Source organism: Anarhichas minor, unplaced genomic scaffold (assembly GCF_050575085.1).
Source record: "Anarhichas minor isolate MPS153535 unplaced genomic scaffold, ASM5057508v1 ptg000027l, whole genome shotgun sequence".
Lineage (NCBI taxonomy): Eukaryota > Metazoa > Chordata > Actinopteri > Perciformes > Anarhichadidae > Anarhichas > Anarhichas minor.
The window spans coordinates 19,034,963-19,095,910 of NW_027466473.1; the positions used below are offsets into that span (position 1 = coordinate 19,034,963).

Sequence of the window (60,948 nt, forward strand, 5' to 3'; positions counted from 1 at the left end):
TTGGTCAAAGCACATATTATTTTTGTACAGTATTTATGGACAGCGCAGTGAATGTAACTGTTCTGTGGGAAAGCCAGACATACCAAAGCAGCTGTATAAAAATGCATCAACAACACTTCTTGCAGCAATAATGTTTGCTGACTTCACACCTAAGTCAGTTCAGAGTCTATAAATGATTAAACTTCAATGTTAACTTATATTGCATTATGTGTAGTTTTTTACTTTATTTAACCCCTTTTTTTTTTTTTATCCAGACAGCCAAATGGAAGTCGAGGAGCAGTTCATGAGGGTAAAGATATTCTAGGTTTTATGCATCGTTCACCGTTAAAAATTTGTAATTTTTCATATTAATCACCAGTGTTGCACATATCCAAAGTAACAAGCAGAGGTCAGTGAGCTTGCAGTGGACTTTAGGCTAAATGAGCAGAGTATGGTCCGATCGGATCTGTGTTAGAAACGCCTTTAACCCACTTAAAACAAGGCCATCTGACAGGGGTGACCATTTCACACTGCGCCCACTTGGAGGAGCTTTGTGAAGTGCTCATGAGCCAGGTTGGGTCAGATTACTTTGAAAAGTAATGTCATGTTTACTGAATATGAATTGCATGGCAATTTTTGTATTTAGTAATGCAATCCATTTATTACAAAAAAAAGTAATCTCATCTGAATACTTTTGGATCACTTTAAAAATCAAACAATGAAAATGTTGCACTTTTATAATAAGAAGAAATGGACAAATTTAAGTTCCACAAATGTTTTTTTTAAACATTTCAAAACATTTTCCATGCATGCAAATAAAATGCATCTTGCTCTTAAGCAAGAAGAACACTTACTGAAAATGTTAATTTTTCATTTTCAATGTAAATAAAAAGGCATGAAAACTCAATTTACCATGAAGCATCTTTAAGAAACAAATAAGTTCATTAAATTAACAAAACAACCTGAGAGGAGTAACTTACTTTAATAAACAGTTGAACATATGTAGCATTTATAACTAGTCAAATAAAATGACTCTCACAAAACGTGCCGGTATTAACATGAAGCCTATTTTTGATAAGTAATCCTTGACAATGTAACTATGATCTGGTGGCACAGATTTTTTTCAAATGTAATCTGGGTTGATTAGTTATTGTTGTAATCCGTTTCTCAATTACATGTTATCCGTTACTACCTGACTCTGATCATGACGTTTGTGTGAAACCCGATGCTGATATTTATTATACTATTGTGTAGCCAGTACCTTGACATGAGTACCTTTTAGTTATCTGACAAATTGACACTCAGATATATATTCTATTAAATGTGAAGAAAACTGAGGCCAGAAAGGAACCGTTGCCACATCAGGTAGAAAACAACAACCGGCTACCTGATGTTTAAAAAGCGGCTCCACACATATATCATCAACCGGCTATCAGTCTGACCTGGAACCAAAGGTTGACTGTGGGACATCACTTCTGTCTGTCCTCTCTCTTATCTGTGAGCCACTGAGTTTGTTAAAGCCGTAGGGAAAAATAAATGTGTGTTGTGTGATTAGGTTTCTGTGGCTTAGACAGATGATCTGTTAGTGAGGGAGCCAATTTGTGAGGAGAAAAGATAAAGTTATCGGAGCAGGGCCGAGTGCCTCTCCCACGACACTGGGGACAGTTCGGATACACACAGCTAGCGGGATCAATGGCATGATGTGAACCTGGCATACAAGGGTTGTGGGAAAATAGGGCTGGTATTTATCAACTTAATATAAATCAGACCCAGTTTGATTGATTGCTTGCTGGTGTACTGAGACATCATATCTCATAATGATCTATTGGATTGATTGCAATGACATTGTGTGCAGACGTCCATGGCTCCCAGAGGAGGAAGCCGACTGACTTAGGTGATCACCTGACTTTTCCTCTAGCTCCATGACATTTTAGGTTTTTAGTGAAATGCCTCAATCAATATGTCAATTGCAAATACATACACCCAATAAACACATATATACTCACTCATAAACTCTTCTGAGATATTATTACTGAGAAAACATTGTTTATTCATGCGATTTTGGGAACGTCCGTGTCTTCTCTCAGACTAGTGGAAAGGAAACATCCAAAATACACATTTATTATACGTTTATTTTATTACACTTTGTCTATTTGCTGGTAGCATTAGATAATGCCTCATTTGCATATTTAAGGGGTATCACCCCTTAAAAAAAACAGCCTTTATTAGTTTGGTTTTATTTAAATGTTTTATCTTTACAGATACACCGATAGGACAATACCCTCCCCCAACATGATGCATGCACAAGCAGTCCCTCTGGCTCCGCATGCACACCATATGGGCTGATCACACAGCTCAGGGTATTAACAGTAATTTGCCTCCTGTATGGGAGCAGTGCTGTTTTCGTTGTCGTAACCAAGCGCTCGCTATGTTGACACTTCCACAGCTAATGACCATAAAACCGTGAAGGCCTGAAGGCTAAAGTCCACTTTAAAGTGCAGTTGTGATATCACAGGAGGTGTTTTTTTAGGTAGATGTTATGTAATATAATTTGTGTTTGTTTATTTACCGGTAAATAAATTGAAATAAAATATAGGCCCTAGTTTAGCCTATCCTGGTGGTAACGAGGTCGAGGCTAAATTATAAAGGATCTGCTTTATGGACTCTGAGTAGTCCGACAAGAGGAAAGTATCACATTCATGTGGGTCCCAGCACAACAGTATTAGGATAACGCAACAACAAAAAGACGACCTCTTCACTCAGTCCAAAATAACGTAAGAAGTAGGGGAACTGACAGGAAAGAACAAGTAACAGTAATCAGATTGAGAGTCGGACACAGCAGCCTTTACGGTACACTTTTCATTATGGGCTGGCATGTGGGAGTATGCCAGAGAAACCTGAGTCAGCATCGATGTATTTCCTCTGGTCCCTCACCGAGTTACATCACTCCCCAAGAAACGTTCCCTCCCTTAACGTGTGAATTTCATCCATCTAGTTCTCATCTCCACCTCTGGCAGCGATGAAGTGTTCCACTGAGCACCTGGTCAAATCAAGACCACCAACATGTTCTAATAATACAACATATAATGTTATAATATCAACAACGATCCCATCCAGAAATGTTGTTTTATAAATATCAAAAGCTTTACTGGTTAATGATTTGATTCTCCAGTATCGTCTGGATATCAGTTTGTGAAACACGGCAAAACCATTACATTAAGCTCCCCCACCTGACTTAACCAATGCCCTTTGCTTGACTTACTGAAGCAATTTTTAATATATTATACTCTAATAATTAGAAGGACTTTTGTTTGTGGTTTACTGAGAAAACATGAATCAAAACTGGAAGTTTTCTCCCTCTAAGGGAGTGTGTATTAAATTACAAGCGAGCCCCATCGCTGAAGCAGCCTATTTCTTTCGCTTAATCAATAATATTCCAGATTTCTTTTTGGCACTGCAGCCAAACATAATCACAAGCAACTGGCTGTTAGCTCCCCGTCCTTTACACCTCATCATTTTTTTATTTTATTTTCTGTAAAAAAATAGATTAATTTAAACGCAAAATTAGCCCTTTATCTCCTGCTACTTCTGCATAATGAGTAGTGCAATATTAATTTGTTGAATCCTATATAATCTCTGTTCTTACACATCTTGAGAACATTGTCTATTGGCTTCTAAACCAACTACCTGCCTCCTCGACCCCCTACCAGCTAAATTCACGTCTTTGTTACGTCTTTCTCAAATGGCTCTGAATGCTAAAACTAGAAACAATTTGACCATATTACACCAGTTTGAGCTTCCCTTCATTGACTCCCTATCCATGTCAGATCACTCTTTAAGGTGCTTTTGATGACCTATAAAAACTGTAAATCCCCTCATACCTGATGATCTCCTTAAAACTTTGTCACGCTGAGAATACAGGGCTGCTGTCGGTCCCCAGAGTTAAAAAGAAGTCAGCAGGCCCTTTTCCTATTGAGCCCCCTTCCTCTGGAAAAACCTCCCTGCTGACGTCAGACAGTCTGACTCTGTTGAGGCCTCTGAAATGCAAGTTGCTTATTCTTTGATTTCTTACGGCTTTGCACCTGTTACATCATCCTTCCAGCGGGTTGTTCTGAGGCTCAATGTATTTATTAAGCCGTCGACTTGTAGTCAGTGTTTGTTCTGCGAACGAGAATACTTTAAAACCTCTACCCTCCCTCGTTTCTCCCCTTTGTCCTGTCTGAGCAGCAGCGTTGGCTGTCCTGGGACCTCTCTCTCTCTCTCTCTCTCTCTCCTGGGTGTCAGTGCCTCATTCCAGATGTTTGGCTGTGGATCTTTGTCCTCCAGGAGGTCCAGCCTCTCCTCTTGTCTCTCTCTCTCACTCTCTCCCTTGAGTGCATGTTGTCCTTGTCTCTCTCGCTCTCTCCCTCTCTGTGCTTGTTTTCTGTCTCTTATCTGTGTGAATGGTGTGCTTGAGCTTTGCCTCCTGTGTTTGTTTAGTCTATTCTCTTTATAGGTCTCCATGGTGGAGCACGGGTTATGTGGCTCAAGTCCTATCTGTTTGCCGGCACCTGCAAGCTGCTTGACGTGTTCCCAGATCGTTTCGTCGTATGTTTACGATCTATAATTTTGTCATCCTGACAGTCTCTACTGTAAGATTATTATCGGTCAGTTCTGTACACAAAATCTATTGTATTTCTGTTCTTCCCTAGCCTATAAATAAAATACTCACAATTACCTAGCACAATAGCAACTGAATCAATGCCATTGTGCTTTGTACCAGCACATTACATCCCAAATCTTTGACAAATGGAATTTTTATTACAAGTTATATTTTACCTAGCCCTTCGCCTTGGCTTATATCACCTGTCACAAATTATACCCTTGTCTCTAACTTATTGTTTATTTTGTTATAATTGTACCAATCTGCTAAACAAGCCTTTGCATGGTTAATATTAACTCACATACAGTCTATGGTTGTAACATAGATTGAAAGCAACATCGAAATTTGAAAATAAAGTTAATCTCATGCATAAATACCAAGTTTTTATAGATCAAAATGATTTATAGGCCTAGAGTAGAGGTCAATCAGCACGTTTATCAGATAGATGTTTTCAGTAAGAGGAGATAACTTAACTCCTGACTCATTTAGAGCAAAGATATTTGACATTTTAATGACTTACCACATCAATAGTTGTCTGTCTGACAAGGTTTTTATCAAGAATCATAGCGAGCAAACTCCATCCATGAGATGTGCTTGAAAGCTCAGTAAAAAGCTCGTAAATCGTCCTTGATTTGAAATTTTCTCAAGCTACTAATTCTAATCACTTCACCGTTGAATTGAAGCATTAAGCTGAGACCAGTGCGTCTAAAATTAGATTGAAAGTTTCTTCATCATATGCTGCAAACACTGATTAAAGACGTCACAGATAAGGAACCGTATTCTCATTACACTCATAAAATGATCAAACGTATACTTACATAATCAGCACCGAGACGTTACCCAGACAGCTTTGGTCATTGCTACATGACAAAGATGTGATATTATGTCACAGAAATCAATTAAGAGAACAATAACACTTATTTATTAAATCTATAGATTGATTACAAAGCATTTTGTTAAGAAAACAGTCAATGAAAAATACTCAGCCAAAGACGACTTCTAAAATAATTTGTATTTTCTGTATCACGGTGGCACTGAGGCGACATGCGTCACACACCATAGACTGCTGTAAAAAAAAACTGGCTCATTATTTAGCTATACCCTGCATCTTGAAACACAAAAGACCAAAGTTATTAGATGTAAAGGATATTAGAATAAATATATTTTATAAATTAAACTCTCCTGACAATTTCATTTAATCCATTAGAAAGGGACTTTCCATTCCATTTCAAACTAAAGGTCCACTTTTCTGCCAATGAAGAAAAAACATGACAAAAATACAAAATAATTTGTATAAAAAATACACTTTTCATCCGAACGGATGGTCTTTTGATCAGCCAAAGATTATTTCAAAGTAGTAAAAATCACTTTAATGTCGTCCTCTTGGCCCAAGTCATTATTATCACGTCATATTGTTTTATTCTGACTTGAGCCTTTCAGACATTAAGATCTTTTCATTGTCCAGTTGAATGGGTCAGGATTGGACTGGCCTCAGAACCTTCCAGTGTACTTCAGCGCGCCGAAGATGCCACCACCTGAAAATAGAAAAAAATACATTTTTATTGTTCAGTCTAAACCTGCAAGCTTTCTTTTTAATTATTTGTCTGCGTGCTGAATACTCAAAATATGATTAGAATTAGTAAATAACACTCAGCCATGATATTTTTCTTGCATTGCTATTTAGCCGCCATGGTTTGCATATGTTTGCTTGTAATTTCAGAGCAATGTCAGTTGCTCAGGTGGACAGTGGATTTAGATGGTTAGGAATAATAAAGGAAATAATACTTAAATCCTTCAAATTAATAAATACTAAAATCCAAAATAATCAGATAGTCTTGAGTTTTGATAGTTATGAGATAATATAAGTAAATGTTATAAGACAGTGAAAGTTTTTACTTACTGTCCCAAAATTATGATTTATTATCTTATCATTTTTTATCTAGAAAGGCATATGTTTGACTTAGTATCTCATAATCTTGATTTAGGGCACTGCCACTAAATTTGGCTACAACCTGCAGCTACTGTGCATCTCTCGACCGGTTGATTTGAACGGTGAGGTTTGCATTTATTCAGATGCTCAAGATCAGCAGGAGGGGGAGTCGTGCCAAGGAAACATTTCTTATCTTTGCATTGTTCAATTTAAAAATTGCCAAATCCTTGTCAATGGATAACAGGATGATGTGTCATTGAGGAAGCAGAAATGAGGTGCTCCGTAAAGAGAGTGCTTGTATTGTACTCACCAACAGCAGCCACCCCAGCGATGGAGCCGATGGCAATACCGGCTATAGCTCCAGATGAGAGTCCTTCTGGTGAAACTTCCCCCAAAGGGACGGTTGTAGTATTTGGAGATGTTCCCGTAGAAGGTGCAGTTTGTGTAGACGTTCCGGCAGGGGTGGCTGAACCAGGGGTGGCTGAACCAGGGGTGGCTGAACCAGGGGTGGCTGGACCAGGGGTGGCTGGACCAGGGGTGGATGGACCAGGGTTGGATGGACCAGGGGTGGCTGAACCAGGGGTGGATGGACCAGGGTTGGATGGACCAGGGGTGGATGGACCAGGGTTGGATGGACCAGGGGTGGATGGACCAGGTGTCGTGCTCTCGGCAGTTGTTGCACTTGGGCTTACAGTGGATGACTGCACTCCACACAGGGTGACTGTGTCAGTAAAAGCAAAAAGACAGAAAAGGGTTGAAGGAGAATCATTAAAATGTTGCCTATATGATAGCGCATTAAAAATGCATGTTAACAAGATTTCCACAAATGCAGGTAGCAACTACACACAAGTACTGACTTCATCTCAACTTTTATTTTGTAAAATCTCACCACACATTTTTAGAGCTGCCCATTTTATCAACATCTATAAAATGTCAAAATGTTTGTCGACTAGTCTTTTAGTTAATCATAATCAACTGTATTCATGGAGCAATTTAATGCTTGACAGCAAAGATAGTGGCCTCTATTGTCTGTGTAAGAACTACACATGTTTTATTAATTATAGGGACAATGTCAAAGATAATAAACCTAATCATTGACCAAATTGTGCCACAGCTTGACTAACCCCTTTAAACAAACACTATCAACATTTATGGCCCTGAAGCTATGACCTCTATCTATTAACCTTAGCCGAGGTTTTGTGTTTCATACCCCAATAAGAAGGATTGGGTTTCAGCTTTTAATAAATCGCTAAAATGTCATACTCAGTAAAGAGAGTTCTTTGTCATAAAGTAGGAATTTAAACTGATTTGAGGAAGGTAAAGGTACACATGTCCAGTGTTCCTTAACCCAATTTCATACACATCCTTTTCCTCCTCACTGTTTTTGTATATTTCACTGTGGGATGTCATGCGGATTTTTTATGACATTTGAGGACAAAGATACAAGTTGTCACTGGAACAGTTTTGTATTAAGAGATCACAGAAGTCTCACTTTTGCTCCTTTAAATTTCCAATTTTTAGTTGTCTGAACCCACTGGTGTAATTTCCACAGTTAGACATCATTATGAAAATTAATTTGGTACCACTTGCTAATAAGGCACCATTTATAAAAGGGTTATATGTTCTCACTAATGCTTTGTAAATCAATTAAAAGCATTAATAAGAACAACTTTTGGATTGCCAGGTTGCGAAATATCCCTTTGACTGATATGACCACTTAGCTTCTAAAAATCTGGACCAAAATCCGTTTAACTTATTAACACGTATTAATGAGTACATGTCTTAGAATAATTCATGTTGTATTAACATCTGTTCCCAGATTGCCAACATTTATAACTGTATAACAACCATGCAACAAATGTCTTCTTGTTAATAATCAATAAAGCATTGGTAAATTATTTATTAACCATCAGTAAAGCCATTAGTTACAACTTAAAAACTCTGAGAAGCTTATAAGATGGTGTTACCAAGAAAGGTCTGTATAGTAAATGTGGATATTATTTAGTTTTTTACCTGTGCCAAGAAGGCAAAAAATAAGGACAGGAAGATTCCGCTGCATTGTCTCAGAGTGTCGGTGCCACAAAAACAGGGAATAGATGTGTCTTGAATGATGTTCTTTGGATTATGAGCAGGGCTGCTGGGAACACAAAAGCACAAACACACTTAATTGCTGTGCAAACACACATATAACATGTCCTCGTTCCTATCTGCGAAATTAGACCATATCCTGGTCATAAACAGGAAAATGTATTCTTAAAAAACACATTAATTACCTACTTCTGCGTTGCAAAAAAAACCAACATAAACTCACTTTGTCCACCTTTTTACTTGCTGAACAGAGTTTCAAACTCCATTTTAGTCAGACCCAAATTTATCATTCACGTGAAATGTACAGTCAAACTCAGAGTTTTCGAATTAACATGAATGATGTAATCTTTTAAGAGAACAATGAATACTGAAATGTTGTTCATATCAGCTGCTGTTTGATGATCCTGTACTATTTACCGCCATATCACTGTTCCTGATAAAAGAAACCAGACACGTAAAATTACAAAAACATCTAAAACTTTCAAGCTTACATTTTTTGTGGTCGTATCTGAGAACTTGTAATTACCTGCCCACTGGTTTTCATGTAAAATCAATAAAAAAAACGGCTACAAAGAAGTTTGTCTTTGACAGACAGCTTTATCTGTGCTGCATGCTAATTTCTATGAACAACTCCAGATTTCTTTCTAGCACATCTCTTTGAGGAAAGCTGTGTTACTCACCTGAGAGGCTGTCAATGATGATTTTCTTTTCCTGTAAGACCAGATGATATTCTGCTTTTATGACCCCCTTTATCACAGCAGCCCATCATCTCTAGCCCTCCCATCTTTATGTGTGCGTGTGTGTGTGTGTGTGTGGGAGGGGCGTTTGTTCTGTTATATAACAGCAGCTCAGCCATGGGGACAGAGCATGTATTGATTTAATAGGCGTATTATTGCTTACCACAGGGCTATATTTGGTTTTTATGGTTCATGGCGCATTTAGGAGGCATCGGTCAGGAAGTACTTATCATCTCCCCGTAATGCATAAAGGCAAAAGTGGAGCTGAGAGTGTGGGTGGACAAAGCACGAGTAGTAGCCTGATGTCAAGCTAACTGCTGGTGAATGTGTGTCATGTGTAGGATTTGGCTACTCCACTTTTTCAATTTGAATGGCATGTCTTTAATAGGAAGAGAAGTAATCAATACTGTACCAAGAAAGTCTGTCGAAGCTCTTTGTATCCTGGTGGCAGCCAATCAAGAACATGTCAGATGTAGCAATGGAGCTAACGCTCAAAGCTGAGACTGTCCTCACAAGAAAAATGACAACATTGGTCACGACTTGACCCAAATCGATCGGTGTTATCCCCGATAGGCACTTCTTGAATGAATTATGACTTTTGTTGTGTCAGATGCAAAAGCAGAAGTATGATATTGTTAAATGTAAGCCCCTTGGGAATAAAGTTGGGGTGGATAGTCTGGTCATCACAGATTGTGATTGTAACTGTTCGCATCCTGTTTCCTATCAACAGTCAACATTGGTTTCATCTAACAATGGTCATCTTTAGCCAACCTTTTCTGCCTAAACCAAACCAGATCTTTACCAACAGATCAGAAAACAAATGTGCTTGCCAGAAAAAAATGTATAACAATACATCCAATACAAGGCCGTAGGTGGTAGAAAGACTTACAGAGTGAATTGCCCTCCCTTTGCAGTTGTTGCACTGGTTTCCTTTAGCTTGTCCTTGAGTCAGCAGCACTGCCTAAAGTAGGCAGTTTGCATCGGTAGCTGGAGCAATAAAGATTGATCCAACAGCCAACAGAGCCTTGCAGAACAAGGTTGCTGTCGAAACGTCCTTCAGTTTGTTCTGCTTGGTGAGCTGCTCAGCAGACTATGGCTGAAAGCACACTGTCACCACAGCACAACTGCATGTCATTTACATGGAAACGGTGTGGAAGAGTCACAGCTGCCAATTTTTTCCCAGTGACCAACCTGTAACCAAAAACAATCCCCTGCAGCCCAGTAAGCATTTTCCCCATTGATGGCCAGTATGAAAGATGCTGTTGACATGAAATGTGTACACTGTATTTCTAAAACAGTTTGCAGAAAACCTTCTTTTTTTTTTGCATTTAGTTATCTTGGTGTACAAACGTGTACTGGTACATGCCCAGTACATGTGTTGGCGTCATGCAGAGGTGGTGCCATTGGCCTCATCATGTGGAAACCAAAGAGAAGAAACTTTAGCGCTTGGTGAGCAAGTTGCATTTGAGTTGCCGATTGTTAGATGAGAGGATTGAGAGCTCTTGTCTACAGTACCCGAGCAGCTGGTTAGCGTAGCTTAAGTCAAAGACTATAATGAGGGGATAACAGCTGGCCTTGCCCTGTCCAAAGGTAACAAAATCCTACTAATATTACTGTCAAATCACAATCATAAAAATGACTATTTTATTGTTTGGGTGAGGTTGATTGTAGCGAGAGAGAGAGAGCTGCTGCTTCTCTGACATGTCAATGATGGAGAATAGGACAACTGTGTTGTTAAAGTAATGCTTTTACATTTAAATGTATCCAAACATCCAAAATATCGATAGAAAATTAAAAAATAAACAAAATACAAGAAAACAAAACTAATACACCGGAGACACAGTTGTGATGGAAGTCAGTTTGTTCCGGAGAATAGGACCAAAGTACCAAAAAGATCTCTCACAAGATCTGGATCTCCCTTTAGGTTCAGTTGGCAAAACCACTGCATGATGATCCGTCATGATTGGATTGGGTGGTAATCAGTGAGCAGGTGAGAAATGTACTGGGAAAGCCAAACCATTAAGTGCTTCATAGACTATTAGTCGAATTTAAATTGTTTCTGTATTGCACTGGGAGCCACTAAAGTGGTTTAAGTACTGGAGTAATGCAGTGTGTTTTGACTTGAGCTGAAGTTTTTGTGATTGTTTTTTTACAGCAAACAATCCAGTAAAAGAGCATCTTTGAGATAAATGCAAGACTTTTTTTCCAAAATCATTTTGATATATGAATCTTCTTTGGATGTACTTTCCAATTGGTAAAACAGTGTTGTGATTATCAAATTCAATTCAATTCAATATAGTTTACAAGCTTGTTTATCGGACCGAGATAACCTTATGAGGAAGTTATAGTATGTTGTTATCAGAATGTAAATGATACGCTTTAATCTCTACTTATATATAATGTTGTTAAGCAGAGGCATGTTTAGATAAAAAACAGAAATCCATGGATTGACCCTTGTGGAACCCCTCTAGTAGATTTAAAGCAACACCAAACAAACACAGATTCTCCTATCTTTCATTTAGGGAATACAACCTGTTATGACCAGTGTTACGAACAGTCTGGTCTTGTTTTCTCATCGACTGGTATGAAAATAATCGTGGAAGCCGTCTTGATATTTGTGCTATACTGCCAGTGTGTTTTGGAACAGAATACCAAGACACATCACCCTCAATGACAATAGGTACCTTCCACAGACAACATGACATTCAATCAAAGTAGCAATAGTTGACTGGCATTGGGGAGTTCATATGGCTATTAACTGAAATCAAACTGAATATTTATAGATTTATGGTATAGATTTATGGTTATGACATGGCAGTTAGGTGGCTTTTATGGTATTGCACTTTGGTCTTTGTAGTACAAAGCCATCGACTACAAGATGAGATAAGATACATTTAGATACATTTTACTTTTACTAACAAAGATTGCTCAAAAAGTACAACATCATAATTGCAAATGCATTTACCTTGGCCAGTTTGGTGAAATGTCTTAACATTGTGTCTTTAGTGTCTGGCCTGATGTAGTATTGGTACAGATCAAAATCCTGAATGATTGACACATCAGTACAGTATGATTTCCTTTTGTGAATCTGTTGGTTTTTGAATATTTAACTCCGGTCTGAAGGTGTGATGACCCAAGATAACACCTGATATTCTGAGATTATACAGGATAGAAAGAGAGTTATAGTTGTAGTTTGATTGTAGTTTAAAAACCTATAAAAGCACTGCGGACAATTTACTACAACAATCAAATAGACCATGACGTAAAGTTTTAAATGATCTTTCTCATACTGGAGATCTGGCAGACACATGACTACGAGTGAGATGAAGGATTGTTTTTCTTATTACAATCCCGGTGGTGTGGCAGCTGAAGTGCTCATAACAAGAACTAAAGAACGCATACATCTTTGATGGTCAATTTGTTAAGATTTTGGGCTATTATTATAACATGTATTTTTTCAGACAAGTGGAGTAAAAAACATTCTAAATGCACATTAAAGTGTTTATTTTACTACACTTTTTTTGCATCTGTAGATTTCACCTAAATTCAGCAGAAGTTAGCATTGGATAATGCGCCATCTGAATATTTAAACAAAACATTTCTATTAATACAAAAAAGAATGGTCTTATATTTTTTTTGAATGACTAGTATTTTCTGATTTATAATGTGATAAAAAGAGTTATACGGAATTCCCTCTGTAAAACCTTTGACCCTAATGTCAATAAAAATAAACTTTTATTTAATGTTCAGATTTGTGTTCTGGAAATGTTTGCAAACTAGCACATCTTTAATAAGAGAATGCTCAATTTACATATTTAAAATTACATTTACTTACATTTAATCAACTGGGGAATGTTTGATGCAATATCTTGTAGTTACATTTTAACATTTTCACCTGGGGTGTCTCCTCTTTATCAGCCAACATCTCAAGCCTTGATCTTGCACCAGCACACCCTGCAACAATAAACTGTGAAAGAAAAAGGCGGTCTCTGTTTTCTGATGACCTCTGGATTTGCAAACACAGAATTCGCTGCTATCTACATTTTCTCAACTCAACTATGTTCCCACAAAGGGTCACAGTGGCAATAAGGAAACACAAGGAATATTCTGGTAGTTACACCTTATCTGGAGACACGGATGCTCTGGTCCTTAAATTTATTGTAATCTGTGAGTCATGGAAAGTTCCAGAGCTTCAAACGGAGCACGAGAAACGATGACCCTTTCTGATGTGAAACTTAAGACTTTAACACTGACTGCCTGACGACTTAACTTGGTCACACCCTTATCATTGGCAGCCTACTGCTCCCTATATACAGGGATGGGTCAAATGCAGAAGGCAAATTTCGTGTATGTGTATATGTATATGACAATAAAAATGGTTTCTTCTTTCTTTCTTTCTTTCTAGATGCAGGCCATTGTAAAGATTTGGCAGTTGCAGTTTATAACTGCACAATTTAGATATTTGGATTACATTTACCTTAATTCGACTTTACAATTGAATCTGCTCTGGGACTTTACTGTTTGAGATAAGGGTATGACGTTAGAGTTTTGGACTATTGGTCAGACAGAGCAATTGCTTTGAAAGAATGGAATTTGTCACAGGTATTTACTGACATGGTAAAGCAATTAAAGCTACAGTTTGTGGGATTTGGTGACATGTAGTGGTGTGGTTGCAAATTGCAACTAAATAGCCCTCCGCTCACTCCTCCCTTTCCATGACTGCTGTATCGTGAGTAGCCGAATGCAAAACCATAGTACTCGCTCAGTGTCCATCCTTACCATAATATAACTACTTCAGGAACAACAGAAGTCAGACAACAGCTGGCGATACCACAGTATAAAACTCGGTGGTTCACGTTATCACATTTTTCTCAGCACATCAGAGAGTTCAGGTAATGTAAAAATCTGTGCAGCCCTTGCTAGAGCCAGCGTTTGGTTTGTCCATTCAGGGCTACCGTAGAAACATGGCGATGCAACACGTTGGACTCCGTGAAGTAAAACCGCTCACTATGTAGAAGGGCTCATTCTGAACAAACAAAAACACAAAATTTTTTATTTTTGCACACTTAAATCATATTTAATTTTTGCTAATGCATTCCCCGAAATGCTATACACTGTACCTTTAATTTATTAACCATTGATAAAATGAGGTCATCGTTAGATGGGTTTTTGAAGAAGAAAAAAAGACGAAACGTATGGATGATAATATTGCTTTGTGTCTGCTGGGTGTAATTAAGTCATTATTTGTTAACATGTAAGCTCTAAAAACTTTGTAAGGCAATAATACAGCACTGGAACTGTGTTGGAAATGATGCGGATAAAATATCTTATTTTCACTAAACTAAAACAAACTAAAACTGTAAACAAAATGTCTCTGTGCTCAGTGACCTGATTCACAAAGAGAGCAGTAGTATGTAGTTGATTAGTTTAACACAGATTTCACGTCACAGCTACAATATGGACGCTTCCCTGTATTATCGTGAATCTTGATGCCAGACAATCTTTAACCAGCAGTTATCAGACACGACTCAACAAGGCCAGTGAGGCCAGGTCAACTGACTTTAAAGAGAGCGTTTACTTCTGAAAGCAGCATCTGATCGCTGATTGCTTCACTTTAACATGGACTGCAGATACAGAGACTGCGTCAGAGGTGTTGATTCAACTGCGTCTTTGAGCTTTATGGCACGGTTTAGCCTCTTGTATCTCATTGTTTGGGTTTTACAGCACATTCACAGTCTCACCACTCCCATAAGACTTACCTAATAACTTGAATTAAACTGGTAATGTGTTTGTTGGAGCTGTCTAAGGGCAACTTGCTGACACATTAGCCATAAGACCTGTATAAGGGGCCATTATGTTAATAACATGATTAAAGTAAGCTGGACTGACCCCTAATGGCCAAAACATGACTTTATGCAAATTCTAATGCAGGACTTTAACTTGTAACAGTACGTGGACATTGTGACAAGAGGCTACTTCTTTTACTAACATGTAAAATCCTGCATCGACTTTTAAAATGGTATTTTTTCCGGAAAATATAAATTTAGGAAAACATTCAACCTTCAAGTTCCTCTTTAAGTGAACTGGGTGCTGGAAAGACACCCTCAAAAATACTAACTAACTGTGAAACTGATGTTCATTGTTTATTAATTTATATATCAACAATTAATGTTCACGTTTATATTTATTAAAAGAAGACAATAAAATCCATCACTTACTGTTCAAATAACTGGGTTTTTTCAAGTGCATCTGTCGTGTGAGGGAGCAGACCTTCAAAATAAAAGCGTGAATTGCGTAACACGTCTCGACCGTCATGTGAACCTTCTCACCGGAAGCACCTTTAATTCCGGCGCCGGGTCAAGACTCTTATTTTGACAGCAGCTCTGGAAAAGCTCCGTTTTTGTTGCCTTTGCCTATTAGCTCGACAGTGGTGCTGCTGCTGAGCCTTTCGGCAGTTGTGTGTATATGCGTGGATGGTGGACTGTTCGCGGTGGAAAAAAAACCGACCCCCGGGGCCCGCATTAAAATGCCTCATCGCCGCGTGTAAACGGGCGAAACTTCGCGGAGGGGAGAGAGTTTAGAGGCAGGTTTTTTTTAGAGGAAAAATAGAGGCAGGATGTTGCAAGTTTTAGCTTGTGGCGCCGTAGTTTTCCCCGGTCTCTTCTTCGCCTTTAGGAAAATCCTGCCGTGTGTGTTCAAACACTGGAGCGATGCCGATGTGGTGCTGGTCAGCGAGAGGTAAACTAGCTAAATTCATCCTGTTGTACGACATTTCCTGCCGAAATACGACCTAACACTGCGAGCTAATGTATAGCATTTGACCTTGTTTGGTGGCTAGTAACGTCCCCCCCCCACCACACACACACACATTCAGTTAGCTAGCTAATCTTGTTATATCATTTTATGTAACGTAAGCAATTTACGATTCCTGTTGTCTCTATTGGATTACTACCATGTGTATTTTGTGTAATTGAATTTCCTATTTTAATGTGTATTAATCGTTATTGCCTTTGTGCTAAATTGGCCCAGTAATCTCCCAAAAAATAATATTTTACAAGCATGATTTGCACATATTACAGCTAAACTATGGGTCCCTGTAGGAGTATATATACATGTGGTCATACCATAGAAGACTGTGCTGTTAGCAGTTGTATCTGTGTTGAAGTGTATTCAATTGGTCTGTTTTTTTACAGAGAATATCATGCATCAAGTCCGACTAACATGCATGTTTTTTATGGTGGTTCACATGCAATAATAAGCAGTCTGGGACATTATTAAAAACCGTGCATCCCCAGGGGCTTCGGAAGCACGTGAACAAACCTCGAGCTTGATCCATGTGTCATCATAAATTCTGGGAACAAAACGAGATGTCACATCTGCAGCCTCCTCAGTAACTTTGAGATCAGCTGGGATGGATATGCCAAAAGTATAATAATTAACAGTGTATGTGTGTCAGTGTGACTTGCTCACATGTGCACAGCTCAGTTCAATGCTCATTTGTACGCTGTCACTCTGGCTAATCCTCTGAGCTCCGGTCAGGGTCGACTGCTGAGTTAGCTAGGCTCTGGAAAACACTGAACCCTGCTCCTGAATAATGCTTTTACTAATTTACTAATGCTCATCTAACGGAAAATCTTCCTTACACACCTCAGAGGTTATAACACTGCTTGTTTCGCGACTTAACCGGTCTCTAAAGTGGACTGTATCTGCTCTGCCACAAAGGTCCTCGAGCTCGGATCATGCTAGTGTCTTTGGTTGTGGTGGAACAGTTTCAGTAGATTTCACGTGTACTAAAATATTAATGTCCCTGTGTGGTTACTGTGCCTTGTGCAAACCTAATTTAGTTAATTAAATAGATGTGTGTGTGTGTGTGCTCTGCCTTCAATTAAATACATGTGGTGAAGCATAACTGGCAGCACATGTCAGTTAACTGTAAGTTGGAGCTCATGTATGCAATGTAATGTATAGTGTTCCAAGTAATTTTGCTCATATAGTATTTGTTTGTGAGTTAAAGGGACACAGATGTTAGGTAACACTTACATGATACTGTTGGACTTGTGAGAGACGGATTGAAAGAAGAATGATCACAATCAAATCAGGAAAGCCCAAAAAATACAGAGTTAAGGTCCTAAAAACAATGGATGCTACAATTCCAGCAATGCAACGTGATGGCATCCCCCACGCAACTCTCTCTGTTTGCGACCGCGTCTTTTAAACTCCACATCTGCTAAAATAAGACTTATCTGAAGTTTACTATCGGATGAAATAGAAGCACATGTGAGAAGATATTGGAGAAAAAAATATTCAAAATAGTTAAGGCTGTACTGAATAGTTCAAAGCTTCATTCAGAACATTGACTTTCAAATTCTAAATCAACATTCAAATGCTGTGCAGCTTCTTCTTTCTTCTTGTGTGCCTATTCATTGTGTCTAAACCTGTGTCGCATTGTGTCACATTTAACAGATAAAGAAAAGGCCACACTAAAATTAGTGTTATACTATTTGTAGGATGAGACAGCTTAATCTTAATGTTGTTTCAGACTTATGTGATCAAAACATTTCTAATAACTCCAGCGCATTGTAAAAAAACAAACAAAAAAAAAACAGAGGTTATCCTTTCCAGAATGCTAAGAATGTACACCAATTGCAGTCTGTACAGCCTCAAAAGAAGAGTTGGTTTTTAACTTTCTGATAATTAACTGACATCTCAAACTATGATCAACCCGAGCTGTACTATGTACGTCTGCCACACAGGGAGGACTTCCCTAAGTGTGTCCAGTGTGTCTGGAAAACGGAGAAGTGGGTAAAGAGTGTCAGCAATGGTAATGTCTGAGCGGACAAAAATGTGTAATGGTACTTACCACAATACTGGGTCTACATGTGATCTCAAAGAGTGCTGACACACAACAACATTCAGCGCTTAGTAAAAATACAAACCTGCATTGATGACTGCTCAACACTAAATATATCCAATCAACTAAAAGGATCTGTTATAGAACATGGATATAAAACTGTAGACATTACACTACGTCATAATGTACGCCATCTTTCCTGTGTACTGTTTACAATCGCCACTAATGGTCGTCGGTTGCTTTACCAAAAGAGACCAGGGAGGCTGGCATTACTCTCCACACGTCAGTATAGAGTACATGAGAGATTTGTTTACATATGGATCAACTAAAAATACAAAAAAGTTAGTGAACTAGTTAACTTTTTCGTTACTTGGTACGGACCAGCTGAGTTCTAAGTTATTGCTGATGGCTAGCTCTCACCAGTATTGATCTGTTAGCTAAACAAATATGGTATAACAAGCAAACAATGTTGGCTACGCTGACGTGGCCCAAAGATAACGTTTAGTAACGTTAACGTTATAAAAAAGTTATTAATTTTTCCCGTTAAGCAGCTGATTCCAAGCCAATCAAGTGTAAAGTAAACATACATGTTAAAGTGCTCGCCTTAACTCCTAAATCCCATTTCATCTTATCTCAAGACAAAAGCGACAAGCCAGCTACGTCTACATAAAGAGTGAAGCCCAGGCAGATCAACCCAATAGCAACGTTAACCACATCCTCGACAGCAACCTTGTAACAACCAATCAGCCACCGTATTAGAGGCCGAAGGGTGGCACTTACATGTTCACCACATCTAAGTAACCCGAAACTGACAGCAAAACTGCAGTCAGTCATCATACGTTAACATCACTTGTTGTAAGCTTACCTCATGCCTTGACACGATTTTCTCCTTTCATTTAAGTAATCCAGTTGGAGAAAAAGAGATTTGTACTTCATCAGTCCGGGTCAAGCTCGCAATTTTGCAAAATTCCCTTTGATTTTGCCGCCTTATCGGGAAGTTAATGTCCATAACGTTACCTTCCCGGTGAGAATAAAAGGCAATGCCGACGAGTCCATCAGGAGTCCAAAACAACTCCTCATTTACAGTTAGCAAGGCTCTTCAACCTCTCTTCTCATCATCAAAACAAACCCCGTCCTGGTCGACTTGTAAAAACGGCAAAACAGGAAGTGACTAAATTGACACTTTCTCTCTCGTGTGTGTGATTGTAATTGCCAGCCTATAAGTCTATCAGCCATTCAGAATACCAAAGACGGTTCTTACATATATTCATTTTCACTAACCAATCAATTATTACTCCTCGGTTCCAGCGCACAGCTGACGATGCTTGATAACGGCTTGACGGCAACTGTCTCCTGATTGGCTAATTGTTAGTCCACTCACTGCGCTTATTCGCTGATTTCTTTTTAATCGAAAAGCCGCTGTTTCATGTCACAATGACAGACGAATCATTCGACCCAAACTCGAATCATTCGAGTGGAGTGGGTGGATTCGGAGGTGTGGACCCAGGCACGTCTGTTGACAAATCTATATTACTTCAACAGCACAGTAAATACGATGTCAACTCAATGAAGATACGTGTGCCCCCCCCCCCCCCCCCCCCCCGACTATAAGGGGGTTGATAAAGTATTAGGTGCACCTGACACTATGGTGGAGTTCAGTACAATCACACCACGGGTCGTTAAAAGCCTTACAAATGACCCCATAGTGGAATCAATGGCGATAAAATGGCAGAAAATTGTGAAATCTTTTAGCAATTAGCAGCAGTAATTCTATTGATTGTCTACTTGAAGTGTTTATTTACTCTTACCGAAGTGGTTAAGGAGCAATGCAGTTGGTGATGTAGCTGCATCCAGAGACGGGGTTCCTACTTGCCATGAAATGCACCCTGTTTGCTTCTTCTTTTTTTTGCCTCTGTCGCTTTTTCTTTCGCTCTGCTGCAGCACCAATGCAACTCCAGATTACGCAGCCCGTTTGCTGGAGGAGCTAAAGAAACACCACTCATGACCGTCGGACATCGAGCGTGTGACAGAACATGAAAGATCATGTCGTCCGTGTATAACGGGACAGTCGAGAGGGAAGATTTTTGGGTTGTGGTGAAAAGTGAAGCCGAGTTTGTCACCGGCCTGACACAGCGGGAAAGAAAAGACAACATTGCTGAACAAGGCCGCAAAGCATTCTTCCTCCCCCCCCCCCTACACGCTACTCACCCCGTCAACCTCAACCTTTCATCAGCGGAGAGAACGGGGGTTATTGGCGGACACACAATGAATGAGTTGTGTAAAATCTGGGTCTTGTGATAGAGTATGCGACCATGCAGCCTTAGAGGGCAGCGAGGCGTGGGGATAAAATGTGTGTGTGTTTCTAGGGGTAGAGTTCGTGGGGGATGGAGAGAGAGAGAGTCCAGTTAGTCATTTCCAGCTCAGGCCTGTGGTTTTGTAGTTGCCGGTCACGTGGCATTTGTTGCCTTGCCGGTGTCATGGCCACATTCCCATGGAGATTGGTGCGAGTTAACGGCAGGTTCAAGCAGGAAACACAAACGCACCCTTTGTTTTCTCACTCTTGCCATTTGCAACACACAATTGTGAAAGAAGAGAAAGAAAGCACCTTTTATTGGCCCTGTAAAACTGGTCATTACTTACAGCAGGACTAAAAGTCTTTTCTCGCGCTTAGGGGATTTCACAGGTCCTCTTGGTTCTTAACGAGACATGAGTCATACTGGGTCCAAATGATATTCACTCTAATCAGATCTCAGTGGGGTCCCAGTTATACTGACCAGGGTCTTGGGCTTTGTGACAATATGTGCAATACTCGAGTGGACTACGACTGTCATGGATTCAAACTATTTGTGCATTATTTCCATGACGGTCTCGTAGCCACGAGGGCCGTCTTGAGCTGAACATTTGTCAGATTGCCCCATTTCTATTTATTCCTGTCGCTCACTTGAAAAGTGGACGAATGGACGAGGAACTGCGTTTTTGTGAAGTGAGGAGTTATCTTTACGATGCTCCCTCATTTCACTACAAAAACCCAGATAAGGTCACAGCTGGCTGGAGGCAGATTGCCTGACAAAGTCTCCTACTTGCTGTTGGGCCCATTTCTAGTAAATATCACAACACAAAATGTGTTTTCTGTTTCAGTGGTTACGTCTCCAGTATGATCGTATGTGGTTTGTTTACATGGCGTAGCGTTTGCTGTCAGGACACGGCATCTCTCTCTCTCTGTGGCCAAGTTTTCTGCCATTATTACGGTTGTTTAATTATCCCTCGTTCAGCTCGACCAAACGCTTACAATTAATTTTCAATTAATAGAAAGTGACATTGTGTGACTCTTATCTGGCGGTGCCTTCAGTGCACGCGAGATAAACAGCTGCAGTAGTGCTGCCTTTTTTTCTTCACAATCGAATATTAATTATCATAATCGGATGTGTGTGTATATACATCGAACTTTTCACAAGGTAACCCGTGTTTGTCTCCAGTTGTAACAGGAATGCACGGAGGACAGAAATTAGTGGCAGCGCAGCAATCACAGGCAGAGTCAGTATTGCAGGTTTTTAAGGGTTTTTAATCCACCAAACCTCAACCAAAACAAAACAACAGAAAACATAGCTCCTTCCAGAGCTCGATCAGTTAACTCTATAACTAAACTAAACCAGCCGGGCTGCTAGCCGACTTACCGGCTCAATCTTGTTCTCCTCTCGTCGTTCCCCTCTGCTCCGTTTCTCCTGGCCTTTTGTTCACCTCCCTGATGAGGAGATCCGGATCAGGTGTGTCTCTTCCCACACCTGATCTCAATGCTCTCATCAAGGAGAGGGTGGAGCCTTCTGGCAGGAATGTAGCAGCCAGCCACTACCCTGCCCCTCAGGCCCTTACACAATCTTTGCTGTAGGTGGGGATGAGTAGGTGTCGGATGTAAACCCGGACACACAAGGAGCAGTGAAAAGCTTGAAACATTTAGACGGTGGCGTGTTAAAGGGCCGACTGTCTATTATGGCCGCAGCGAGTGTTGGGGAATGAATTACATGTTTTCTGATTTCAAAGCGGCTTACTGTCAGTGCTGCCAAGTTGGAGAAGAGCCAGGGAGAAAGCTTGTCTGAGCAAAAGCGGCCATTCATAGTTTGAACAAATTGGTGATATAATCCAACGTCCTGTTTAAAATGGCCAGAATTCTCGTTTTTTTCCACACAACATTACAGTCAGTAAGTTTGTTTTACTGTCGAAGTTACTATTCAACACATCTCATAAGTTAATGACTTGTGAGTTTACTTTTAAGATAGGTGCGACGCCTATGAATGTGTGTGTGTGTCTTAGGCACAGTGGCACTTCAAATAGAGATGTACCAAGTTCTCCTATGTCACAGGTCTGTTTATAGACGAGGAAAGTCGAGGCCAAGCGCTGCTAATCCCACAATGTTACACTGAACTTGTAGGTCTGACTGCTTGTGTTGTTCACCTGAAGGGGACACTCTAAACTTGACCCAGATTCATCAGGTTTTACCCAAGCGGCAAACCTTCGGTTCTGAAAAGTGAAGCCAATGCGGAAGTGCCTTACACGTGAATTCTTATTAATAGTCAGCAGGAAGCAACTCCTCTGGTTGCAAATATAATTCTAATTGCATTAGAAGTCTATGGGAAAATGATCCAACTTCTCACTTTATTTATTATCTCGGTAAACATTTTAAACAGGAGTTCATTAAGAGTAAAAGAGACTATTAAGCAGGGTGTGCTTTAGGGTGTGGCTGCTTTGTGATTGACAAGTTGCTACCACAGCGTGGTCCGGTGTCCGTGTTATTGTTTTTAGAATTTTAAACTCTCTCACACTGTTTTCAGTTCATGAAATTAAATTGTAACATTTTGGGTGCCAAAAAATGTCATTCAGAGTTCAGTTGTACTTGGCTCCACCCTCTTGTGTCACTTTTGGTGGCAAAAAAACAAGATGGCAATGGGCAAAATACTGAACTCAAGGCTTTAAAAACAGTCCAAACCAAACCAGTGGGTTACGTCATGTTGTCCACGTCTTATTTACAGTTTTTGAGGCTGTACTTGGGGGTGGCGGTGCTATGAGCGACATGCTAATGTCAGCTTGCTAACCGGCTAGAAAAGACGAATGCTAACATGTTGATGTTTAGCAGGCATAATGTGGACCATCTTATTGTGTTAGCATGCTAACACTGGACCGACAGACCCACATTGCCATCATGGCTAAAAACCAAATATGCTTTCATGTTCTACTTGCAGCTGTGGTGTGATTAATAACTGGTGTATTTGACTCTTTCTCTCCTGTGTCTCTTTCTCAGACTGGTGTCCTCCATCCATGCCGTCATGGCCACCACGGTAGGAGTCATCGTTGTGGCATCATGCCGGGAGAGCGTCATCAACGACAGGTTAGACGTCACCTCGTTGATCCCCTTCATGAAATACGTGCTTACCTATACACTTCTGAATCCCGCTGACTTCCCAATCTCTACTCAATCATGCCACATAGCCCCTCCGCACACCCAAGGAGCGTTGCAGAGTAGAGGAAAGACGGGTGAAGTGAAGAAGATTTGTTCTGTATCGGTTACAGACTCGCTGAGTAGTGAACGACGTGCTAACGGATTTGATGTTTTGTGTTTTTTAGCTGCGCTAGACCCGTTTGCAGGAGGCGATGTAATGTAGCCCCGGTGTGTTTCGGGGAAGTGAGCACTGCGCTCACACTCTGTTTAAATAATAGCTTTTATAATTGCTTCATTGTTTGTCAGAAACCGGTCAAATGTATGTACCTTAGGAGGCAACTTGTCCTTGTGTGCTCTGATATATTTGCTCTTGGTGTTTTTCATGACTGTTTTGGAACAAACCAGCTTTAAAAGTGTAAACGGGTGCAATGAGGCGGATCCAATTTATGCGGATGTGAAGAGTGGTTCATGTGGATTTCGAAAAAAAGTAAATACATAGTTTGAAAAGTAACTATGTATCTTTTGGGAGGCCAAGCGTCGTTGTCTTTTTTTGGCCAAGCTCCACCTACACATCAGCACCCTGGTAGCAAGTTAGCACAGCGTTAGCCTCCCAGCACATTGTTTGGGGGGGGGGGGGGGGGGGGAGTGTGTCGCTAAACTAATGCTAGCGTAATAATCCTACTGAGTGAAACGGCCGTACTCGGGCAGGCCCAGTTTCAGGCCGCTAATCCCCCCTCACCCACAGGGCTTAATTCCTCCACAGCGCTGCTCAATTCTGCCGTCCTGTGACGTGCACACGGCCCGGAGCTTAAGAGACACATGCTCACAAGTCAGACCCATGAATACTCACAATCTGTCACTTTATTTAGCCTTCATTGCCTCTGTGGCAGTAACGTCCAATACCGAGGTTTGGATTTTTATACAGCTGAATAATTAGGGTCCATGTCCATATGTTGAATGTGTTCGTGTGGAGCATATTCTGTCCCATGCTAACACGAGGGGGATTTTGGTATCCATCCTTGTGTTAGCATGGGTACTGAGAGGCTAAATTGACCAGTACCCAGTGTCACCAAAAGTTGGAATAAACGTTTAAAGGGAAATTCATGATTGTAATTCATTCGGTTGTTTATAACAACTTGGGCCCTTGTTTTGCCAATTTTTGTCCATCATTCTTGTCAGTTATCGGTCAAACCCGAGCCACAACTTTACTGCTTCATTTTGATCGGGTCACGGATGCTCCGATCAATCGGCCACCAATCGTTATCGGCTCATATTGTCTCTAGAATATTTTGATTGGATCAGAGGTACAGATCTGATAACTCATCGATTCTCAATTGAAGCGTTTTCAATATTAATTTGCCTGCTTTTTGTATTTAGCCGTTTCTCACACTTACCAGGCCCGACAGCGTGGAAATCTCCAGGGTGCGTCCTGTCTGAACAGCTCAATTGGTTAACGCCTTTGAATTTCAATTAAAATATTGCCCCTTAATTGTCGACATGTGTAGCTGGTTAAACATGTTCTCGTTGGTTAACCAATTAACATTTAACCATTGCCACCCGTAGCTGGTACGCACATATATTTATATTTAGAGGAATATTTAGTTTTTAGTATTCGTATGCCACAGAATCGAGTGACGTGGCCCTGCGTCTCCACCGAGTGGTTTGTTGTGCCTTACTGCTCTTAATCTCCATTCACTGGCCTTAAGAGCTGAAAAGCCCAGTGAGAGGTCAGTAGCTCAGCTCAGCTCTGCCCTGCAGCTTTACTCTGTGCTGTCCACATAATTAACCATCACAGTAACCCCGGTGCTCATTAGAGGGCTGCAGCCATCCGAGCTGTTTATTATACTGTACTTGCATAAGACTGCCTTAAAGCCTTTGGTATGCTTATGTGAGAGAGACGAGGCAGAAAGGTTCAAATGAGTTTCTGTGTTTACCTTTTATTGATACTAAAGATTGTTCAGTGTGTGCACTCTGCTCTAATACTGCTGAATCATGAACTCGTCAATGACTGGGATGGGGGATTTGGCCTGCTAACCTTTTTGTAAGACGGTTCTGGTCATGATAGAAAATCATCGTTTGGTTTGATCCAACGGATCTTCAGCTATTGCAAACATGGCGAATACATAGAAAACTGAGACAGAAGCATGAATTAAGATGTGTTTTTATTTTTATTTTATTTTTATTTATTTATTTTTATTTTTTATTTTCCTCAGGCACTGGCTGGCCACCTACTTTATCATCTGGTACGGTGGGCCCTACATGACGTACGACATCTTCGCCATGTACCTCAGTCACTACCACCGCTTCCGCGTCAAAGGCCACGAGGACTACAAGCGGCATTCACTGAAGACCGTGAACTCCTTCGTCCACAGAGAGTTCCTGCTGGTGTTGCATCACATCGCCCTGCTCACTATCCTGCTGCCTGTCACACTGGTGAGGAGGGGAGGGAGGGAGGGAGGGAGGGAGGGGTGGTGAGGAAGCATGAGGGTGAGATTGAGGCAGCATTGATGAGGCCTTGTTGTCAGTAGTCAATACAAGATAAATTGCAGATATCTCTCTCTAGATGAATTACTCAAATTCTCCGACTTCTGTCTTGATAACTGAATTTGTCTCCTACTGGTGCTGATGACATTCTACATTGCATCAAAGAGAGTTGTGAGAAGTCATGTGTTCTCTCAGTACTGTCCACTGCCGGTAATGCGTCATTAGTTTGTGCTGTAATGCAGTGCGTTGTTTTTAAATCAATCCTGGCTTTGAGCTGCATTATCTCCTAATGATTGCTTAAGTGGCAACAATAAAACAGACTTGATGCTCACTGTTATGCATCACCAATCAAGTCATTTTCAAGTACATGAGTGTGCAAACATGCTAATCCAACTGGTTCAGAAAACATCTATTATCTCACTGTGCATTACTGCACATGTGCAGATCATCTCAACAACATTTAGTACACGCGCTGCTTGTAGCTTTTATATTCTTGACCTTTAAAAAGAAATTTAGACAATCAAGTGACACTAAAACGGTTCAAATTAAATGACTAGTGGTTGACGGTAAAGGCCTCTGTGTACGTATGAACCAAAGTACTTCTACTGTTTGTACTTGTTGGATTGGCAAACCGCTTCTATAACTTTCTAAAACCAGTTTTACATATTTACCTAAACCAATAATGAATAACTCGCGGTATGTAGCAGTTTGCCAGGTATTCAGAGGCGTGAAAGTAGGCGGGGTTTGAACTTCTCCCTCTTTTATTTTATTTTTTTTATTTTTTATTTTTTATTCGTTGCACCTTATTTTTCATATCCGCATCAACACTGTGAATGCTTTTAAGGAAAGATTGTCTGAAAGCACGCACCGTTATCCCCGTTTGAACAGTTAATCGTGGATTACACTAATGAGCCAGTATCCATTTTATGACTGAATCTAAAGTGTTGGTCTAATTCTAACCATGGAGTTGCCTGGTTTATGCAGTAGAGTGGAGTACTTAACTGATTTACTGTGTGGTCCATTTACAGTACAACTCAGTTCAAAGGAATATCTGCTGTTCAGGCTTCGAGGTAGTAAATGGCAGGAAAGGGAAGAGAACTGTAATGCACCAGTAATTACTTTCCTAAAACAATTAGCAACAAATAACTATTGTTTCCTTTTACATCCTTGAATTGTAAGTCTTGCAAAGAGACAGAGGCATTAAGAATAGACAGGAAGTGAGATTGAAAGGTGCAGGTTGTTGTTTTTTTTGCTGTGATACAAGTGTTGGTGGATTGTCGGAGGAAAGAAAAGGGCGCCAGGCAAAGATCTCAATGTCCGATAAATGATTTGAATGGATGAACATGCAGTCGGTTGTTAAGCGAGGGCGAAGGAGGAAGCATGTAACGGAGAAGGAGAGGCACTTTGGACCGGGATTACTTGCAGGGCAGGTTTTAAACGGCAAATTGGAAACCCACTGAACTGTTTAACCCGCGTGCACAGTTTGAGCAGCAAAGCATGCAAAGGGAGTTCATAATAGAGCTCCATCTTCTGATGATTTCAGCGTTGGCCGGAAGAGAAGCCAATTAATACCGCACCACACACTTGAATACGTTCATACAGGAACTTTCAACTGTCGACAGAGTGTTTATTTATATGCCAAAGAGTTTACAGAAAAGTGTAACACAGCAGCAGCCCCCCCCCCCCCCCCTCCAAGTAGTACCCAGGTTAGCAAGCCAGGTGCAGTGGAAACCCGGCCCTCTTGCTTGCAGTGGCAATATGAGATCAAATTACCCTCTATTATTCTTCCTCTCTTTTCTCTAAACTCCCCCCCCCCCCCCTCTGATCCTCCTCCTGTTCCCTCGCCCGTCAGCTTTATGGTAGAGTCATGCAGCAAGCCCGATCCAGGACACTTCAGTGCGTTATATTTGGAGAACTTGTGCGGTTCATTTCAGAAATACTGTCGCTCTGATGTTAGAAGTTATCGTAAAAGTGTGAATTAGCAATTGGCCTTTTTTTTTTTTTTTTTACAGCAGACATTTGGACACTGCTTTAGTTATTAACATTAAATGATGGCTGCGTTCCATTTAGGTGTGCCAGTTTAAGGGTCCAGGTATTGTGCATGCTCACCTGTAGCCTGGCCTACTGGGATACCTAAATGGAACACGGCCATTATTAACGTTTACCGTCGGGCATCAGATCAGGATGCCTTGTGAAGGTTTTCTGTGAGCGTGTCTACTCACTCATAGGAGGAGACCTGTAGGCAGACGTACCAACCTGTACACTCACACGGGGGTTTAATGATGGTTACATCAACATCTATCTTTTTACAGGTGGACGGTGTGCAGCGATGCATGAGATGGATTTTATGTTCCTGTCAACCTTTTAGCTCGTGACTAACCGTGATTCTCATGTTTGTAAATGCATCCTAATTCGCACACAGGCAAATGTATGGAGTAGACCGTTTAAATACATTCTTGGGACAGACGGTAAGCATTAGACGCCAGCGACCACAAATACATCTTTTGTTCTCGGTGGCTGTATGCGAACTAGTTGAGGGGACCGGTACATAAGTAGAGTGAGTTTAGAAGTGGTTTACTTCAGTAAATGGTAAGAGTACTGTATTCAAAACTCTATGTGAATAAAGTATTATCAAATTCAATTTATAGCCCAAAATCACAAATTTGCCTCCGACATCCTCTGTCAACAAGGACAACAAAATGTGCTTAAAGTATCAAAAGTGTTATTGTTGACTCAGGTCAGGTTTTAGCCCATTCAGACATGTCTCGCATTACAATTATAGGATTAAGACCGAAACTGTCCTTTCAGAAGCCTTATGTAGCCTGTGATTGTTCTTGTTTAGGGTAAAGTTTAAAATGATGCCTTTCACAGCACCTCCGACATCCATAGACAAAAGGTAACACGCCAGTTAGTTTGTTCGTGGTGGTGTAAAGTTTCGCTCTGGTTGCAGTCATTCTTTGGTGGGCAGATGGCAAGGCCACGTCTAAGAGCCACTCGTGCTTTATTCATCATCACCACACAGCGAGCTAGGCTCTTTATCCATCTAGACCGACTCACCTATTTTAGGATGGCCTCTCTAACTATTCAGCACCGTGCTGCTGGTCAATATTTGAAAGCTTTAGTCATTACCTATGCACAGGACAGCACTGCCTCCTTTTTGCCACGTTGAAGTTGTGGTAGAATCCGACATCTGCCTTTGCGGTTGTGGCATTGTACAAAAAAAAACGTGGAGATTGTTATACAAATATCCGGTAAAGGATTTTACTCTGGGTGTGTGAATCCACCTAAATCTAATTAAGGATTGAAACATGCTCGGTACGTCTGTATGTGGAGTAGAGTACAGGACACACTTGTACTATCATTCTTCCTAGAGAGACTACCAAACCTTGGTTGACTTTTGAAAGTACTATTTGGAAAATAAAGAAAAATATTCACGTTTTCTTGACGAGTTTCTAGCATGGAGCTCAACAGGCACTCCAAAGTCTGCATTTCTGCACCACAAACATTAAAGTTCTCCTTGCAATTTTAAGAGATGTGATCTTGTTTGAAGGACACAAGTGGAGTTCTCCATTGTGAACCGGCCTCGTGTTTGTTGTCAGGCGATCCTCCTCACCTCGTAACGTTGGGAAATGTCACACAGCCACGTGAAGTTTACAAGTTATTTGTGTTTTCGTGGTTACCAGTGACAAATGCACCATGAAGGATGTCGTCCCAGCATACACCAGCAACACTTTGGCTCTTGTTATCGGCCTGAATATGTTGCAAGTAACTAGGATTTATAAATGACATTTATAGACATTTACCATTAAAGGGTAGCTTTCGTATTTTTCTACCTGGACCCTTTTTTCCACATGTTTTTATGTCTAACGGACTAATGGGGTAAACATGTTTTTTTGGTTTGCTGAGTAAAACACAAACTCTCTGTCCAGCGCTGGGTACCACAGCGGGCTGTTTGTTGTGTTGGAGTACATAAAGGACATTATGTTCTATTTTCACTGTGGATCAGACTTCTCCTTGAGCGAGACTTAGTCAGACACAACAACAAAAATACCAGCTCAAACGAAAGGTAAATAATTATTTTTGTTATTTTTCTCTGGGATGCCTTCCATGATGTTGTCAGGCACTGATACAAACAACCTGAGCCCAAAACAAGCACTTTATGTGGATGCACAAAAGGAATGGCCTGATTACATTGCTGCCGGCTGTAGCGCCATTGCTCAACACTGGACCAATTTCAAAAAATTGTTGTGCTCATTAGTCACTTAGACACAAAAACATGGGAAAATAGGGTTGAAAAATACAGTAGTTACCTTTTAAATCTGGAACATTATTTTGCACCGCTCCACTCCGTTGTCATTTTCCATTAAAGATACCCAAACAAACAACGAGAGGCAAGCAGAGCCCTTTTGTTTTTAGCTTTGTTCCAGTGACATCTGTCAAGGTGCTGTTGTCTGCTGATAATTGAAGCGAGGCTCGTCCAACCTGTCCTGCTATAACAGACCCACTAACATCCTCTCTCAGCAGATATTACACCAACATTATTTAGAATATTATATTTATAACTATCAGTCCAAATCTTTCACAATCAACCTTGAGAAACACGTGTGTTTAAAGCCTGGTAATGTCTTTTGAAGCCTCTCTCAGCACATTTCCACTGGGACTGTTCCAGAAATTGTCCTTGAATGTCAGCTGTGTGTTTTTTTTTTTTTTTTTTTTTTTTTCTTTTTTTTTTTTTTTCATGCTCATGTTTGGTGTGTGTGTGTGTGTGTGTGTGTGTGTGTGTGTGTGTGTGTGTGTGTGTGTGTGTGTGTGTGTGTGTGTGTGTGTGTGTGTGTGTGTGTGTGTGTGTGTGTGTGTGTGTGTGTGTGTGTGTGTGTGTGTGTGTGTGTGTGTGTGTGTGTGTGTGTGTGTGTGTGTGTGTGTGTGTGTGTGTGTGTGTTCTTGTTTGTCTGTTCCTCAGTTCTGCAGAAGCGATCAGGGGGATTTCTTCGTCGGCTGCTTGTTTCTAACGGAGCTCAGCACACCCTTCGTCTCCCTGGGGAAGATATTTATTCAGGTGAGACGGCGCGTACACGTGTGCACTCAACAGACTGGGAAGTCCTACACCTGACAGCCAAATTGGGCAATCATTTGCTGAATAAGCAGCGATTGTACAACCATAGCTTAGCAAATACAACCACACATCAGGCCTCAAGCATTGGATTTTTCTACAATAAGAATGAGCCTTTCCAAAAACCAAAACACAAGTAAAAGTAGAATAAAAAGAATTAAAAGTTGTCAACCAGCTGTCAGTGATACTATTGTCCGTCACCTCCGATTTAGTTATGGCCACAATGCAAATTATAGAGATGCAACAGTGGCATTTGAAACCGTCGATCACAAAGATATGAACTAAGCGGAATCTAAAATCAATGTCTCTGCCCGAGCAAAAGAAAGTCGTTCATGCTCGTTTCTTCTTTAGTTCCCGCTCAGGTGATGTGCAGTGTCTTGCATCATCAAAAAACCTGAGTGTCTCCATTTCAGTTGGGATGTAGCTTGTCACTGTACCATCAATAATTAAGGTGCACGGCTCACCAAAAAAAGAAAGAGAACCACTTCAGTCAGTGGCATTGAGCTAAGGAGCCACGACACTGTTTACTCTCCCTGCCTCTCAACCCATCAACAGCAGTTAAAGCCGCCACTGGTTCCACCCTTACAGTGAGCATTACATCCTGCTCGCTGACGAGCACATGTGTACCGTGTGCGGTCAGCGGCTGCGTGTTTGGGTGAAGCCGTAATCTAAGAATAGAGGAGCCCGACTGTGTTTCCCAGTGATCAGGTCTTTGCTGACATCTGGTGTCAGCAGAGTAAAAGAGCAAAGCAAAGCTCCTCTGCTCCTCTCTGTCTTTATAACCGCGGCCCTCTTTCCCTGCTCTCAACACCAGCGTTCCTACTGATCTCTGTTGTGTAGACCAGAGGCTCCCGCAGATAAGAAGGAGGTTAAAATGCAATCTAGTTAATATGAGCTAACGAAAAACAATAACAATTTAGTGATATCATCAGGCTGTACATCCTGTCAGCGTTAGCCAGGGCTTGGTGTTGTTTAAAAAGGGAACATATGGTACCGGTTTTGGTACTGACTCAATAACGGTACTATTAAAGTGATACCGATACTAGATGGAGTACTTAATTTCATTCCTTTTCTTTCCAACTCAATTAGATATCCATCATGTGAATGAAAGCAAAATGCCACAACCTCAGCATTTTATTTTTACTAGACACCACAAGGGTGTAGCATAGCCATACCACCGGCACGCTGAACCGCCAACTCGACTCAAGGACATCGCGCTCAGCTTGACTGTAAGAGTCGTCGGTGCTGTGGCAGTGGGCCAATCAGATGTCACGTTGAATCTAAGAACGCTTGCGGTGATTGGCTGGCGAGTAAAACCAGAGTATTCATCCTCTGGGGACCGGGACTATCTTTCCTCAGCTTTTGGACTCTTTGGAAACCATTGGTGTAGATATTTTGGCTTCCTCGCCCTCTGTTCATAGATCACGAGAAGGAGGGCAATCGCAAAATGAATAAATTAAGAGAACATCCATTATTGATGAAAGATCCAAACGTACACCTCCGGCCCGTAAAGCTGTTCTACTAGCTATGACCCACGAGCTAGCAGAAAGGTTTTATGTGATGGGAAGGTTAGCTAGTCTCCCCAAATCACAGCTGATTGGATAAAGTAATTCGTAAGCCCCGGAGTTCAGGATGAGTCATCAAAAATATTTTACAACATATATTTGACAGAAACCAAGAGACACCTGAACAATTAACACAGGGAAACATAGCTTAGCACCACAGAAAATGAGGACCTCGAGGATCATTCATCTGCGGATCTTGTTGTTGTTGGGGAAAATACTAATTTTTATAGTCATGTTTTTTTTGAGACTCAATAATTCATCATCCCTGCATGTCAAGCTTGGAGCTGAGCACCGGGTCTGTAGTTATATGTACATAAAGAGAGAGAGGAAAGGCGCTATTTTAATTATTTTTTAGCATTTTTATAGCATAGCATAGCATAACTTCAAATCCCACGTTAACGTGTTCTCATCCCCCACAACCTCGTTCCGTCCCTCCCCTCTTTTGTTTTTTGTCTCCCCCACCAGCTCAACCTCCAGGAATGCTGGCTGCACAAGGCCAATGGCGGTATGGTACTTCTCACCTTCCTTCTGTTCCGCATCGCCCTCTTCCCCTACATGTACTGGGTGTACGGCCGCCACTACGGCATCCCGCTCTACAGCGTGCCCTTCCACCTGCCGCTGTCCACCAACCTGGGCAACCTGTGCATCCTGGCGCCGCAGGTCTACTGGTTCGTCCTTCTTTGCCGAAAGGGCTACCGTCTCTACCGGCGCAGCCGCATGCCAGACTCGCCTCCCGCGGCCACCGTCACTGACAATTCTAAGGATGATTGATATCCGGTTCACGTTTTTGCCCGCTCAAGCCGCACACTCAGCTACTAACGCAACTACTTCTGCAAAAGGCACTAGTTTGACTTAACACATTTCAAACCCCACCATTGTACTGTAGTACACCAGGACTGCCTGCTCTTGTCCAACAACTCCTGGGCATTTTTTTTTTCGCACACTTTAAAAATCCTCTGTTACAAAAATCTGCAGCCTAAAGTGGACCTCTCCACCGATACAGCTCTACTACTGAAGTTTGATGATTTGCTTTTTATTTTTTGGGGGGGGGGGATTTTGGCTCTTGCCTGGATCTTGTTGAAGTGCTACACACTGCATCTGTCAACATTTACAACACTGAAGAAAGGGTCGTTTTTGCTTCACTGAGAGAGAATCCGTGGAGTAAAAAAAAGCACCAGAAAGCGAAGAAGAAGCTTCCATGAGAGAGAGAGAGAGAGAGACATTATCCTTTCCCTTACTCCTACTGTGTTTACAGCCTCTGCTGACTTTGAAGGTCTGTTACAGTGTTTGTGTGAGTGGCTGCTACGACAGGTTGTATTTATTGGAATGATTCTTTTTTTGCTGGACAGTTGCGTTTCCTTTGCCCATCCATCCACTGATCACACCGACGGGAAGGGTTAGGAATGGCTGCGGGTAGGGGATGCATATTCAGGCAGTATTAGCAGGCAAATACATGTCACCTCATTCACTTTTGAGAGCTAGAAACAGCTAACACCCCCGTTAATGTGACTTTTCACTTATCATTTTTCTTTGTAGCGTCCCATAGAGCATGTTACAGTGGCATCGATCCGATTTCCCCCACATTTACGTCCGTGGCTCACTTATTTTCCAGAAGCCATCTCCACCCCCCCCCCCCCCCCCCCCCCCAACACAGCAGGGTGCTAGCTCTGTATGCATGGTGTGTACCCCCCCTCCACCCCCCCCCCCCCCTGGGTTTAATGCTGCACTCGTGTTCTTGGGAATACTTCCACTTCCATTTTAGGAAAGCTTTTCAGGAATTCGGTTCGGCAATAATCTCCGACGTCGGAGTTGGAGAATGGTGGCACCAACAAAGGGATTACCTCAGTTGTGGAAACCATTCTTCATTTTTCACAAAGTTTCATTTTTCATGATATGCATGGCATTAAACAAGTCCGTGCTGGATTTATTCTTTTTTAGGATGATACGACAAAGTTCAGTCAAGACCTCAAGTGAATCACCTTTGGAAGAAAACATAAAACATACTGACCAGGCTGCTCTCGATGTCTAAAAAAAACAAACAATGTAACGCGATGATGGGATGAGATTAAAAAAATATCAATTGCAAGGATTTTAATTTCTGCCAGGTTTATATCATTTGCATGTGTGAGGCATGTTCAACGAGCAGAGGGTTAGCTGGGTTGGTGAGAGATTCATCTTTTGAATCCACGATCTCTATCTGACACTGAAACGCTGGCAGCCAGAGCCGATGTAGGGCAGCATGACTCATGGTCAGATGTTGAGGATGTTGGGATATTTTTTTTTTGGGAGTGGGGGGCGGGTGGGGGGCGTGGTGATGCCTAATGTGGGATGAACTCAGGGCCAAGGACGGAGCAATAAGGTGAGCAGAGGCTCGCCGGGGCAAACTTAAACAGAGGATTGAAGTCTATGAGCGATCAGCCACAAAAAGAAAGAAAAGACGGATATCAGGAAGTGATTGTTCCTGTTTATCCTTAACTGTTTAGTTCCCCAGAGGCTCTACAGATCTATATGCACTTGTGTACTTCGCACAGGGCTGTATATACTGAATGTTTTTAGAGATCTACATCAAGTTTTAGTTTCATCACGAAATCAAAAACTAGTTTTAAAACTTAACATATATCTATAACATCGTGATTAGACCTGAGAGGACCTTTTTCTTTTCTTTTTTTTTAATCATGCAAAGCAATCTTTGTCGTTGCTGTATTCACAGTTGCATAAAGACATTAAATCTTAAAGGCATTTATTAGAGAACATCACATGCTTGGGATATTGTTTCTTCATATCAAAGATTAAATAGAAGGTATTCTTTTCTTGAGGTTAATTTAACTCTAAATATTCTTGGGTCATTCAAGCTTCATAGTGGACTAACTGATTTAAGAGTGGGTTTATGGCCTTTTTTATGTCCTGCAAATTCAATCTATGCAAGAAGAGGCTGCGGTGCATGTAGACAACACTAATGTCAAGTCCTTTAGGATTGACCCACGCCTCAGTTTGTTGTTTATTTGGGGACCATCCATTTTATTTCTGCTGTACATTTCTACTGGGACTACACACTACAGATCATGGTCTCCTGTTGCATTTTTTGCTTGTCTTTTTAAATTGACCTTTAGTGGTGTTGTGATTCATTTAAATTCATGTAATGCTGAAAAGAAAAACAAGTGTATATTGATCATAAGTAAGGGTTTTTGTAGCATACACCGACACGTTTATAACTGCAGCTCAGTTGACAGACATGTTGAGTTCTCTCGTTTGGACACTGACCTGATGGGGCTCCTCTCTTTATCTGAAAAAAAAAAAAGTTTGCATGCAACTAATAAGAAAATCGTTGGAAAATAGAACTGACACGGCTAATGAGCTCTACAGGTTTTGATGATAACATGACTGCAAGGCAGGCAGCTGCATTTTTAAGAGGCAGCAAACGGCTTTACCCTTTATCCACATCTGTTTTTTTTTTGTTTGTTTTTTAATGTTTCCACACGTCTCTTCCTCAGATGCTCTTGTGTCATGATCGCCAGTTTGGTTAAAAGTTAAAGCGAGCCGATTGCTACTGTGAGTCCAGTGTGGGATCATCGTGAATGCTGAAATGTAGTGACACTGGTACACGTAGAGACAGGACGCACAACTGACTCAGTCATGTCAGTTTACACGACTATGTCTATGGAACAGTTTGTGACATTACCTAACAGCAACCACCATACAGCCACTGGTCCCACCAGACGGCTGAGCCCGTTAGAGGCAAATCCCCTTGATGAGTTGAGTGAGGGTGAGGTTTAACTTTTCTATTGTTTCCTTCTTTCATAAGTTACATAGTCTCGCTTCAAAGAAGATCATCGTGTGGAGGATCTTGTTGCTCTGCGCTGTGGTTTGAAACACATTGGGTATCCCACGTCCGGTGGGAAGCAGCAGCAGCAGCAGCGGCGTTGTTTGGGAGAAAAGGCGATGAGTCGTCTTGTCTGTATAGACGGACAGCCTGTTTGCTGACAGGCAGCATGGGGGGGGGGGGAAGAGTAAGGGGAGCCGTGCTGCTGAATGATGGGCTTGTTCGTCCCGTTTGGCTGCGGCCCAGCGGAGTGCGGGCCTCTCTCTCTTTTTGTCCGTTGCTGACCAGGCCACTTCTCACTGGAAGCAGCCCAGGTTCTTTGTGCCGCTTTCAGCCGGTTCACCCTCGGCCTCTCACACCCACCAGATACGTGGTGGTGCAAGTTAAATGGCCGTTACCTCCTAAAGAAGTTTGATTTACATTCATAAGATGTTACACTTCCGTTTGGAATTCATCTAACATCTTTTGATGAGTCTCCAAAGGTTGTCACTTCAGTCGACCATTTTTAATCTTTGAATTTGAGACTAAAAGCTGCGTGTCATTTCTTATCCTTATTGTTTCCTCCCTTCCATCATGCACTACTCCGTCTCCTTTTTTTAACTCGTCTCTGGGCTGACGTGCTCTGCAGTGATAGAAAGTTGCAGAGCGAGCCCCCCCACCACCTCCTCCTCCTCCTCCACTCTGCTGCCATCTGTCGTCGGGATTACCTGCTCGTCCACTCAGCAGTTTACACGCAGGATCCGTTGGGATTAGTCTGCCTGTGCGGGCATTAAACTGTGCATGTCTCCTGTGTAGTCGGCTACATACATCCGCATCGTCATGCCATGACCTCACACAACAACCTGACATGTGGCGCTGTTTTAATGCTTTATTAACAGTTTGAGTTCAGGATTATTTCGATCGGACTATTTTTATCTCGGGTAGAAAAGCCATTGAGACAGCTTTCATACCATCATGACACAAAACTATCTGAGGCGCAGTCGCAGCTCTTTTAAAACCCTTAAAGTCGAGCATGTTGGGACACTCTTGATGCTTAGATTTTTTTTTTTTGGAAAGTTCTTTTAACCTCCCACAACTGCCCAGGACTTTTGACACTCGTGGAAACTGTCACATCTGACTGACCGTCATGTTTATGTCTGTGGGAACTGTTAAATAGACCAATGGCTGAGTTTAAATGTGAGGTTCATTAAGATTTTAAGAGCAGTCTCTAAGCTAAGCTTTGACATCATGGAATAAATATAGAATATATAACATTCCACCCTTTTTCTGTGACAATTTCCTGAATTTGGTCATCAAAGTTTCCCTCTCTTTGTTCAATATGTTCTTCATCGAAGCAGTTCATTCTTTTATTTTCATTGTGTCCCTCTTGGCAATTCAGAAAGCAACATTATATATATTTGTAAGTGACTTGTGTCCAAAAATTCACATGTAATTTCTATACTTTACAAAAAAATAACACCCATATCATTTCATGACACTGCCTTGCCGGTACCTGATATTTGATAATAATAAAAAGCAACATCTGATTTAATTGGTCTGATCTGATCACACACACTGACCCGACTGCATAGTTCTTTTAAACGTTCATTGGGAAGACGAGCCACATTATTTCCATCGCATGGAGTCTGGATCACCGCCACATAGTCTGATCCTGAACCTGTGAATCCCTCAGTAGGAATTATGAGACACACGGATCTCAACAGGTATTCTTTTGTCACTTGATAGATTCTTCTTATCGAAAGTCTTAAATTCATCCTCTTTGCTGTGTGTGTGTGTGTGTGTGTGTGTGTGTGTGTGTGTGTGTGTGTGTGTGTGTGTGTGTGTGTGTGTGTGTGTGTGTGTGTGTGTGTGTGTGTGTGTGTGTGTGTGTGTGTGTGTGTGTGTGTGTGTGTGTGTGTGTGTGTGTGTGTGTGTGTGTGTGTGTGTGTGTGTGTGTGAGAGAGAGAGATTCTGAACATGATCACAACTAGAATGGTGTGCTGTTTCTGTTCTAAATTATATTTTTAAAGCTTTTTGTTTTCGATATTTGTCTTGTATTTATGCTTTCTGTCGTGGCTTGTGATAACGTCAACTTTCGAAGGGTTGGTAAACCAAAGACCGACGGGAACTGCAGTTAATCAGAGTAATTGTAGAGAGATGAAGAGAACCATTTGCCTCTCAGTTTGTTTTTGTTTTAGACCGGCTGTAGATGATTCCTCTTAATATCTCATTGACCCACTTCTCATTAACATAACCACCCTCCGGTCTCACGTCTTGTCTTCGGGTCCCAGAGAGTGACCGTGGAGTTGGATGTTTCCTCTTGAGGGTTTAATGCCGATTTTACAGCTGGTTTAGTTGATTGTCCACTAACGCACACCCAGTGCATTTAAATCTACTGTATGTCACGGTGACATTTAACTCCTACATAATGATTATACTGAGAAACGTCTCGCATTACACAGTCAAAACTACAAACAGATATGCTTTGTATTAAGTAAGGATAGAATGGGAACGTGGACACCAAAATGAATCTGGGATGCCTCACTGTCAGAATTCTTATTTTTAAAGCCATCTCTCATCTAGTTAGACAACATTTACGACCATAATGGTGACCCGGAGAAGCACAGGTCACTCCTCCGTGCACAATAAAGACAAAGCAGTGACTTCATGTGTAGGAAAGGTCCCCGGTACCTCGATGGTCCGGGGGGTCCATAGTGTGTAGTCTGCCGTGTTTCTTCACGTCTTTACTGCGTCTGATCCCGGCATCGTGGAAACATCTGTTGTTCGTCGTCAGCTGCAAAGTACAGCAGAGATCTGTAGTCCTACGATCTAAAGTGGTGTCTTTTAAACACGTAGAAACAATATTTAGAAGTTTAATTTCTTCCGATATGATGTGAATGCGGCATTAGGCTGGTGAACTGCACAGAGGTTTTATCGTACAGATGTCTGATGAGCTTGAATTCTAAGCGCCGCAAACAACGGAAAGAAAAGAGAAAGCCGTGTCGCTGTGACTGATTTTGATCTGTGGAGACAGTGAACCAAATCTGGTCTCCAGTGCCTTGTGAAAAAAAGAGATCTATTTGTGACGCCCAGAAAAGTCTCGTGTGAAGGAGCAAAGTTGGCAGGCGGTGTTTACAGGTTGTGGCTGTATTTATCACGTTTATTATAATCATATCCTGAGGCAGAATTACATTTTTTGTGTTTGCTTGCAATCATGAAGAAAAGTCTCATAGTTGTTGTTTAAAATCATATCATTCATATGTTTAACTGATTGATTGCTATGCATTTACTGCTCGGATGAGAACACAACTTGTCCTTTGACTCTGATGAAATTAAGGCCTCTACAGATATATCTATATGCTATCTATATCTTCAAATTATCAAGCAAATCCCACGATGTTTATTTTCTAAGTGGACATGCATTATTTGAGGTTTAACCCCTTTAAAGCATAGGCATGTTGTGAATAGGTTTGCTGTGTTTCTGTTGTTTTGGACCTTTCATCTGTCTTTGTACTGGATGTGAATGTTTTGGAGATTTGGGTTTGACCCTTGACCTGCTGTCCATGTCACTCACTGTTCCTCCGTTGGGTGCGACCTAAACACAGCACCTTCACAACCTTTAACACTTCCTGCCCCACATTATTTTTGATAGCATTCTAATTTGTCATACATTCATATCAGATTTGATGCATCTGTCTTCATGGGTTGTTTTCTGTAGCGTGACCTTTTTTTGAGGAAATTTCTGAAATCTGAAAATAGACTGGACTGTTTTACAAAATAGCTTAAAACTATTGATGTGGGAGGAGTTATGTACTGTAGCTGGAACTTGTGAATTCAGAGCACCCCTTTAAAATTCAATAAATTTGATTTGATAGACTGTTTTGTTTTCCTTGTCTTGTCATCTGTTTTTGCACACCACCATCTATTTTTATTCTTGTTTTAAAGCCACTGAAACTCACTTTAATCACTTTCATTTGGCCTTTGACATTGTGTTCATCTTAGCCCATTTCTTTTGTTGTGAGGGGGGGATCATTTGTCTCATCTTCTCCATTTCATTTCACACGGAAGCTGGCGCTACCAGTTACAGTAAACTTAAAGCGGCTGTTATCCATATTCTTTATATCAGAAGACGATGTGAAAGGGGTTTGCTGCTATTGATGAACTTACAGAGAATCACCACCTGAATCCGCTGCTCCACTTACAGCTGTACAGCGAGTGTCTGCTCATTGTGTAGCCGGTAAGACAATATACAATGTATGTGGTGTTACAAGGTGTCAGGATGAGGGAGAATGAAATCCAGATGGCCATCATGAAGGAATTTTAGGACAATTTGCAGCAAGTAACTTTCAGAGAACGACGACAGACCACAGTCATCATTTGTGTCTGCTTAAATAAAGATTATCGACATTTTCTTCTTGCATGCTTTTGTACTTCCTCCTATTTTTTTTTTATTTTTTTTTTAATGCCGTGTGTTCGATGTCTATGCCTGGTCGTGGTGCCTTCGCTGCCTCGTTGAGCTGTAATGTGAAGTCCCGGCCACCCAGAGGCACTGCCGGCTCAACATGACGTCGGAGGCTGAAGGGAGCAGTGAACGACGGTGGAGTGAAGGTCACTCCTGCTTCTCTGATTTGTTTATCTGACACTCCAATTGAATGTCTGATCATGCTTAAATCTGTGGGTAGAATGATGCGTTTACAATCACTTTCAAAGCACCATATTTCTTTAAATGTTACACATAAAAAGCAACCTAAAAATAATAACTTCCTTTAGTAGAAGCAAATACATCAGATGGTTTAGACGCCAGGCATAATCTGATCTCCTAATGAGCCGCTTTAAAAATCTCTTTACAGGTTGCTGATGAGGATTTTTTAAATGTTTATGGTCCTCTTCAGTACGCACTGTATGTTACTGGTGTATACATTCATCGATATTCTTTTTAAACTGCATGTAACATTAAAAGGAACCAAAAGGAAGGAGTGCTTAATTGTGGGAAATTACCTATTGTCAGGTATTTGGGTGAAATGTACAGTGCTCTGCAAATTGCATGAAAATGGACATTACACTTGACAATTTGACAACATGTGTAAAGAAAGGCACAATAAAGACAGACAATTACAATATTTAAGATAAGAATCATCCAGAGGGTCTTCAGATCTTTAGGTGGTCTTCAGATTTGAAAATTTAAAATCTTTGAGGTGCAGTAAAATGAAAGCCTTGATTTGTCTTTAATCTAAACGTGAATACATTTTTAGAGTAAATAAAATGTGTTTTCTCCCTTGTTTCCAATGTGATTTTCTTGTTTAAGTCAGTTTCACGATACAATTGTATGCCTTGAAATTGACCCGTAGGAAACTCAACTCTCTCTATCTAGTAACCGCCTTACCAGCAGCAAAGAGACAAAAACGTTTAAATATTCCTGGCTCCCCCCCCCCCCCCCCATTTGATCTTTTCCAGCCCCCTTTATGTCCAAAAATACAGAGGCAAATCTGTTGCTCCCAGGCTGAGGAGACACAGATAGCTTAGACAACACACTGGGCCGGGGCAGCAGGGGGAAAGCATCCACGAAACAAATAGTAGCTGCACCACCACCAGTCGTCTGACACTTCAACTGGACCCCTCTGAAAGGTTAGTTTGACCATTCCTCTGCTCCTGCATGCACTGAGAACCTGATCTGCCCGTGCAGTACGTAATCTCATTTCCCAAAATGACATTGTGCGTGAGTTTTCCACGACTTATAAATAACAACCGCTCATGCTTTGACCAGATGAGAGGAGAGAGAGAATACGCACATTGAGAGAAGTCCTCCATGGAGCTTGATGGGACTTTAATGAGTTGCCGCCTCGGGATCTTCCTGCACCTCCAACTTAACTGAAGGACTGGCATGGAACACGGCCGATATCTTTGAAGCAAGGAATTGGTAGAAGTTTAAAAAAAGTATTTGATCAATTTCATTTTGAGGACGTGAATCGGAGAACGAACTGAAAAAAGGACTATTGAGACTGAAGGTTTGGTTTCTGATTGATCTTTGAACCAACCACCCCATTACTCATCTGACTTGAATCTCAGGGGTGGTGAGGGTCACTACAAGAGCCATGGAAGCCACACAGGGTGTTCAGGAGGTAATGGTAAGCGAGGCCCTGGTGCAGTTCAGGGCCACTTTGCAAGCAGCTGTAAGGGAGGTGCACGTGGACGTAAGCGCCTTCAAGCAGCGCACAGAGCAGAGGATCGAGGAGATGTGCATTTCCAACGGACCCTTGGCCGAGGCGGTGACCAGGCTGCAGGAGGAAAACCTGCAGCTCAGGTCAAAGCTGGAGGCCCTCAGCCGCCTGGTGGAGGGTCTGTCCGGGCTAAAGATCGAGAGGGGTCCCGCCGAAGTGAAGGGGAAGAACGTGGAGGATAGTATGGAGAACGGGCAACCAGGAGGACGGCAGAGAGGGCTGGTTTACTCTGGAAGATCAGAGAATATCCAGTCACGTCAGTCCACTTCCACATACTCTGAAACATCAGGGTCAAGTGGAGGATCAAGCCATGCTGCTGCTGCTGCTGCTGCTGCTGCACCCAGCAACACCCCAGCCCCTCATCCATGGAGAGCAAAGAGACATGCTGAAATCAATGTGAGTACTCTACAGATAATACAATTCACAGAATAAAGACTGTTACGACAAAGAGAGGAATGAAGATTGGGTGATCAAGAGGTGTAAGGTGTAGATGAACCTGGTCCCCAAGAAATGATGCACCTGTGAGGGACTCAGGTAGACCTCTCTCTAACTTCCACCTTGGATTGGGTGATGCTCTACTAAATTAACAAGTGAATAAATAAGATATTCATGCAGTAATTATGCACGCGACTTCTTAGTACAGTGCACAACTTTACTTGAAAAGGCACAAAAATAATCACTTATAAGAATCTAGATCACCACACTAGACCATGGCGGTCTGTTTTCAATAACTTTACATTCGGCCGCATTAAAGTTTACTTCTTTTTTTTTTACACGCAGTTCTAAAGTCTGTCTGAAAACAACCCCATTTTACTGTACCGATTCTATAGCAGCCTACAATGCCAACGAGCCTTGGCAGCTCTGTAACCCGAAACTGTCCGACCTCCCGTCCCAGGTTAATTGCGCTCGTCAAAACTCTCACTTCTCAAAGTTTTGCCATTGTCAGGTATGAGTCTTCAAAATGTCATAAAGGATCACCAACCCAAAGAATATGGCTGTAAGCAACTATATCCTTTATAGTGAAATGAAAACTGCTGTTTCCCAAAAATAATCCTTCATGTTCAAACCTACGAGCTTTCCTAATTCATGAAAAACCTATATTAACTGTATTATATTTATTATATTATAATAAATATATAATATATATTTAACCTCTGACTTCAGTTTCACACATTTATTAGCAGCAGTGGTAACAGCACTGCTGCAAAGGCTCTGCACCACTGCCTATATCAAATAATAATACAATATCAAGCATTATATACCTTGAATATTCAAATTATCACCATTACGGTGGTTATTTCTTTACATTGGCCCAAACAACAACCCCACCACCACACGCATTGCTTGCACCCTTCCACCATTCCCTACCCCCCCCCCCCCCCCCCCCCCTCCCCCAACTCTTGTGCTCATGTCCTGCTTTTATAACAGCAGGTCCTCCAAAGGGCACATGTATTTTGGGGTCTTTGATTTGGGACTGAGCTTCAGCACTTTGGAGCTGTTATCTGCTCAGGCAAAGAAGTCCTGAAAATTTTGGAAATAAAGTCAGATCCACAGTCAACATAGGGCATTACCTGACAAACATACTATACTACATGCTACTAACAGTGCCTGTAGTACACATATTGTGTTGTGCCGTAACTCCTGTGCTCACTCACACATAAGATAGGTATATAATAAATTACTCTCCCCTAATCGCTCCGGAATCTTGCTTGCCATCAAATCCAAGTCTCAAATCTCTGAATGGAAAGTTGACTTGCGTCTACGTCCCCGTCAATAACACCCTGAGACGGACAAACAGCTGTCCTGTCAAAACGCACACCCTGCCAACATTCCTCTCCGCTGAAATCACCGGGTCTTCTCCAACCCGTCAACCCTCCCTCTGACGTACCACAGTCAATCCCCCCCCCCCCCCCCCCCCCCCAGTACCAAGATAGCCCTCTGATTCATCACCTAATACTCTGCTTCATCATTTTCACATTCAACATCATCTTCCTTTAATATTTTTTAAATCTATTGAGGAGTGTCGTCTCCAACGATTTTTGTAACTTTCCGAAGACGAAAAGTGCGCCCGCCTCATACAGCGAGTGAAAAGCTGTGCGCCGTTATCCCAATTTGGTCTGGTCTCATGTTGTCACCAAGCTGAAGCCAATGGCAAGATGTACCACCAATGACCAATAGTTGCCAGCTCCCTAAAATCTCTGTTATTATATAAAGTTGTTGTATAAGATAGATAGATAGATAGATGTATACTTTATTCATCCCCAGGGGGAAATTTGTTATAAACCTGTGTTCAAAGTATAAGTCCAATATACACTCTTCTTTAAACTCCGTTTTTGGTCTCCACCAACTCCTGAGAAACACCTGGCTCTGTAGCTGCTCAATGCTCCACTATGTTGTTCAACTGCTCGTTGTTATCTTTGTCTGTCTGCCATTTGGTGCTGGACTGGTAGAGTAGAGTGAGTTTTAAGGTCAGGTGTTTTATATAGTCCGAGGAGAACCGTGAGACTGAATCAAACGGTAAAGTTGTGCACCGTAAAACGGAAACGGTGAACTGAAAGGTGCTAAAACGCTCCGTAGATTTGAGGGGAACAGCAGCAACGTCTCTCACATACAAGTGATCCTTTAATCCATTGTTAATATCATTATTAGAGTATCCAAATGCAGTCTTAGGACATGGAATTTATTTAATGGGAATTTTAGATTTGAAAAATTAAAAGTGGTTAAATGTATGAAATGTGCAGGTGGAAAGGTGAAACGGGTTATGTTTCATTTCACTGTGTCTTCCTGGTCATTCATCAACGGTGATAAAAAAAAAGACAAAACAAAAACGTATCTTAGTGCGTTTGTCGGTTGCCTACCAAGGAATGTTTGCATGTTTCTAAGAAGGAGGCAAAGTGATACGGAGGTAAACCCAGCCAGAGGTTGAAAGGATTTATCGGGTCAGACAGAGTCACACTGTGATATCCTACGGGAGCTATTGTGAAGCCCAGGGATCACTGGAGTGCTAATCCTCCTCTTGACGAGCAGTTGACGGGCTGGCTGAAATGGCTCTATTGCGTGTCTCTGGAAAGCAAAATGCAGAGGGGTTGGGGAAGGGGCTGATACACTTGAACAACCAAAGCATCCATTTGGGGCTATATTGGGATGTAAGAAGAGTGGAGCAGAAACTCTCGCAAAAGGACTGATTGCAAAATCTAAAATAGCGTCTCAGTGGGAACATGGGTTTGTTCACCTCAGCTGTCATTTAAGGAGAAGCTTTCAGCTGTTAACAGCTGAAGATCCCACGTTAGATTTAGAGAAGTGAGCACACACACACACACACACTGACAGATTTATCACAGAGGATAAAGGCCTTAAAATTAATTTTAGCTCCACAGCAGTCTGACAGACAAAAAGAACCATCTTTGTTTGTTTGCTGTGAGCAATGCGATGAGTGATGTTGCTACGACAAATATATAAATAGACACAGGCGCAGTTAGTGTCGTGTCTTGCATACCTCATCCTGAGATAATGGCTGGCAAAGGAAATAGGATTCCTTGTACAATTCATACCAGTCTTTTTAAAACGAATAAACCAGGTTTTTGGGTAGATTATTAGCCCCTATCCCCTCCCACTTGCATCAAGTAAATAAATAATAGAATTGCATGTTTTGTACGTCTTGTCTTTACCGATCAGGGCACTGATGCAAAAGGAGAGACACATTTTGCCACAACTGCACAAGAGGATGGGAACCCAGGTAGGTGGATGACCTGAGAAGTTCCACACATTTAACCCCACAAGCTGACAAGCCTCACCTTTGGTTGTGTTTGTCTGTGTCTCCTCAGAAATCTCCCAGCAGCCTCTCACAGTCATCACAAAACTAAGCACAGAGACCTCTGCTGTCACTAACTCTTCTAAATATACCTTGGAAACCCTCAACATGTCTGGTCAGTTGATTCCTTTACGTGTTTTACAAGTTCATTTTATGTCTTTTTGTTTTTTGTGCTAGATGAGTTTAAGGGTGCTTTTGACACCTGAGCTTTTTGTTCCATTTTTAACTGATTGGTTTGGGGTTGTGTGAAAGCTCTGGCTTCCAAGTTTACTGGAGTTCAGTTCACTTAAGTTAAGAACGCAATGCGTTGTGGGTTAAAGGTGAGTGCACACTTTGTCACGCACGGGATCAACATCGAGTCAGGCAGCGAGAGAAATGATGTGAGAAATGTCATGGACGGCCGTGGTCAAATGAGGAGGTGAAAGCCCTCAACGATAACACCGTGCTGCTGGTGGTCACACACAAAAAACACGGAAGTGTTTACGTTATTTAGCAGAATGAAGCTCCCTTATTTCTGGGAAGTTTCAGTCTGATATTTCTATCCAACAGAGAAAGTAAAGTATGAAAGCTCACCGAACCAAATGAAAAGTTCACTGCAACTTCACTCCTGAATCGCACGGAGCCTTAAAGCTCCACATGGGGACACTGTTGCAGCAACAGATGAAAGGATAAAACATTATGTCCAGAAAGATGTTCCTGTGTCATGAAATTAAGATCAGACTGGAAAAATTCAAGCTTTCAGTTTTTTTCTCCAGAATGATTCAAGTCTTTTGATACAATATCAAAAATACAACTTTAAAATGATAACCTCTAATTTATCACACGGTTACATTATTGCTGTGTGTTGCTATTTTATTGCAAACAATTACAAATGTTAATTCATACACGCTGACATTGTTTGTACCTGTAATGCTTTCTTTATATAGAAATCTAGTGCCATCTCTGACTATGATCGTTACTATCGGTTTGTTTGTTTGTCAGCAATATTAAAGATAAACTACCTGCCTGATTTTCATCAAACTTAGTGGGAAGTTGTAGCACGGGCCAAGGAAGAACCCATTCAATGTTGGTGCAGATCCAAATACCGAGGTGGATACACCAATGATTTTTTTTCACTTTTGTGAACACTGCGAGATGGGGCATGGACTTGGTGGAGGTCTGCGCTCTTCGAGGTCTCTTCTGTTTTAAGAATGCGATTTATTGAATGACTGTATTCAATTGATCTTCTTTTCCTTCCAGATCAAGAAGAATCAGGTCTTCTGACCAAACCTCATCGTCCCATCTCTACAATGCTGAAACCCAGCTCTGACGCTCCAGCTGTCCCACAGTCTCCTGCCTCAGCCCCCAAAGAAACTCCAGTAAAACCAGTAGAGTCTCCTGCTAAATGTGGTGAGAGAGAAATCTCTTTCTGTTTCTGTCACAATCTGCTCTGCCAGTGTAACCAAACCCCATTACTTAAAATCTCAACTATTCAGATTCTCTCTTTTTCAGACGCTGATGAACCGAGGCCCCATCTTCCCGTCACTGCAATGACAACCAAACCAGAGGGTCTGGGTGCCACCAAACCTGCCCAGTCTCCAGCATTGGCGCCTAAAGCGGCTGCTCATTCTACAGCAGAGGTTCCAACAGGTGAAGCGGGGGAATATTCTTTTATAAGAGGCCAGCGAGTAGGTCTTTTGTTTAATGTCACTACAGACTATTGGGATGCATTCATACGATTTGATCCTTGAAAGTATTAGGCCTTATAACTGTCTGCACATTCGTAAATTATAGACATGTCTGACAACAGTGACATAAGTACTACCACCCAACTAGTAACACCCTTAACTACTGTACTCAGAACGCCATTGCAACCTCTTTGGTAGCTGTAGAATGTATCTATGTACATTTACTCAAGTATTGTTCATACTTGTGCTTTACTTGAGTATTTCCATTTTCTGCTACTTTATACTTCTACTCATGTCTCAATAGCACAAACATGCAAAAAGCTTCACCATCTTTTGTACATAGGAGCAAAACATAGACTCTGTGATGCTTTTGCCTCTTTTTGTTGCTGTTTTGTGTCTCTTTGTAGTGTCTTTGGGTCTCTTTGTAGTGTCTTTGGGTCTCTTTGTAGTGTTTTTGTGTCTCTTTGTGGTCGTTTTGTGTCTCTTTGTAGTGTCTTTGTGTCTCTTCGTGGTGTTTTTGTGTCTCTCTGTGGTCGTTTTGTGTCTCTTTGTAGTGTTTTTGTGTCTCTTTGTAGAGTCTTTGTGTCTCTTCGTGGTGTTTTTGTGTCTCTTTGTGGTCGTTTTGTGTCTCTTTGTGGTGTTTTTGTGTCTCTTTGTGGTCGTTTTGTGTCTCTTTGTGGTGTTTTTGTGTCTCTTTGTGGTGTTTTTGTGTCTCTTTGTGGTCGTTTTGTGTCTCTTCGTGGTGTCTTTGTGTCTCTTTGTAGTGTCTTTGGGTCTCTTTGTAGTGTTTTTGTGTCTCTTTGTGGTCTTTTTTGTGTCTCTTTGTAGTGTCTTTGTGTCTCTTCGTGGTGTTTTTGTGTCTCTTTGTGGTCGTTTTGTGTCTCTTTGTAGTGTTTTTGTGTCTCTTTGTGGTGTTTTTGTGTCTCTTTGTGGTCGTTTTGTGTCTCTTTGTGGTGTTTTTGTGTCTCTTTGTGGTCGTTTTGTGTCTCTTTGTAGTGTCTTTGGGTCTCTTTCTATTCCTTTTATGTTTCTTGTGGTAATCTTGCATTTCTTCCTGATTGGTACGCGTCTCTTCGAGTGACATTTTGCTGTTACACTTCCCAGTAGGCCTGTTCAGTAAACCATCCACTACATTTTAGAGGGAAATATTATACTTTTTATTCCACTACATTTATTTGACATGGATAGTTAATATACACTCAAAGAAATGCTATGCTTATAACAAATGATGCAGTACTATACTAGTAATTCACCCAGGGGTACGCAACGTCTGGGAAATTGGCTCCACATTGACAAACTATAACATTAAAATACTCTACACTAGAATTACTGTATATTCTATAATAATATAGAGTAACATTTTGAAAGGAGCCTGCATAATGAGCCCTTTTACTATTGATACGATACATTAAGTATATTTTGCTGAAAATAAAAATTTAAATTTTTTAAATTTTCATAGGGTATTTTTTTTCTGCACGTTTGTATTTTTACTCCAGTTACTCCCTTTTCCTTAACACTTATTATTATATTCCATTTTCACTTGTGCAGGTACGTTTGGAACAAAGGAGCTAAGCTCACCATTTAGACGTGGTGAGTAGTACAATGCTACAATATTGGGTTTTTTTTCTGCTCAGATATCTTAAAATCAAAGCAAGACTTAACGATTTTTGGGAATTGGATATTCGTGTGCTTTCTCTCTTTAGACGTCACTGAAACCAAGCCACACTTGCCTCCTTCGGCTATGAGCAAACCCAACACGGAGTCTTCATTGTCTGCTACAACAGGACCGTCCCCGAGTCTCTCAGCATCACAGGACACCGTAGTAAAATCTGGGGAGTATCCCTTTAAGAGAGGTGAGTTCAACCAAGGACACAAGGATCTGTCTCTAAAATAAAAGTCACAGCTTGTTTTCAGTTTACATATTTTTTAAAGATTTCTTCCTCCACTTTTACCCTCGTTGTTTTTGTCTCACCATATCTATTCAGCACCCATTCTCAAGACACCAAGTCCCAGTCTGAAGAGAAGTGTGAGCTTTCCTCAGCCTGCAGGTAAAATACAGTAAACCGTCCTGTTTGTAACAGTATGTGCAAGTATTACAATCTATTAGTTGTAGTTTTTTTATTATGTTTGGGGTTGTGTTTTGTTTCTTTCTCTTTCTAATCTATCTCATGCCATCTCTCTTGTTCACTATGACTTCCTGTTTTTGCAGAAAAATTGCTGCCCTCCAAATCAATCATAAAATCTGGTTTCTCACCAAATTTGGACAAGTAAGTCAAGACCATGAATCGTGTTTTGTAACATGAAACAAACTTACTGTTGACTGTTGTTTGATGGATGTCCTGTTTTGTACATTAAGAGCCTTTTGGCAGTTTCAGTCGAAATGTAATTGTGTCTGTTGTCCACTGTTTCTCCAAAGGAAGGCGAACAAGATAGGGGGAGTCGAGTTCAAGCAGGATGTGATGAAATCCCAAACGCTTCCACGCTCAGGGGGGCTCAATGGGGCTCAGGCCAAGAGGGCCCTCTTTGAGAGGATGAACTCAGAGCCTATAAAGTAATTTAAAATACTTTCCATATCGTCCTAATTCATAATAGTCAATGACATGTTGTCATATTTGCATTTCTGTTGAGTAGACCAAAGGATTCCAAACCTAAACTGAAGCGCTCTCAGAGTTTTGGAGCGTCCAGCGCCAGTGGTATAAAACAGATTCTCCTGGAGTGGTGCCGCTCAAAAACCATTGGCTATCAGGTATGACTCTAAATAAAGGTGCTAAACACTATATTCAGAGCATTGATATAGCAGCAAACTTCTATTTGCTATGTAAAGATCTTCAATTGCATGACAACTTTGGCAATAGCTAGAATAGGAATGTCAAAATAAGAGAAAATGGGAAAAAGCGCAAAAAGATGATGAATTAGCTAAAAGACGCTTCCCCCTTATCTCACACTGGACTGATATTATGACAAGAAATACAATTTACTGTAAGTGTGACTCAAGAACTGAATGAAAATAAACTACATGAAGTATTTAGTGTGATGACGTTACCGTCTTTCTTTCAGAACATAGATATCCAGAACTTCTCGTCCAGCTGGAGTGACGGGATGGCTTTCTGTGCTCTGGTTCACTCGTTCTTCCCTCTGGACTTTGATTACAACACGCTGGAAGCTGCAAACCGCAAACACAACCTCCAGCTGGCCTTCAGCACCGCCGAGTAAGCATGGCTAAGATTGACTGTGTGAGGCTGTGAGTGAGTGAGCGTATACTTTGATTACACTGAAGTACATCTGCAATCAAATTCGAGGTACCTGGGTGATATTTTTAACATTTTTAAAAAGTGCCACGGTTTAGTTGACTGGTAGTCTCTCAGCCAGTATTTGGACATTCAACATTGAATCAAACAGGTGCAACACTTTGTCTGTAGGACAGTACAGCACGGCCAAGATTTACATTAAAGCAAGACTTTAATTTAACTGGTCAGGCACAGAACACACAACACATAACCAAATTGTCATTTTTACACTCCGTACAGTTGTACTGATTAAAAGAAGATATATAACGTGAGCTTTAGAGTAGCTAGTAGGGGGATTTTTTTACCTATGCACAGAGCCAGGCTAGCTGTTCCCACCTGTTTCCAGTCTCTGTGCTAAGCTAAGCTAATATAATAAACCGATGGTATCAAGTTTCTCATATTACTCTCTACCAGAAGGCAAATAAGCAACTTTCCTAAAAAAGTCGGACTTTTGTGATAAGGCCATTGACTGGGGACTTTACTTGGACTTGACTTGTATGAACTAAAAGACTTCTCAAACCCGAACAGAGAGAGTCTTGGCTGGAGCGCACGTGTTTGGATGTGCTTTGAATGATCGCATCTTCATGTCAGCATTGATGTCGTCTTTAATAGATAAATCTGTTGGACTTCTTTATTCTTTATATACATTTTATATACTTCTGCGTTTCAGGGAGCAGGCTGACTGTCTCCGTCTGATCGAGGTGGAGGACATGATGGAGATGGGGGACAAGCCAGACCCCATGTGTGTGTTTACATACGTGCAGTCCCTCTACAGCCACCTGAAGCAGTTTGAGTAACTCTGTATCAGAGTAGATGACCCAGTCTAGATGTTAGTAACCACAGTGTGTCATGAACACTTTGAATAAGCTCAAAATTGGCCTCTTGCCAAGCAAAGTAATAGAGAACCACTGTTGAATCACATAAACACAGACTTTAGTGTTAGACAAATGTTTTTTCTCTGCCAAATCAGTTTTATACTGTATGTGTGCAATCACCAGTTTGCCCCATTTCCTTTAGAATTTGTGGTTGACTGACTTTGATTCTTAAAATGCAGCTTCTTATAACATGTATTGTGACATGTGTGGCTTTACAAGATGCACGTTGGTTTTTATGTGGTTCTCAAATCAATAACAATGCTGCAGTTAAAGAAGGGAAGATTAACACTCTTTTTAAAACTAGCTTGTGATAGCTGACAGCTGCTGTTGACCAATCAGTGTTTGGCAACATGAGCAATCTTTACAAACCAAAGAGTTATGAACCAGCGCAGAGATGCTCCAGTAACAATAAGAGTCTTGCCTGAGTCTTGCAATGTGGCGAAATAAAGCTATTTTCTAATCATTTTCATTTTTATTGTGAAGTTTTTACATCATTGTGGCGAACTTGCAGAGCAAGACTATTAAGAGGTGGAGTGTGAGTGTAACTCTTTAAATGGACGATGCCAGAGATAGTAGTTGGCTTGACACCAACAGAGATTGCAGTTCATTTTGGTAGCCCTTCCTGTGACGCTCATATTTCTTTATAAACGTATAATGTGTGATATTCTGCTCATTCTGCTTAATTATAAGAACTCATTCATATTTAGAATTCTTTATAACAATAATCATAACACATTATGAAGCATTATATCATGACTTATAAGGTCACTTATCATAATACTTCTGAATATCTGTTTACGCACTGACATTTGTTTTTGCAAAGATAATAGTGTCTTATAATTCCCATTGTTGTAGTACATTCTGATCATTTTTTATAAAGTATTATAATCCCTTGTAATGCATTGTAATGTGACTATAAATATATCTAAGTGCTCATTGTTTGTTTAATGTAAAGTGAACATTTATTTACAATGTTTTGTGTGTTCGTCTTGCATAGGTTTAATGATATATTTTCACTTTCCTTAAGCAAACAATGACAACTTGGAGCAACTTATAATCACATGAAAATGCATTTTAATAGAGATTATGAGTTTTTGGCCGTCATGGCAAATTAAACTTTTTTTAAATTTAGATTTTCCTGCAAACTGTCAGAAATAATGCGTTAATTAAATAAAGCTCCATACTTTATAACAGTGTTTGTTGCCATCTACTGGTAGAATGCATGTAGTGCAGAAGGTTACTGATATACTATATAATGATTTTCATTATTTCTTTTACTTAACAAATCTTCATTTTAACTATGTTAATTTCCCCTCCCTGCATGTGTGCTTAGATTATTCAATAAATTATTCCATGAGAGAAATAAAATATTAGGGGGGGAACTAACTTTCAGTTTCAATTGTTTCAGGTATGTTACTATATCGTAATAGTGTTCACATCAGTTGTAAACTTCACTTTAAACTTTTGGTTTTGACAATCTCACAAGTCAATTTGAGATCACAACTTCTTGCATTTTTTTTGGTTCGTGTTTGACATCACAATGTTTGCTTTAGTGTAAAACAAAAACCTTACATTAGACTCACAAAATGCTGTGTTAAACTGTTTAAAAGCTAAATAGGAGCAACAACAAAAAAATCTGCAGAAAAGTTTTATTATGGTGCGTTTACGGCCTCAAAGTGGTTAGAACATTTACAGAGAGCTTTTCAAAAAGGTTGCTTTAACCCACCACGTTGTTGTAAGTTATTTTAAATATGTTTAGTTAGTAAACTATTGGATTAAAGACATGCTAAATGTGCTGTAATCTTAAAAGATGTCGAGTCGTATCGTATCTACAGTGTTTTTTTGCATCGCTTCCCATTGACCAGGCATCCCTTCCGGTAGATGAGGTCAACTTTTCCCTAGATCCGCCATTTCAGTCCCGGAGTTTCTTGTTGCACATTAGTTTTGAATTCATTCTTTTGTCATTTTAAACGTTTAAGCAGTCCGAGTATCAGGATTTCGTGGTGCAACAGAAGTTCCGTCTTCTTAAAATTGAAATTAGTCGTGGAAGTTTCAAAATATCGTGGTATTATAGCGTTTTTTTTCCACGGGGAAACGTTAGTCAACCAAAGTTTTTTGTATGAGTTGCGGATAGGGAGAGGCGACGAGGGGAAAAGGCCTCAAAGCCTCGGACTGGATTTCACTTCACAGCCATGGCCGGTAATTTTGATGCCGAAGACCGCTCTAGCTGGTACTGGGGGAGGCTAAGCCGCCAGGAAGCCGTTTCTCTTCTACAGGGACAGAGACATGGCGTGTTTCTGGTGAGAGACTCGATCACCAGCCCGGGTGACTACGTGCTGTCCGTCTCGGAGAACTCCAAAGTGTCCCATTATATCATCAACAGCATCAGTAACAACCGGCAATCTGGCTCAGGTAACGTTGAATTGTTCGTCACGTAGCAAGGTATATGACTGAACCCGCTACACTCGTTGAAACTGACGTTAAAATGTGTATTTTCATAGTGAATTGCTTTGATTTTAGCCCCATTTACGTTCCACTCGTCAAGCCACGCCAGACGCCCTTTATGAATTCACCGATTTAACTCGATCTTGGTAAATCTGAAGATATAAGCCTATTATCACATATGTTTTAGTATTCCCAGTGTTGTCGGAAGATACGCTCAAAGTCGGCATGTATGTAATAAAACAATATTCATTGATTTGGAACAAAAAGCGAGATCTTTTATATGTGGTTTAATACACTGCTCGATACCGCCCACCGGAGTGTGCTGGACCGTGTAGCAGTTGGCTAACAGGCTAGCTACAGAGGAGTCTGTCTGAAAGTGTTGCAACATTTGACTGAAATTAGACTTAAGGTTGCCTTGTTTTGGTTAATCCTCAAGTATCAGATGTAAAAGCTGAACATGAAAATATAAAGTCCATCATAACGTAACGCTAATTTTGTATACATTGTTTGGGTGACGTAAAGTTAAGTAAGTTACTTTTTAAATGGAGTTTGGTATTACTTTGCCGATTAGCTAGCTAGCTACCAACCAATCGGGCTTTATTTTTCATTGATTACTTTTTCCTGGCGGAGGATATAGGCGGTATTTTGGTCCTCGTGTAAGCAACAGGACGGTGGGCTGCTGCTGCAGGGTTTGAATGAAACTGGGCAGACTGGGGTGTCACAACTGGAGGATGACTGGCCAGCTTGGCGCTTCTGGAATGTCTGTGATCCTTCTTGTCCTTTCAGGGCTTCCTTATTATTGGGTCTTTTTTTCTTCTTCGTCCTCCTATAATAAAATCATCAATTGTGAGCCATTATTGGTATGAAAGGTACCCAGTATCTATTACCCAGTATCTATTTGAACTAGAGGAAAACATGGTGCCAGAGTTTAAAACAGAAACTAGCAGTATGATGTGCACACCAACTTGTTTACAGAGTTGTACGGGCTATTGGCACTCCATTTTGTAACACATTTTGAAAGGATTGGGCAATACAATGGAGAGATAGATGTTTTTATTATCTTTGGTTGTATTAATCAATGAGCACGATTGCTTTATGGTAGTCTCTCCAAACACAGCACTCTTTGGTTGCACTTCTCAGTGTGTAATTAATCCAGTTATGTGAACTCAAAGTTAGAGCAAGCCTGTCAGTAAGTGTGGCCCCTGTTGATCTGCCCAAGAGCATTGGTATTTGTTTGATTGTTGATTTCTTTGTTTTTATTTTTTTACTTTAACAAACTAACAATGTCACCCTCTCTCTGCCAGGTTTGGCTCCCCCTCGGTTTCGGATCGGGGATCAGGAGTTTGAGGCGCTGCCAGCCCTGCTGGAGTTTTATAAGATCCACTACCTGGACACCACCACACTCATAGAGCCCATCAACAAGGCCAAGCACACGGGATTCGTCAGTGCCTCTGCTGGCGCCCCGCTGCAGCCAGACGAGGCGGAGTTTGTCCGAGCGCTATTTGACTTCCCGGGTAACGACGAGGAGGACCTCCCCTTCCGCAGGGGGGACATCCTGCGGGTGCTGGAGAAGCCAGAGGATCAGTGGTGGAACGCAGCCAACCAGGAGGGCCGAGCCGGCATGATCCCCGTGCCCTACGTGGAGAAGTACCGGCCCTCCTCGCCCACCGCTACCGGCCTGGGTCCCCCTGTTGTGGGGAGTGGACAGGGGGGGCAAGCGGGAGGGGTGGTGGGCAGCACAGACGCAACAGGGGCCCCTCAGACCAACCCTCTGGGGGACCCCGGCCAGTACGCTCAGCCCGTGGTCAACGCCCAGCTTCCCAACCTACAGAACGGGCCTGTCTACGCCCGAGCCATTCAGAAGAGGGTGCCCAACGCCTACGACAAGACGGCACTCGCTCTGGAGGTAGCAATCCCACCCGCCATTCATGTTCTCCACGGCTGGCCTTCTATTCTCTGTTTTCTCCATGTGCGTCTCAGCTGTGGCAGTGTAGATTGTCCCGATTAGTTAATGGCTTACTCATGCACGTGATCGTGCACACAAAGTGTCTTCACAAATGCAAGTTGACAGCGCACACGAAGACACTGGCAGTGGAGATGGCACTATAGAGAAGGACAGACGCAGATCCTTTTTTTTTTTTACAATGGCACCTCTTCGTGTACTCGTCTCTTTATGGCCCATTGGGTTAATGTGAGCGTTACATTGTACATTCATCACCACTGGAGCCCACTGGAACAAGCCGCCTTGTTTTAGTATTAAGGGAACAGATAAACAGTGTTTGCTCAGATTAGTATTGAAACGCAAACGATAGGGGAGGTTAATAAAGAGAGGTTGGCATAATCTGTTGAGGCCGTCCCACGGTAATCTAAACTCAAGTGTCTCCACGTCTCACACACACACACACACTTTGACCGTCTCGCTATTAACAAGCTGACGGTTAATGAGCCTAACATGCTGACTTACAACTCAAAGACTCAATGTTTACAGCCTCTAAAGAAGGATTGTTGTGCACGTTCTGTTCTGTTATTTAAGTCATTTCAGCATGTGAACTTCTGCTCACACGCTAGCCAGTAGCTAGTGATGGCTCTGATGCAGGATACTTTGGTATATTGATGGTGGTTGTGTCTTCTTTCTATCAAAAGTCTCCCAACTTGTTTTCATCACAGTGATGTGTACAGTCGGTCTGTTGTAAACTCAGGAAGAGCTGCAGGAAGAGTAGTTTTACTGTTAGAGTAAATGCAATAAATCTACCACACACACGGTACCAACTTGCAACACAGCCAGCTCTTAAATTCCCGTCTGTTTATCTGAGTCTTCTCAAGAAACACGGATGCCACCATTTTGTTTGAATGAACAGTTGGAAGAGTGTGTGTGTGTGTGTGTGTGTGTGTGTGTGTGTGTGTGTGTGTGTGTGTGTGTGTGTGTGTGTGTGTGTGTGTGTGTGTGTGTGTGTGTGTGTGTGTGTGTGTGTGTGTGTGTGTGTGTGTGTGTGTGTGTGTGTGTGTGTGTGTGTGAGCACAGACCTGATGACAGTGGGTTTATGAACCTGCTGTTAAAATAGCTCACACGATATGTGTGCAGCCTGCTTCACTATATACTATTAGTAGGAAACACTGAGAGAGATTCTCAGCGCTGTGCACAATGCTCTCACTGTAGATAACTACGAGCAATTATTCCGTAATTAACAACTGATGATGTTATTTTGAAACTAAATCTTATTTTAAGCGAGTTGCAAAAATGGTGACGCAGCTGTCAATTAACCACTATTGAATCTTTGTGGTTTCTTTGATTGTGGTGAAAAGATATGAAATAGCCTCCGCTCCCGTAACAAAAAAATGGCCGCCGCGAACACAATGTCAGGCTGAACGAATGAAGTGTGACAAATTTCAATTCAGTGTGATCATCTAGCTAAGATGGAAGGAGTCTCTGAACTTCTGGCAGGCGTGTCGGCGGTCAGACAAGCGGTGCCGCACTTTTCTAACTAGAAACTAGGGAGTCGATGTGTGCGTTAGCTGCCGTACGGATGAAGAGGGGTCAGTCAATTATATGTCGACGCTGTTCTTTCTGCGGGCTGTCAGACATTGACCGTGTATTGATATGTTCGACTCGCACAAACCGATCCTGCCAGTTATTCCAAATCCGAGAGAGAAACGGGGTCTGTGTGTCATGTCCATGCATTCATCCTTTTCTCTTTTCTTTTGGTCACCTTGCAGGTGGGCGACACGGTAAAAGTAACCAAGATCAACGTGAACGGCCAGTGGGAGGGTGAGTGCAAGGGCAAGCGAGGCCACTTTCCCTTCACCCACGTCCGGCTGCTGGAGCAACACCATCCCGACGACGAGAGCTGAGAAACTCTCCCAGCACGCCCCTTCTCTTCTGGTCATCACGTCATGCTCGGAGAGACAAAGGATTTATACAAGCACACACTATATGAACCTATGAGCTCAACACGAGACGTGTTGGTGGATCTTGCCTGCTGTCATTTTGAAGAGTTTACACTACGGTCAGACTGATATCGGTTCGCCTATATGAGCGTTGTTTCTTTTTTTTTAAGTCGGCATCACACACTGTTGGCTCGCTGCTTGACTACTTCTCTGAAACCAGCAATTAAACATGCCTTGCATTCAGATCGATGGTGGCATTTATTGGTTTAGTATTTATTCATGTTGCATTTAAAGAAGCACAATTTGTGTCGTCTTAACCAGATGGTAATATTGATTCATCTTAGCCTAGCGTAGCTCCACAACTGAAAGCAGCCGAGTCGATAACTCCAGAGCCGTTTTATTTGTTTATTAGACACTGTTTAAAGAGGCTTACACACCTAACCTCTTTGTAAAGAAGGCGTGAACATTAGGATTTCTGTCCCACTCTGATGTATTTTAGCAGTTCATTATAAAGTGTATGAAACCTACCGACCGCACTGACTATCCCCCCCCCCCCCCCCCCCCTTAATGTTACAGCACAACACTCCCTTTTCTATCCATCAGGCATCCTTTTTACCACTCGAGGTCCCGTTGCAGTGTCGACTAATAATGCTTATAATCCTGACTTGCTGTTAGTTATTGATTTCTCCTCGTGGGTCCATGTAGCGCTGATGATGCGTTCACCAGAACTGTCCAATCAATGAGCTCCCTGTCAGTCCGTGTCACTTCATGTTTACAGTCTTTGGTGCTCATCCAAGTTGGTGCGTTGGAGCTGCTAACCCTAAAATATTCAATCGTTTTTGAATGCAATAAAAGGTTATCGGAGATATTCAGTTCAAATTGTCATGTTTAAATATTGGCAAAATGTCAGTTTCTATCCAAAATGGGCAGTATTAGACGGCAGGAACCGATATCAGTCGAACCGTAGTCCACACATCTCCATCCCAGTATTGAAGTCTGCAAACACACACACAGCAGAGCCGAGCCACTCTTCCCCTCCTGTGTTACCCACTGCATTTGATTCATACAGAAGGGAAAATCAATTGCACATCGGGAGACGAAACACTTGGCTTCTCTCACAGAATCATGAATCAGAGAGTTTTTGTAGTGCCAGACTGTGAACCGTACGGAGTGAGACGAGCAAAGACTTTTCCCGATGACTCCGTCTTGCAGAGAAGACGACTTCACCAACGTATTACACCAAACACTACACACACACACAGTCTTTTGTTTTTGTACCGAAAGTGGAAAATATTATGACCGAACACATCTTACATGCTAAATACTGTAAACATGTTTTTCCTACCTTTATATTTTTCTTTTACTTGTTACCAGAGACACATCTGTTATTTTATGTTCCTCTTTTAAAACACTATTCAGCGTCAACACGGATGACTTCACGTGAGACGGTGTGAAAGAACAAAATGAGGCCGTTTTAAAAGATGAGCGAGGTTGGGGGATTTTATGTATAACTGGTAAAAACAGACATGTCTGCACTGTCGTTGCTTGTGCCATGGTTCACGCATGGTTCATTGTTTCTCATCGGCCACATTGAATACACATGCTATTATTACAAAAAGCTTCTTTTTTTTTTTTTTTTTTTTACAAATTGAGCATTATGTGGGTATGACAATAAACCATGAAATGGTCTATGGCTGCTCTCGTGAGTGAAATTTAATTTTCCGATACCCTTCAGATTGGACCTTCTTCCTCTAAAGCAGGCAGAGCGATCGCTGACTCGGGATGTTCTGGACGTTATCTCTGCTGATGAGATGACATGCAAATGTTTGTAAAATGTAAACGGCGATGAAGCTGATGTAACGCTGTTATCAGTGACAATAACACTGTTTTTAAGTAAAGAAATCATCCTGTGGTCATAGTCTTATTATGTATTATAGTAAACCTTATACTCTTGTGTATCAACTCTACCGTGGTACATAAATGCAATGGAGGCTTCTTGTATGATGGACATGGTAAACCACAGCAGGAGTGATGAACCAGGGAGGAGCTGCAGAGTTGCGTCCTCTTTACCTCGTGTGTTGTATCAGAGAAAGTCACCTGAAGCCTCGCGGTTCCATCATTCATCCAGTTTTGTCTTTGATATG

The 60,948-nt window shown here is 41.4% G+C and overlaps 4 protein-coding genes across 6 annotated transcripts in view; all 4 read left to right on the plus strand.

Moving 5' to 3' along the window:
• usp2b (ubiquitin specific peptidase 2b) overlaps window positions 1–197 on the plus strand; it is a 10,241-nt gene extending 10,044 nt beyond the window's left edge. Inside the window, exon 12 of the mRNA XM_076101698.1 lies at window positions 1–197. This exon is cut by the window's left edge and continues 795 nt beyond it. The gene's annotated coding sequence lies outside the window, so the exon portion shown is untranslated.
• A 15,551-nt stretch (window positions 198–15,748) lies between these two features.
• On the plus strand, window positions 15,749–34,447 carry tlcd3a (TLC domain containing 3A). The gene is made up of 5 exons (XM_076102713.1): window positions 15,749–16,114; window positions 23,521–23,607; window positions 25,872–26,091; window positions 31,103–31,198; window positions 33,283–34,447. The coding sequence occupies exons 1-5, from the start codon at window positions 15,993–15,995 to the stop codon at window positions 33,586–33,588; spliced, it is 831 nt and encodes a 276-aa protein (XP_075958828.1). The 5' UTR covers window positions 15,749–15,992; the 3' UTR covers window positions 33,589–34,447.
• Window positions 34,448–34,488: 41 nt separating this feature from the next.
• Window positions 34,489–52,939, plus strand: LOC142960727 (uncharacterized). Of its 3 annotated transcripts, XM_076102711.1 has the most exons (14): window positions 34,489–42,241; window positions 42,381–43,230; window positions 46,510–46,570; window positions 46,659–46,760; window positions 47,885–48,034; window positions 48,137–48,274; window positions 49,861–49,902; window positions 50,016–50,165; window positions 50,298–50,360; window positions 50,522–50,579; window positions 50,729–50,863; window positions 50,944–51,058; window positions 51,370–51,521; window positions 52,270–52,939. In XM_076102711.1, the coding sequence occupies exons 2-14, from the start codon at window positions 42,709–42,711 to the stop codon at window positions 52,394–52,396; spliced, it is 1,815 nt and encodes a 604-aa protein (XP_075958826.1). In that variant the 5' UTR covers window positions 34,489–42,241; window positions 42,381–42,708; the 3' UTR covers window positions 52,397–52,939. The 3 variants fall into 3 exon arrangements, with proteins under 3 accessions (XP_075958826.1, XP_075958825.1, XP_075958827.1); XM_076102710.1 differs by having other exon boundaries at window positions 34,489–43,230; XM_076102712.1 differs by lacking the exon at window positions 49,861–49,902 and having other exon boundaries at window positions 34,489–43,230.
• Window positions 52,940–54,385: 1,446 nt separating this feature from the next.
• LOC142960075 (adapter molecule crk-like) lies at window positions 54,386–60,497 on the plus strand. Its single transcript, XM_076101677.1, has 3 exons — window positions 54,386–54,886; window positions 56,224–56,825; window positions 58,634–60,497. Exons 1-3 carry the CDS (start codon window positions 54,667–54,669, stop codon window positions 58,766–58,768), a joined length of 957 nt encoding a protein of 318 aa, XP_075957792.1. The 5' UTR covers window positions 54,386–54,666; the 3' UTR covers window positions 58,769–60,497.
• Window positions 60,498–60,948: the final 451 nt, after the last annotated feature.

Excerpts from the sequence above, each read along its gene's own strand:
- tlcd3a (XM_076102713.1), top strand. The coding sequence starts at position 15,993 with ATGTTGCAAGTTTTAGCTTGTGGCGCCGTAGTTTTCCCCGGTCTCTTC. Across the intron at positions 23,608-25,871 it reads GAGAGCGTCATCAACGACAG|GCACTGGCTGGCCACCTACT; the intron begins GTTAGACGTCAC and ends TATTTTCCTCAG. Across the intron at positions 31,199-33,282 it reads TGGGGAAGATATTTATTCAG|CTCAACCTCCAGGAATGCTG; the intron begins GTGAGACGGCGC and ends CTCCCCCACCAG.
- LOC142960727 (XM_076102710.1), top strand. The coding sequence starts at position 42,709 with ATGGAAGCCACACAGGGTGTTCAGGAGGTAATGGTAAGCGAGGCCCTG. Across the intron at positions 50,166-50,297 it reads GGAGTATCCCTTTAAGAGAG|CACCCATTCTCAAGACACCA; the intron begins GTGAGTTCAACC and ends ATATCTATTCAG. Across the intron at positions 50,361-50,521 it reads GAGCTTTCCTCAGCCTGCAG|AAAAATTGCTGCCCTCCAAA; the intron begins GTAAAATACAGT and ends CTGTTTTTGCAG.
- LOC142960075 (XM_076101677.1), top strand. The coding sequence starts at position 54,667 with ATGGCCGGTAATTTTGATGCCGAAGACCGCTCTAGCTGGTACTGGGGG. Across the intron at positions 54,887-56,223 it reads CAACCGGCAATCTGGCTCAG|GTTTGGCTCCCCCTCGGTTT; the intron begins GTAACGTTGAAT and ends TCTCTCTGCCAG. Across the intron at positions 56,826-58,633 it reads AGACGGCACTCGCTCTGGAG|GTGGGCGACACGGTAAAAGT; the intron begins GTAGCAATCCCA and ends GTCACCTTGCAG.